We start from the raw sequence: 70,040 nt of genomic DNA on the forward strand, positions 1-70,040 counted from the left end.
GCTGCACAATGTTTGCAGGGCCATTAGTGGGACCTGCTGTGCAGTGGTTGCAGGGCCATTAGTGGGACCTGCTGTGCAGTGGTTGCAGGGCTGCTGGTGGGACCTGCTGTGCAGTGGTTACAGGCCTGCTGGTTGGAGCTGTTCTGCAGTATTGCAGGGCCATCAGCAGGACCTGCTCTGCAGTGGTTACAGGGCTGCTGGTGGGAGCTGCTGTGCAGCGTTTGCAGTGCCATTAGTGGGACCTGCTGTGCAGTAGTTGCAGAGCCGCTGGTGGGACCTGCTGTGCAGTGGTTGCAGGGCTGCTGGTGGGACCTGCTGTGCAGTGGTTGCAGGGCCATTAGTGGGACCTGCTGTGCAGTGGTTGCAGGGCTGCTGGTGGGACCTGCTGTGCAGTGGTTGCAGGGCCATTAGTGGGTCCTGCTGTGCAGTGGTTGCAGGGCTGCTGGTGGGAGCTGCTGTGCAGTGTTTGCAGGGCCATAAATGGGACCTACTGTGCAGAGGTTCCATGGCTGCTGGTGGGAGCTGCTGCACTGCATTTGCAGGGCCATTAGTGGGACCTGTTGTGCAGTGGTTACAGGGCTGCTGGTGGGAGCTGCTGAGCAGCATTTGCAGGGCCATTAGTGGGACCTGCTGTGCAGTAGTTGCAGGGCCGCTGGTGGGACCTGCTGTGCAGTGGTTGCAGGGCCATTAGTGGGACCTGCTGTGCAGTGGTTGCAGGGCTGCTGGTGGGAGCTGCTGCACAATGTTTGCAGGGCCATTAGTGGGACCTGCTGTGCAGTGGTTGCAGGGCCATTAGTGGGACCTGCTGTGCAGTGGTTGCAGGGCTGCTGGTGGGAGCTGCTGCACAATGTTTGCAGGGCTATTAGTGGGACCTGCTGTGCAGTGGTTGCAGGGCCATTAGTGGGACCTGCTGTGCAGTGGTTGCAGGGCTGCTGGTGGGACCTGCTGTGCAGTGGTTGCAGGGCAGCTGGTGGGACTAGCTGTGCAGTGGTTGCAGGGCCATTAGTGGGACCCACTGTGCAGTGGTTGCAGGGCTGCTGGTGGGAGCTGCTGCACAATGTTTGCAGGGCCATTAGTGGGACCTGCTGTGCAGTGGTTGCAGGGCCATTAGTGGGACCTGCTGTGCAGTGGTTGCAGGGCTGCTGGTGGGAGCTGCTGCACAATGTTTGCAGGGCCATTAGTGGGACCTGCTCTGCAGTAGTTGCAGGGCTATTAGTGGGACTTGCTGTGCAGTGGTTGCAGGGCTGCTGGTGGGAGCTGCTGCACAATGTTTGCAGGGCCATTAGTGGGACCTGCTGTGCAGTAGTTGCAGGGCCGCTGGTGGGACCTGCTGTGCAGTGGTTGCAGGGCTGCTGGTGGGACTAGCTGGGCAGTGGTTGCAGGGCAGTTAGTGGAACCTGCTGTGCAGTGGTTGCAAGGTTGTGCAGTGGGACATGCTGTGCAGTGGTTGCAGGGCCATTAGTGGGACCTGCTGTGCAGTGTTTGCAGGGCCATTAGTGGGACCTGCTGTGCAGTGATTGCAGGGCTGCTGGTGGGAGCTGCTGTGCAGTGGTTGCAGGGCTGATGGTGGGACCTTCTGTGCAGTGGTTGCAGGGCCATTAGTGGGACGTGCTGTGCAGTGTTTGCAGGGCCATTAGTGGGGCCTGCTGTGCAGTGGCTGCAGGGCTGCTGGTGGGAGCTGCTGCACAGTGTTTGCAGGGCCATTAGTGGGACCTGCTGTGCAGTGCTTGCAGGGCTGCTGGTGGGACCTGCTGTGCAGTGGTTGCAGGGCCATTAGCGGGACCAGTTGTGCAGTAGTTGCAGGGCTGCTGGTGGGAGCTGTTGCACAGTGTTTGCAGGGCCATTAGTGGGACCTGCTGTGCAGTGCTTGCAGGGCTGCTGGTGGGACCTGCTGTGCAGTGGTTGCAGGGCCATTAGCGGGACCAGTTGTGCAGTAGTTGCAGGGCTGCTGGTGGGAGCTGCTGCACGGTGTTTGCAGGGCCATTAGCGGGTCATGCTGTGCAGTGGTTGCAGGGCTGCTGGTGGGAGCTGTTGCACAGTGTTTGCAGGGCCATTAGTGGGACCTGCTCTGCAGTGGTTACAGGGCTGCTGGTGGGAGCTGCTGTACAGCATTTGCAGGGCCATTAGTGGGGCCTGCTGTGCAGTGGTTACAGGGCTGCTGGTGGGAGCTGCTGCACCGCGTTTTCAAGGCCGTTAGTTGGACCTGCTGTGCAGTGTTTACAGGGCTGCTCGTGGGAGCTGCTGCGCAGCGTTTGAAGGGCCATTAGTGGGACCTGCTGGGCAGTAGTTGCAGGGCCGCTGGTGGGATCTGTTGTGCAGTGGTTGCAGGGCCATTAGTGGGACCTGCTGTGCTGTGGTTGCAGGGCTGCTGGTGGGAGCTGCTGCACAGTGTTTGCAGGGCCATTAGTGGGACCTGCTGTGCCGTAGTTGCAGGGCCGATGGTGGGACCTGCTGTGCAGTGGTTGCAGGGCTGCTGGTGGGACCTGCTGTGCAGTGGTTACAGGGCTGCTGGTGGGAGCTGCTGTGCAGCGTTTGCAGGGCCATTAGTGGGAGCTGCTGTGCAGTAGTTGCAGGGCCGCTGGTGGGACCTGCTGTGCAGTGGTTGCATGGCTGCTGGTGGGAGCTGCTGCACTGCGTTTGCAGGGCCATTAGTGGGACCTGCTGTGCAGTGGTTACAGGGCTGCTGGTGGGAGCTGCTGAGGAGAGTTTGCAGGGCCATTAGTGGGACCTGCTGTGCAGTAGTTGCAGGGCCGCTGGTGGGACCTGCTGTGCAGTGGTTGCAGGGCCATTAGTGGGACCTGCTGTGCTGTGGTTGCAGGGCTACTGGTGGGAGCTGCTGCACAATGTTTGCAGGGCCATTAGTGGGACCTGCTGTGCAGTGGTTGCAGGGCCATTAGTGGGACCTGCTGTGCAGTGGTTGCAGGGCCGCTGGTGGGACCTGCTGTGCAGTGGTTGCAGGGCTGCTTGTGGGACTAGCTGTGCAGTGGTTGCAGGGCCATTAGTGGGACCTGCTGTGCAGTGGTTGCAGGGCTGCTGGTGGGACCTGCTGTGCAGTGGTTACAGGGCTGCTGGTGGGAGCTGCTGTGCAGCATTTGCAGGGCCATTAGTGGGACCTGCTGTGCAGTAGTTGCAGGGCCGCTGGTGGGACCTGCTGTGCAGTGGTTGCATGGCTGCTGGTGGGAGCTGCTGCACTGCGTTTGCAGGGCCATTAGTGGGACCTGCTGTGCAGTGGTTACAGGGCTGCTGGTGGGAGCTGCTGAGGAGCGTTTGCAGGGCCATTAGTGGGACCTGCTGTGCAGTAGTTGCAGGGCCGCTGGTGGGACCTGCTGTGCAGTGGTTGCAGGGCCATTAGTGGGACCTGCTGTGCTGTGGTTGCAGGGCTACTGGTGGGAGCTGCTGCACAATGTTTGCAGGGCCATTAGTGGGACCTGCTGTGCAGTGGTTGCAGGGCCATTAGTGGGACCTGCTGTGCAGTGGTTGCAGGGCCGCTGGTGGGACCTGCTGTGCAGTGGTTGCAGGGCTGCTTGTGGGACTAGCTGTGCAGTGGTTGCAGGGCCATTAGTGGGACCTGATGTGCAGTGGTTGCAGGGCTGCTGGTGGGAGCTGCAGCACAATGTTTGCAGGGCCATTAGTGGGAGCTGCTGCACAGCATTTGCAGGGCCATTAGTGGGATCTGCTGTGCAGTATTTGCAGGGCCGCTGGTGGGACCTGCTGTGCAGTGGTTGCAGGGCTGCTGGTGGGACCTGCTGTGCAGTGGTTGCAGAGCCATTAGTGGGACCTGCTATGCAGTGGTTGCAGGGCTGCTGGTGGGACCTGCTGTGCAGTGGTTGCAGGGCCATTAGTAGGACCTGTTGTGCAGTGGTTGCAGGGTTGCTGGTGGGAGCTGCTGCACAGTGTTTGCAGGGCCATTAGTGGGACCTGCAGTGCAGTGGTTACAGGCCTGCTGGTTGGAGCTGTTCTGCAGTGTTTGCAGGGCCATCAGCAGGACCTGCTGTGCAGTAGTTGCAGGGCCGCTGGTGGGAGCTGCTGCACAGTGTTTGCAGGGCCATTAGTGGGACCTGCAGTGCAGTGGTTACAGGCCTGCTGGTTGGAGCTGCTGTGCAGCGTTTGCAGTGCCATTAGTGGGACCTGCTGTGCAGTAGTTGCAGGGCCGCTGGTGGGACCTGCTGTGCAGTGGTTGCAGGGCTGCTGGTGGGACCTGCTGTGCAGTGGTTGCAGGGCCATTAGTGGGACCTGCTGTGCAGTGGTTGCAGGGCTGCTGGTGGGACCTGCTGTGCAGTGGTTGCAGGGCCATTAGTGGGTCCTGCTGTGCAGTGGTTGCAGGGCTGCTGGTGGGAGCTGCTGTGCAGTGTTTGCAGGGCCATAAATGGGACCTACTGTGCAGAGGTTCCATGGCTGCTGGTGGGAGCTGCTGCACTGCATTTGCAGGGCCATTAGTGGGACCTGTTGTGCAGTGGTTACAGGGCTGCTGGTGGGAGCTGCTGAGCAGCATTTGCAGGGCCATTAGTGGGACCTGCTGTGCAGTAGTTGCAGGGCCGCTGGTGGGACCTGCTGTGCAGTGGTTGCAGGGCCATTAGTGGGACCTGCTGTGCAGTGGTTGCAGGGCTGCTGGTGGGAGCTGCTGCACAATGTTTTCAGGGCCATTAGTGGGACCTGCTGTGCAGTGGTTGCAGGGCCATTAGTGGGACCTGCTGTGCAGTGGTTGCAGGGCTGCTGGTGGGACCTGCTGTGCAGTGGTTGCAGGGCAGCTGGTGGGACTAGCTGTGCAGTGGTTGCAGGGCCATTAGTGGGACCTACTGTGCAGTGGTTGCAGGGCTGCTGGTGGGAGCTGCTGCACAATGTTTGCAGGGCCATTAGTGGGACCCGCTGTGCAGTGGTTGCAGGGCCATTAGTGGGACCTGCTGTGCAGTGGTTGCAGGGCTGCTGGTGGGAGCTGCTGCACAATGTTTGCAGGGCCATTAGTGGGACCTGCTCTGCAGTAGTTGCAGGGCTATTAGTGGGACTTGCTGTGCAGTGGTTGCAGGGCTGCTGGTGGGAGCTGCTGCACAATGTTTGCAGGGCCATTAGTGGGACCTGCTGTGCAGTAGTTGCAGGGCCGCTGGTGGGACCTGCTGTGCAGTGGTTGCAGGGCTGCTGGTGGGACTAGCTGGGCAGTGGTTGCAGGGCCATTAGTGGAACCTGCTGTGCAGTGGTTGCAAGGTTGTGCAGTCGGACATGCTGTGCAGTGGTTGCAGGGCCATTAGTGGGACCTGCTGTGCAGTGTTTGCAGGGCCATTAGTGGGACCTGCTGTGCAGTGATTGCAGGGCTGCTGGTGGGAGCTGCTGTGCAGTGGTTGCAGGGCTGATGGTGGGACCTTCTGTGCAGTGGTTGCAGGGCCATTAGTGGGACGTGCTGTGCAGTGTTTGCAGGGCCATTAGTGGGGCCTGCTGTGCAGTGGCTGCAGGGCTGCTGGTGGGAGCTGCTGCACAGTGTTTGCAGGGCCATTAGTGGGACCTGCTGTGCAGTGCTTGCAGAGCTGCTGGTGGGACCTGCTGTGCAGTGGTTGCAGGGCCATTAGCGGGACCAGTTGTGCAGTAGTTGCAGGGCTGCTGGTGGGAGCTGCTGCACGGTGTTTGCAGGGCCATTAGCGGGTCCTGCTGTGCAGTGGTTGCAGGGCTGCTGGTGGGAGCTGTTGCACAGTGTTTGCAGGGCCATTAGTGGGACCTGCTCTGCAGTGGTTACAGGGCTGCTGGTGGGAGCTGCTGTACAGCATTTGCAGGGCCATTAGTGGGGCCTGCTGTGCAGTGGTTACAGGGCTGCTGGTGGGAGCTGCTGCACCGCGTTTGCAAGGCCGTTAGTTGGACCTGCTGTGCAGTGTTTACAGGGCTGCTTGTGGGAGCTGCTGCGCAGCGTTTGAAGGGCCATTAGTGGGACCTGCTGGGCAGTAGTTGCAGGGCCGCTGGTGGGATCTGTTGTGCAGTGGTTGCAGGGCCATTAGTGGGACCTGCTGTGCTGTGGTTGCAGGGCTGCTGGTGGGAGCTGCTGCACAGTGTTTGCAGGGCCATTAGTGGGACCTGCTGTGCAGTGGTTGCAGGGCCATTAGTGGGGCCTGCTGTGCAGTAGCTGCAGGGCTGCTGGTGGGAGCTGCTGCACAGTGTTTGCAGGGCCATTTGTGGGACCTGCTGTGCAGTGGTTGCAGGGCTGCTGGTGGGACCTGCTGTGCAGTGGTTGCAGGGCCATTAGTGGGACCAGTTGTGCAGTAGTTGCAGGGCTGCTGGTGGGAGCTGCTGCACGGTGTTTGCAGGGCCATTAGCGGGACCTGCTGTGCAGTGGTTGCAGGGCTGCTGGTGGGAGCTGTTGCACAGTGTTTGCAGGGCCATTAGTGGGACCTGCTCTGCAGTGGTTACAGGGCTGCTGGTGGGAGCTGCTGTACAGCATTTGCAGGGCCATTAGTGGGGCCTGCTGTGCAGTGGTTAAAGGGCTGCTGGTGGGAGCTGCTGCACCGCGTTTGCAAGGCCGTTAGTTGGACCTGCTGTGCAGTGTTTACAGGGCTGCTGGTGGGAGCTGCTGTGCAGCGTTTGAAGGGCCATTAGTGGGACCTGCTGGGCAGTAGTTGCAGGGCCGCTGCTGGGATCTGTTGTGCAGTGGTTGCAGGGCAATTAGTGGGACCTGCTGTGCTGTGGTTGCAGGGCTGCTGGTGGGAGCTGCTGCACAGTGTTTGCAGGGCCATTAGTGGGACCTGCTGTGCAGTGGTTGCAGGGCCATTAGTGGGACCTGCTGTGCAGTGGTTGCAGGGCTGCTGGTGGGAGCTGCTGCACAATGTTTGAAGGGCCATTAGTGGGACCTGCTGTGCAGTAGTTGCAGGGCCGCTGGTGGGACCTGCTGTGCAGTGGTTGCAGGGCTGCTGGTGGGACTAGCTGTGCAGTGGTTGCAGGGCCATTAGTGGGACCTACTGTGCAGTGGTTGCAGGGCTGCTGGTGGGAGCTGCTGCACAATGTTTGCAGGGCCATTAGTGGGACCTGCTGTGCAGTGGTTGCAGGGCCATTAGTGGGACCTGCTGTGCAGTGGTTGCAGGGCTGCTGGTGGGAGCTGCTGCACAATGTTTGCAGGGCCATTAGTGGGACCTGCTGTGCAGTAGTTGCAGGGCCATTAGTGGGACTTGCTGTGCAGTGGTTGCAGGGCTGCTGGTGGGAGCTGCTGCACAATGTTTGCAGGGCCATTAGTGGGACCTGCTGTGCAGTAGTTGCAGGGCCGCTGGTGGGACCTGCTGTGCAGTGGTTGCAGGGCTGCTGGTGGGACTAGCTGGGCAGTGGTTGCAGGGCCATTAGTGGAACCTGCTGTGCAGTGGTTGCAAGGTTGTGCAGTGGGACATGCTGTGCAGTGGTTGCAGGGCCATTAGTTGGACCTGCTGTGCAGTGTTTGCAGGGCCATTAGTGGGACCTGCTGTGCAGTGATTGCAGGGCTGCTGGCGGGAGCTGCTGTGCAGTGGTTGCAGGGCTGATGGTGGGACCTTCTGTGCAGTGTTTGCAGGGCCATTAGTGGGGCCTGCTGTGCAGTGGTTACAGGGCTGCTGGTTGGAGCTGCTGCACCACGTTTGCAGGGCCGTTAGTTGGACCTGCTGTGCAGTGGATACAGGGCTGCTGGTGGGAGCTGCTGCGCAGCGTTTGAAGGGCCATTAGTGGGACCTGCTGTGCAGTAGTTGCAGGGCCGCTGGTGGGATCTGTTGTGCAGTGGTTGCAGGGCCATTAGTGGGACCTGCTGTGCTGTGGTTGCAGGGCTGCTGGTGGGAGCTGCTGCACAGTGTTTGCAGGGCCATTAGTGGGACCTGCTGTGCAGTGGTTGCAGGGCTGCTGGTGGGAGCTGCTGCGCAGCATTTGCAGGGCCATTAGTGGAAGCTGTTGCGCAGTGTTTGCAGGGACATTAGTGGGCCCTGCTCTGCAGTGGTTACAGGGCTGCTGGTGGGAGCTGCTGCGCAGCGTTTGCAGGGCCATTAGTGGGACCTGCAGTGCAGTGGTTACAGGGCTGCTGGTGGGAGCTGTTGTGCAGCGTTTGCAGGGCCATTAGTGGGACCTGCTGTGCAGTGGTTACAGGGCTATTGGTGGGAGCTGCTGCACCACGTTTGCATGGCCATTAGTGGGACCTGCTGTGCAGTGGTTACAGGGCGGCTGCTGGGAGCTGCTGTGCAGTGGTTGCAGGGCCATTAGTGGGACCTGCTGTGCAGTAGTTGAAGGGCCGCTGGTGGGAGCTGATGTGCAGTGGTTGCAGGCCATTAGTGGGACCTGCTTTGCAGTGGTTGCAGGGCTGTTGGTGGGAGCTGCTGCACAGTGTTTGCAGGGCCATTAGTGGGACCTGCTGTGCAGTGATTGCAGGGCTGCTGGTGGGAGCTGCTGTGCAGTGGTTGCAGGGCTGATGGTGGGACCTTCTGTGCAGTGGTTGCAGGGCCATTAGTGGGACGTGCTGTGCAGTGTTTGCAGGGCCATTAGTGGGGCCTGCTGTGCAGTGGCTGCAGGGCTGCTGGTGGGAGCTGCTGCACAGTGTTTGCAGGGCCATTAGTGGGACCTGCTGTGCAGTGCTTGCAGGGCTGCTGGTGGGACCTGCTGTGCAGTGGTTGCAGGGCCATTAGCGGGACCAGTTGTGCAGTAGTTGCAGGGCTGCTGGTGGGAGCTGCTGCACGGTGTTTGCAGGGCCATTAGCGGGTCCTGCTGTGCAGTGGTTGCAGGGCTGCTGGTGGGAGCTGTTGCACAGTGTTTGCAGGGCCATTAGTGGGACCTGCTCTGCAGTGGTTACAGGGCTGCTGGTGGGAGCTGCTGTACAGCATTTGCAGGGCCATTAGTGGGGCCTGCTGTGCAGTGGTTACAGGGCTGCTGGTGGGAGCTGCTGCACCGTGTTTTCAAGGCCGTTAGTTGGACCTGCTGTGCAGTGTTTACAGGGCTGCTCGTGGGAGCTGCTGCGCAGCGTTTGAAGGGCCATTAGTGGGACCTGCTGGGCAGTAGTTGCAGGGCCGCTGGTGGGATCTGTTGTGCAGCGGTTGCAGGGCCATTAGTGGGACCTGCTGTGCTGTGGTTGCAGGGCTGCTGGTGGGAGCTGCTGCACAGTGTTTGCAGGGCCATTAGTGGGACCTGCTGTGCCGTAGTTGCAGGGCCGCTGGTGGGACCTGCTGTGCAGTGGTTGCAAGGCTGCTGGTGGGACCTGCTGTGCAGTGGTTACAGGGCTGCTGGTGGGAGCTGCTGTGCAGCGTTTGCAGGGCCATTAGTGGGAGCTGCTGTGCAGTAGTTGCAGGGCCGCTGGTGGGACCTGCTGTGCAGTGGTTGCATGGCTGCTGGTGGGAGCTGCTGCACTGCGTTTGCAGGGCCATTAGTGGGACCTGCTGTGCAGTGGTTACAGGGCTGCTGGTGGGAGCTGCTGAGGAGCGTTTGCAGGGCCATTAGTGGGACCTGCTGTGCAGTAGTTGCAGGGCCGCTGGTGGGACCTGCTGTGCAGTGGTTGCAGGGCCATTAGTGGGACCTGCTGTGCTGTGGTTGCAGGGCTACTGGTGGGAGCTGCTGCACAATGTTTGCAGGGCCATTAGTGGGACCTGCTGTGCAGTGGTTGCAGGGCCATTAGTGGGACCTGCTGTGCAGTGGTTGCAGGGCCGCTGGTGGGACCTGCTGTGCAGTGGTTGCAGGGCTGCTTGTGGGACTAGCTGTGCAGTGGTTGCAGGGCCATTAGTGGGACCTGCTGTGCAGTGGTTGCAGGGCTGCTGGTGGGACCTGCTGTGCAGTGGTTACAGGGCTGCTGGTGGGAGCTGCTGTGCAGCATTTGCAGGGCCATTAGTGGGACCTGCTGTGCAGTAGTTGCAGGGCCGCTGGTGGGACCTGCTGTGCAGTGGTTGCATGGCTGCTGGTGGGAGCTGCTGCACTGCGTTTGCAGGGCCATTAGTGGGACCTGCTGTGCAGTGGTTACAGGGCTGCTGGTGGGAGCTGCTGAGGAGCGTTTGCAGGGCCATTAGTGGGACCTGCTGTGCAGTAGTTGCAGGGCCGCTGGTGGGACCTGCTGTGCAGTGGTTGCAGGGCCATTAGTGGGACCTGCTGTGCTGTGGTTGCAGGGCTACTGGTGGGAGCTGCTGCACAATGTTTGCAGGGCCATTAGTGGGACCTGCTGTGCAGTGGTTGCAGGGCCATTAGTGGGACCTGCTGTGCAGTGGTTGCAGGGCCGCTGGTGGGACCTGCTGTGCAGTGGTTGCAGGGCTGCTTGTGGGACTAGCTGTGCAGTGGTTGCAGGGCCATTAGTGGGACCTGATGTGCAGTGGTTGCAGGGCTGCTGGTGGGAGCTGCAGCACAATGTTTGCAGGGCCATTAGTGGGAGCTGCTGCACAGCATTTGCAGGGCCATTAGTGGGATCTGCTGTGCAGTATTTGCAGGGCCGCTGGTGGGACCTGCTGTGCAGTGGTTGCAGGGCTGCTGGTGGGTACTGCTGTGCAGTGGTTGCAGGGCCATTAGTGGGACCTGCTATGCAGTGGTTGCAGGGCTGCTGGTGGGACCTGCTGTGCAGTGGTTGCAGGGCCATTAGTAGGACCTGTTGTGCAGTGGTTGCAGGGTTGCTGGTGGGAGCTGCTGCACAGTGTTTGCAGGGCCATTAGTGGGACCTGCAGTGCAGTGGTTACAGGCCTGCTGGTTGGAGCTGTTCTGCAGTGTTTGCAGGGCCATCAGCAGGACCTGCTCTGCAGTGGTTACAGGGCTGCTGGTCGGAGCTGCTGTGCAGCGTTTGCAGTGCCATTAGTGGGACCTGCTGTGCAGTAGTTGCAGGGCCGCTGGTGGGACCTGCTGTGCAGTGGTTGCAGGGCTGCTGGTGGGACCTGCTGTGCAGTGGTTGCAGGGCCATTAGTGGGACCTGCTGTGCAGTGGTTGCAGGGCTGCTGGTGGGACCTGCTGTGCAGTGGTTGCAGGGCCATTAGTGGGTCCTGCTGTGCAGTGGTTGCAGGGCTGCTGGTGGGAGCTGCTGTGCAGTGTTTGCAGGGCCATAAATGGGACCTACTGTGCAGAGGTTCCATGGCTGCTGGTGGGAGCTGCTGCACTGCATTTGCAGGGCCATTAGTGGGACCTGTTGTGCAGTGGTTACAGGGCTGCTGGTGGGAGCTGCTGAGCAGCATTTGCAGGGCCATTAGTGGGACCTGCTGTGCAGTAGTTGCAGGGCCGCTGGTGGGAACTGCTGTGCAGTGGTTGCAGGGCCATTAGTGGGACCTGCTGTGCAGTGGTTGCAGGGCTGCTGGTGGGAGCTGCTGCACAATGTTTGCAGGGCCATTAGTGGGACCTGCTGTGCAGTGGTTGCAGGGCCATTAGTGGGACCTGCTGTGCAGTGGTTGCAGGGCTGCTGGTGGGACCTGCTGTGCAGTGGTTGCAGGGCAGCTGGTGGGACTAGCTGTGCAGTGGTTGCAGGGCCATTAGTGGGACCTACTGTGCAGTGGTTGCAGGGCTGCTGGTGGGAGCTGCTGCACAATGTTTGCAGGGCCATTAGTGGGACCTGCTGTGCAGTGGTTGCAGGGCCATTAGTGGGACCTGCTGTGCAGTGGTTGCAGGGCTGCTGGTGGGAGCTGCTGCACAATGTTTGCAGGGCCATTAGTGGGACCTGCTCTGCAGTAGTTGCAGGGCTATTAGTGGGACTTGCTGTACAGTGGTTGCAGGGCTGCTGGTGGGAGCTGCTGCACAATGTTTGCAGGGCCATTAGTGGGACCTGCTGTGCAGTAGTTGCAGGGCCGCTGGTGGGACCTGCTGTGCAGTGGTTGCAGGGCTGCTGGTGGGACTAGCTGGGCAGTGGTTGCAGGGCCATTAGTGGAACCTGCTGTGCAGTGGTTGCAAGGTTGTGCAGTCGGACATGCTGTGCAGTGGTTGCAGGGCCATTAGTGGGACCTGCTGTGCAGTGTTTGCAGGGCCATTAGTGGGACCTGCTGTGCAGTGATTGCAGGGCTGCTGGTGGGAGCTGCTGTGCAGTGGTTGCAGGGCTGATGGTGGGACCTTCTGTGCAGTGGTTGCAGGGCCATTAGTGGGACGTGCTGTGCAGTGTTTGCAGGGCCATTAGTGGGGCCTGCTGTGCAGTGGCTGCAGGGCTGCTGGTGGGAGCTGCTGCACAGTGTTTGCAGGGCCATTAGTGGGACCTGCTGTGCAGTGCTTGCAGAGCTGCTGGTGGGACCTGCTGTGCAGTGGTTGCAGGGCCATTAGCGGGACCAGTTGTGCAGTAGTTGCAGGGCTGCTGGTGGGAGCTGCTGCACGGTGTTTGCAGGGCCATTAGCGGGTCCTGCTGTGCAGTGGTTGCAGGGCTGCTGGTGGGAGCTGTTGCACAGTGTTTGCAGGGCCATTAGTGGGACCTGCTCTGCAGTGGTTACAGGGCTGCTGGTGGGAGCTGCTGTACAGCATTTGCAGGGCCATTAGTGGGGCCTGCTGTGCAGTGGTTACAGGGCTGCTGGTGGGAGCTGCTGCACCGCGTTTGCAAGGCCGTTAGTTGGACCTGCTGTGCAGTGTTTACAGGGCTGCTCGTGGGAGCTGCTGCGCAGCGTTTGAAGGGCCATTAGTGGGACCTGCTGGGCAGTAGTTGCAGGGCCGCTGGTGGGATCTGTTGTGCAGTGGTTGCAGGGCCATTAGTGGGACCTGCTGTGCTGTGGTTGCAGGGCTGCTGGTGGGAGCTGCTGCACAGTGTTTGCAGGGCCATTAGTGGGACCTGCTGTGCAGTGGTTGCAGGGCCATTAGTGGGACCTGCTGTGCAGTGGTTGCAGGGCTGCTGGTGGGAGCTGCTGCACAATGTTTGAAGGGCCATTAGTGGGACCTGCTGTGCAGTAGTTGCAGGGCCGCTGGTGGGACCTGCTGTGCAGTGGTTGCAGGGCTGCTGGTGGGACTAGCTGTGCAGTGGTTGCAGGGCCATTAGTGGGACCTACTGTGCAGTGGTTGCAGGGCTGCTGGTGGGAGCTGCTGCACAATGTTTGCAGGGCCATTAGTGGGACCTGCTCTGCAGTGGTTACAGGGCTGCTGGTGGGAGCTGCTGTACAGCATTTGCAGGGCCATTAGTGGGGCCTGCTGTGCAGTGGTTAAAGGGCTGCTGGTGGGAGCTGCTGCACCGCGTTTGCAAGGCCGTTAGTTGGACCTGCTGTGCAGTGTTTACAGGGCTGCTGGTGGGAGCTGCTGTGCAGCGTTTGAAGGGCCATTAGTGGGACCTGCTGGGCAGTAGTTGCAGGGCCGCTGCTGGGATCTGTTGTGCAGTGGTTGCAGGGCAATTAGTGGGACCTGCTGTGCTGTGGTTGCAGGGCTGCTGGTGGGAGCTGCTGCACAGTGTTTGCAGGGCCATTAGTGGGACCTGCTGTGCAGTGGTTGCAGGGCCATTAGTGGGACCTGCTGTGCAGTGGTTGCAGGGCTGCTGGTGGGAGCTGCTGCACAATGTTTGAAGGGCCATTAGTGGGACCTGCTGTGCAGTAGTTGCAGGGCCGCTGGTGGGACCTGCTGTGCAGTGGTTGCAGGGCTGCTGGTGGGACTAGCTGTGAAGTGGTTGCAGGGCCATTAGTGGGACCTACTGTGCAGTGGTTGCAGGGCTGCTGGTGGGAGCTGCTGCACAATGTTTGCAGGGCCATTAGTGGGACCTGCTGTGCAGTGGTTGCAGGGCCATTAGTGGGACCTGCTGTGCAGTGGTTGCAGGGCTGCTGGTGGGAGCTGCTGCACAATGTTTGCAGGGCCATTAGTGGGACCTGCTGTGCAGTAGTTGCAGGGCCATTAGTGGGACTTGCTGTGCAGTGGTTGCAGGGCTGCTGGTGGGAGCTGCTGCACAATGTTTGCAGGGCCATTAGTGGGACCTGCTGTGCAGTAGTTGCAGGGCCGCTGGTGGGACCTGCTGTGCAGTGGTTGCAGGGCTGCTGGTGGGACTAGCTGGGCAGTGGTTGCAGGGCCATTAGTGGAACCTGCTGTGCAGTGGTTGCAAGGTTGTGCAGTGGGACATGCTGTGCAGTGGTTGCAGGGCCATTAGTTGGACCTGCTGTGCAGTGTTTGCAGGGCCATTAGTGGGACCTGCTGTGCAGTGATTGCAGGGCTGCTGGCGGGAGCTGCTGTGCAGTGGTTGCAGGGCTGATGGTGGGACCTTCTGTGCAGTGTTTGCAGGGTCATTAGTGGGGCCTGCTGTGCAGTGGTTACAGGGCTGCTGGTTGGAGCTGCTGCACCACGTTTGCAGGGCCGTTAGTTGGACCTGCTGTGCAGTGGATACAGGGCTGCTGGTGGGAGCTGCTGCGCAGCGTTTGAAGGGCCATTAGTGGGACCTGCTGTGCAGTAGTTGCAGGGCCGCTGGTGGGATCTGTTGTGCAGTGGTTGCAGGGCCATTAGTGGGACCTGCTGTGCTGTGTTTGCAGGGCCATTAGTGGGACCTGCTGTGCAGTGGTTGCAGGGCTGCTGGTGGGAGCTGCTGCGCAGCATTTGCAGGGCCATTAGTGGAAGCTGTTGCGCAGTGTTTGCAGGGACATTAGTGGGCCCTGCTCTGCAGTGGTTACAGGGCTGCTGGTGGGAGCTGCTGCGCAGCGTTTGCAGGGCCATTAGTGGGACCTGCAGTGCAGTGGTTACAGGGCTGCTGGTGGGAGCTGTTGTGCAGCGTTTGCAGGGCCATTAGTGGGACCTGCTGTGCAGTGGTTACAGGGCTATTGGTGGGAGCTGCTGCACCACGTTTGCATGGCCATTAGTGGGACCTGCTGTGCAGTGGTTACAGGGCGGCTGCTGGGAGCTGCTGTGCAGTGGTTGCAGGGCCATTAGTGGGACCTGCTGTGCAGTAGTTGAAGGGCCACTGGTGGGAGCTGCTGTGCAGTGGTTGCAGGCCATTAGTGGGACCTGCTTTGCAGTGGTTGCAGGGCTGCTGGTGGGAGCTGCTGTGCAGTGGTTGCAGGGCCATTAGTGGGACCTGCTGTGCAGTAGTTGAAGGGCCACTGGTGGGACCTGCTGTACAGTGGTTGCAGGGCCATTAGTGGGACCTGCTGGGCAGTGGCTGCAGGGCTGCTGGTGGGAGCTGCTGCACAGTGTTTGCAGGGCCATTAGTGGGACCTGCTGTGCAGTGGTTGCAGGGCTGCTGGTGGGAGCTCCTGTGCAGTGGTTGCAGGGCCATTAGTGGGACCTGCTGTGCAGTAGTTGAAGGGCCACTGGTGGGACCTGTTGTGCAGTGGTTGCAGGGCCATTAGTGGGACCTGCTGTGCAGTGGCTGCAGGGCTGCTGGTGGGAGCTGCTGCACAGTGTTTGCAGGGCCATTAGTGGGACCTGCTGTGCAGTGGTTGCAGGGCTGCTGGTGGGAGCTGCTGCACAGTGTTTGCAGGGCCATTAGTGGGACCTGCTGTGCAGTGATTGTAGGGCTGCTAGGTGGACCTGCTGTGCAGTAGTTGAAGGGCCGCTGGTGGGACCTGCTGTGCAGTGATTGCGTGGCCATTAGTGGGACCTGCTGTGCAGTGGTTGCAGGGCTGCTGGTGGGAGCTGCTGCACAGTGTTTGCAGGGCCATTAGTGGGACCTGCTGTGCAGTGGTTACAGGGCTGCTGGTGGGAGCTGCTGTGCAGTGTTTGCAGGGCCATTAATGGGACCTGCTGTGAAGTAGTTGCAGACCTGCTGGTGGGACCTGCTGTGCAGTGGCTGCACGGCCATTAGTGGGACCTGCTGTGCAGTGGTTGCATGGCTGTTGGTGGGAGCTGCTGCACAGTGTTTGCAGGGCCATTAGTGGGACCTGCTGTGCAGTGGTTGCAGGGCTGCTGGTGGGAGTTGCTGCTCAGTGTTTTCAGGGCCATTAGTGGGACCTGCTGTGCAGTGGTTACAGGGCTGCTGGTGGGAGCTGTTGCACAGCGTTTGCAGGGCCATTAGTGGGACCTGCTGTGCAGTGGTTACAGGGCTGCTGGTGGGAGCTGCTGCACCGCGTTTGCAAGGCCATTAGTGGGACCTGCTGTGCAGTGGTTACAGGGCTGCTGGTGGGAGCTGCTGTGCAGCGTTTGCAGGGCCATTAGTGGGACCTGCTGTGCAGTAGTTGCAGGGCCGCTGGTGGGACCTGCTGTGCAGTGGTTGCAGGGCCATTAGTGGGACCTGCTGTGCAGTGGTTGCAGGGCTGCTGGTGGGAGCTGCTGCACAGTGTTTGCAGGGCCATTAGTGGGACCTGCTGTGCAGTGGTTACAGGGCTGCTGGTGGGACCTGCTGTGCAGTGGTTACAGGGCTGCTGGTGGGACCTTCTGTGCAGTGGTTGCAGGGCCATTAGTGGGCCCTGCTGTGCAGTGGTTGCAGGGCCATTGGTGGGACCTGCTGTGCTGTGGTTGCAGGGCTGCTGGTGGGAGCTGATGCACAGTGTTTGCAGGGCCATTAGTGGGACCTGCTGTGCAGTGGTTGCAGGGCTGCTGGTGGGACCTGCTGTGCAGTGGTTGCAGGGCCATTAGTGGGACCTGTTGTGCAGTGGTTGCAGGGCTGCTGGTGGGAGCTGCTGCACAGTGTTTGCAGGGCCATTAGTGGGACCTGCTGTGCAGTGGTCGCAGGGCTGCTGGTGGGAGCTGCTGCGCAGTGTTTGCAAGGCCATTGGTGGGACCTGGTCTGCAGTGGTTACAGGGCTGCTGGTGGGAGCTGCTGCACAGCGTTTGCAGGGCCATTAGTGGGACCTGCTGTGCAGTGGTTACAGGGGTGCTGGTGCGAGCTGCTGCACCGTGTTTGCAGGGCCATTAGTTGGACCTGCTGTGCAGTGGTTACAGGGCTTCTGGTGGGAGCTGCTGCGCAGTGTTTGCAGGGCCATTAGTGGGACCTGCTGTGCAGTGGTTGCAGGTTGCTGGGTGGACCTGCTGTGCAGTGGTTGTATGGCTGCTGGTGGGACCAGCTGTGCAGTGGTTGCAGGGCTGCTGGTGGGAGCTGCCGCACAGTGTTTGCAGGGCCATTAGTGGGACTTGCTGTGCAATGGTTGCAGGGCTGCTGGTGGGAGCTGCTGCACAGTGTTTGCAGGGCCATTAGTGAAACCTGCTGTGCAGTGGTTGCAGGGCTACTGGTGCGAGCTGCTGCACAGTGTTTGCAGGGCCATTAGTGGGACCTGCTGTGCAGTGGTTACAGGGCTGCTGGTGGGAGCTGTTGCGCAGTGCTTGGAGGGCCACTGTTGGGACCTCTCTGTGCAGTGCTTGGTAGCACTGGTGGGACCTCTCTGGGCAGTGTTTGCGGGGCCGCTAGTGGGACCTGATGTGCAGTGTTTGCGGGGCTGCTGGTGGACCCTTTCTGCGCAGTGTTTGTGGAGCCACTGGTGGGACCTCTTTGCGCAGTGTTTGTCGGGCTACTGCTGGGACCTGCTGCACAGTATTTGAGGGGCAGCTGGTGGGACCTCTCTGCGCAGTGTTTGTCGGGTTGCTGCGCAGTGATTGCAGGGTCGCTGGTGAGACCTGCTGCGCAGTGTTTGCGGGGTCGCTGGTGAGACCTGCTGCGCAGTGTTTGCGGGCCGCTGGTAGGTCCTGTTGTGCAGTGTTTGCAGGTTTGCTGGTGAGACCTGCTGTGCAGTGTTTTCGGGGCCACTGGTGGGACCTGCAGCACAGTGTTAGCGTGGCCCCCGGTGGGTCCTGCAACGCAGTGTTTGCAGGGTCGCTGGTGAGACCTGCTGCACAGTGTTTGCGGGCCGCTGGTGGGTCCTGTTGTGCAGTGTTTGCAGGTTCGCTGGTGAGACCTGCTGTGCAGTGTTTGCGGGGCCACTGGTGGGTCCTGCTGAGCAGTGTTTGCAGGGCCACTGCTGGGACCTGCTGCACACTGTTTGCGGTGCCACTGGTGCGACCTGCTGTGCAGTGTTTGCGGTGCCGCTGGTGCGACCTGCTGTGCAGTGTTTGCGGGGCCACTGGTGGGTCCTGCTGAGCAGTGTTTGCAGGTTCGGTTTGTTGGTGAGACCTGCTGTGCAGTGTTTGCATGGCCGCTGGTGTGACCTGCTGTGCAGTGTTTGCGGGGCCACTGGTGGGTCCTGCTGAGCAGTGTTTGCAGGGCCACTGCTGGGACCTGCTGCACACTGTTTGCGGTGCCACTGGTGCGACCTGCTGTGCAGTCTTTGTGGGGCCGCTGGTGGGTGCTGCTGAGCAGTGTTTGCGGGGCCGCTAGTGGGTGCTGCTGAGCAGGGTTTGCAGGTTCGCTGGTGAGACCTGCTGTGCAGTGTTTGCGGGCCATTGGTGGGACCTGCTGTGCAGTGTTTGTGGGCCGCTGGTGAGAACTTCTGCACAGTGTTTGCGGGCCACTGGTGGGACCTGCTGTGCAGTGCTTGTGGGCAGCTGGTGGGACCTGCTGTGCAGTGTTTGCAGGGTCGCTGGTGAGACCGGCTGTGCAGTGTTTGCGGGCCATTGGTGGGACCTGCAGCGCAGTGTTAGCGGGGCCCCTGGTGGGTCCTGCTGTGCAGTGTTTTCATGGACACTGCTTGGACCTGCTGTGCAGTGTTTGCGGGCCGCTGGTGGGTCCTGCTTTGCAGTGTTTGCAGGTTCGCTGGTGAGACCTGCTGTGCAGTGTTTGCGGGGCTGCTGGTGGGTCCTGCTGAGCAGTGTTTGCAGGGCCGCTGGTGGGACCTGCTGCACAGTGTTTGTGGGTCCACTGGTGCGACCTGCTGTGCAGTGTTTGTGGGGCCACTGGTGAGTGCTGCTGCGCAGTGTTAGCATGGTCGCCGGTGAGACCTGCTGCGCAGTGTTTGCGGGGCTGCTGGTGGGTGCTGCTCCGCAGTGTTTTCAGGTTCGCTGGTGGGTCCTGCTGCACAGTGTTTGTGGGGCCACTGGTGGGCCCCACTGCGCAGTGTTTGCAGGTTTGATTTGCTGGTGAGACCCGCTGCGCAGTGTTTGCAGGCCGCTGGTGAGACCTGCTGCGCAGTGTTTGCGGTCCGCTGGTGAGACCTGCTGCGCAGTGTTTGCGTGGCCTCAGGTGGGACCTGCTGCGCAGTGTTTGCGGGCCTCTGGTGGGACCTGCTGCGCAGTGTTTGCAGGCAGCTAGTGGGACCTGCTGCGCAGTGCTTGCAGGCTCGCAGATGAGACCTGCTCCGCAGTGTTTGCGGGGCCGCTGGTGGGTCCTGCTGCACAGTGTTTGCAGGGTTGCTGGTGGGACCCGCTGTGCAGTGTTTTCGGGGCACCTGGTTGGACCCGCTGTGCAGTGTTTGCAGTTTCGCTGTTGGGACCTGCTGTGCAGTGTTTGCTGGCCGCTGGTGAGACCTGCTGCGCAGTGTTTGCGTGGCCTCAGGTGGGACCTGCTGCGCAGTGTTTGCGGGCCGCTGGTGGGACCTGCTGCGCAGTGTTTGCAGGCAGCTAGTGGGACCTGCTGCGCAGTGCTTGCAGGCTCGCAGGTGAGACCTGCTCCGCAGTGTTTGCGGGGCGCTGGTGGGTCCTGCTGCACAGCGTTTGTGGGGCCACTGGTGGGCCCCGCTGCGCAGTGTTTGCAGGTTCGGTTTGTTGGTGAGACCTGCTGTGCAGTGTTTGCATGGCCGCTGGTGTGACCTGGTAAGCAGTGTTTGCAGGCCGCTGGTGAGACCTGCTGCGCAGTGTTTGCAGGCCGCTGGTGAGACCGTCTGCACAGTGTTTGCGGGGCCGCTGGTGGGTACTGCTGCGCAGTGTTTGCAGGGTTGCTGGTGGGACCCGCTGTGCAGTGTTTTCGGGGCAGCTGGTGGGACCCGCTGTGCAGTGTTTGCAGGTTCGCTGTTGGGACCTGCTGCGCAGTGTTTGCTGGCCGCTGGTGAGACCTGCTGCGCAGTGTTTGCGGGGCCTCTGGTGGGACCTGCTGCGCAGTGTTTGCGGGCCGTTGGTGAGACCTGCTGCGCAGTGTTTGCAGGCAGCTAGTGGGACCTGCTGTGCAGCGCTTGCAGGCTCGCAGGTGAGACCTGCTGCACAGTGTTTGCGGGGCCGCTGGTGGGTGCTGCTGCGCAGTGTTTGCGGGCAGCTGGTGAGCCCTGCCGTGCAGTGTTTGTGGGGCCGCTGGTGGGACCTGCAGCACAGTGTTAGTGTGGCCCCTGGTGGGTCCTGCAACGCAGTGTTTGCAGGTTCGCCGGTGAGACCTGCTGTGCAGTGTTTGCGGGGCCGCTGGTGGTTCCTGCTGAGCAGTGTTTGCAGGGCCACTGCTGGGAACTGCTGCACACTGTTTGCGGGGCCACTGGTGCGACCTGCTGTGCAGTGTTTGTGGGGCCGCTGGTGGGTGCTGCTGCCCAGTGTTTGCGGGGCCGCTAGTGGGTGCTGCTGAGCAGGGTTTTTGAATATTCGCTGCTGGGTCCTGATGCGCAGTGTTAGCGGGGCCCCTGATGGGTCCTGCTGCACAATGTTTGCAGGTTCGCTGGTGAGACCTGCTGTGCAATGTTTGTGGGCCGCTGGTGAGAACTTCTGCGCAGTGTTTGCGGGCCACTGATGGGTCCTGCTGTGCAGTGTTTGCGGGCCGCTGGTGGGTCCTGCTGTGCAGTGTTTGCAGGTTCGCTGGTGAGACCTGCTGTGCAGTGTTTGCGGGGCTGCTGGTGGGTCCTGCTGAGCAGTGTTTGCAGGGCCGCTGGTGGGACCTGCTGCACAGTGTTTGTGGGGCCACTGTGTTTGTGGGGCCACTGGTGGGTGCTGCTGTGCAGTGTTTGCAGTGCCGCTAGTGGGTGCTGCTGCGCAGTGTTAGCTGGGTCGCCGGTGAGACTTGCTGCGCAGTGTTTTCAGGTTCGCTGGTGGGTCCTGCTGCACAGTGTTTGTGGGGCCACTGGTGGGCGCTGCTGCGCAGTGTTTGCAGGTTCGGTTTGCTGGTGAGACCTGCTGCGCAGTGTTTGCATGGCCGCTGGTGCGACCTGCTACGCAGTGTTTGCGGGCCGCTGGTGAGACCTGCTGCGCAGTGTTTGCAGGCAGCTAGTGGGACCTGCTGCGCAGTGCTTGCAGGCTCGCAGGTGAGACCTGCTGTGCAGTGTTTTCGGGGCCGCTGGTGGGTGCTGCTGCGCAGTGTTTGCGGGGTCGCTGGTGGGTCCTAATGTGCAGTGTTTGTGGGACCACTGGTGGGACCTGATGTGCAGTGTTTGCAGGGCCGCTGGTGGGTCCTGATGCGCAGTGTTTGCGGGGCGCTGTTGAGAGCTGCTGGGCAGTGTTTGCGGGGCCGCTCGTGGGACCCGCTGTGCAGTGCTTGTGGACCGGTGGTGGGTGCTGCTGTGCGGTGTTTGCAGGTTCGCTGGTGGGTCCTGCTGTGCAGTGTTTGCAGGGCCACAGGTGGGTCCTGCTGTGCAGTGTTTGCAGGTTCACTGGTGGAACCTGCTGTGCAGTGTTTGTGGGCCGTTGGTGAGACCTGCTGCGCAGTGTTTGCGGGCTGCTGGTGGGACCTGCTGCACAGTGCTTGCAGGGTCGCTGGTGGGACCCGCAATGCAGTTTTTGCGGGGCAGCTGGTGGGACCCGCTGTGCAGTGTTTGCAGGTTTGCTGCTGGGATCTGCTGCGCAGTGTTTGTGGGCCGCTGGTGAGACCTGCTGCGCAGTGTTTGGGGCCCGCTGGTGGGACCTGCTGCGCAGTGCTTGCGGGCAGCTGGTGGGACCCGCTGTGCAGTGTTTGCGGGCCGCTGTGGACGTGGCATGGAGGGGGTGCCTGCAGGCTTGGATGGGAAAGGCAGGAAACAAGACCTTTATGCCTGGAATCAGCACAGCTCATCTACAATGCACTCTGTACTTCTTGTGTGCAAGTGGCAGCTTGGGCAAGCAGACCCCATAAGTGTGGGGCCCTGGGCGATGGCACAGAAGGCCCATGCCCAGGGCCAACCCTGACCAGCAGAGCTTTCTCTGGCTGTTAGTACTAGAATAACAGAGGCTGCCACAGGCAGGGGTGTGGCTTAGTCAGTGATATTTAGGGGTTTGGGATGGTTCTGAGATTTTGCCAACAAACTATACAGTGTGCCCAACTGAAAATGGGGCCCTACGACTATGAGCCACTACTTTCTACTTGGCAATGGCTCTATTTTGCTAGGACAGCTGCACCCCCAGTCCTATAGATGAGGGGTGTATCAGACACTCTTACTCCCTAAAAATAGGCAAATACTCACAAAAAATAGGGAATACAAATACCCCCCAACAAAAAACAGGAAACTGACACATAAAAGTGAGTGTTCGCCTGCTTTCACTCACACAGCTGCACAGATGTGTTCAGATCAGTGGTGCACGTCGAGCCACGGGAAGACACTGCTATTTCTGCGGCCTGATCTTAAGAGAGAGGTACACACATCTTCTAATATGCATTAATAACAGTAATAGCCTACTTGGTCGAAAAACATTTGACCGTTTACTTGTGACTGCATTTGTTTAATCGTTTTTTGGTAAGAGGGAAACACACTGCATCGCAATGGGTTTCCTTGTTGCCCTATGTGTAATGTATGCTATGCTATGCTATGTTACGTTGTATGCTATGCTATGCTATGCTATGTTACGTTGTATGCTATGCTATGCTATGCTATGTTACGTTGTATGCTATGCTATGCTATGTTACGTTGTATGCTATGCTATGCTATGTTACGTTGTATGCTATGCTATGTTACGTTGTATGCTATGCTATGCTATGCTATGTTACGTTGTATGCTATGCTATGCTATGTTACGTTGTATGCTATGCTATGCTATGTTACGTTGTATGCTATGCTATGTTACGTTGTATGCTATGCTATGCTATGTTACGTTGCTTCATTCCATGCACCACTGCCATTTCCACTGTCTAGAGCTGCCCTCGTGGCTCTGTGAGGTGAAGTGGGGTGGGATGGGTTGGTTAGGATGGAAGCAAGGGATAGTAGCAGGCGCTTTGCTCAGCTGTTGATGTGTGTAGAACCGGGAGAACCAGGCTTCTGTTTGTGTGTGTGTGTGTGCGTTCTGGGTGTGCTTTGTTGTGTACACTGGGTGCTTATTGTTTGGGGATGGGCGGCGTCCAGTGTTTCTGTTGCAGTCTGTTGGGGTTTGCGACTTGGTTTGAGAGTGACGTGAGGTTTGGGGGGTTTAGTGGAGGAGTCTGCTAGACATCCGGGTGTGTGTGCATGGTGAATGGGTGGTGAGTGAGGGTGGTTTTAGAAAAAGAAGTGGTTAGTGTGTTTTGGGTAGTCTCTGGATGGTATTGTGTTGGAAGCCGTAAGGTGTCGCTGGGGTGGGCATTATCTAGGCACGCGGGGTATGAGACAGGGGTTATTGAGTTACCTGCGTCTTCTACATCCATGCAACTTGTGTGCACATTTTTGAGGGTCGGTGTGTGAGGTGAGGAGCGTTCCATTATCAGGGTCCTTCTGATGCTTGCACTCTGCCTCTCTGATTTGGGCACATTATGGGGCCGAAGCGGGGTCTCCATAAGGACAATCATTGTTGAAGTGTTTTTATCCCGGCGAGTTGAATAACCATGCTTGTAGCCATTTCCGGAAGATGGGCTGGTCTTCCGTCGCCCTGATTTCCTTCAGGATCGAGTCCATAGTTTGCTATGAGAATGAAGATGGCCGTTTCTCAGAGTTTCGTTTTCTCGTAGTGTCGTGTTTCTATTGGGAGGTGGGTGCAGGGTCTTAAGGTTGTTCTGCGTTGGTATTGGATGATTTTTGCTTGGAGGCGTTTGGGTCCGTGCCTATGTAGTGATTTGTGGGCAATGCAGAGGACTTTGCAGTTAACTTGTTTCTTGACCGTTAAGCAATGCAGTCTTCTCAGAGCTGGGGTGATGTGGTCTCAGACCTGGGGTCATGTGGTCTCACAGCTGGGGTCGTGTGGTCTCAGAGCCGGGGTGATGTGGTCTCAGCTGGAGTGATGTGGTCTCACAGCTGGGGGGATGTGGTCTCAGTGCTGGGGTGATGGGGTCTCCGTGCTAGGGTGATCTGGTCTCAGTGCTGGGGTGATCTGGTCTCAGAGCTGAGGTGATGAGGTCTCAGAGCTGGGGTGATCTGGTCTCAGTGTTCGGGGGTCTCAGAGCTGGGGTGATGTGGTCTCAGAGCTGGGGGGATGTGGTCTCAGTGCTGGGGTGATGTGGTCTAAGTGCTGGGGTGATGTGGTCTCAGCTGGAGTGATGTGGTCTCACAGCTGGGGGGATGTGGTCTCAGTGCTGGGGTGATGGGGTCTCCGTGCTAGGGTGATCTGGTCTCAGTGCTGGGGTGATCTGGTCTCAGAGCTGAGGTGATGAGGTCTCAGAGCTGGGGTGATCTGGTCTCAGTGCTGGGGGGTCTCAGAGCTGGGGTGATGTGGTCTCAGAGCTGGGGGGATGTGGTCTCAGTGCTGGGGTGATGTGGTCTAAGTTCTGGGGTGATGTGGTCTCAGAGCTTGGGTGATGTGGTCTTAGAGCTGGGGTGATCTGGTCTCAGAGCTTGGGTGATGTGGTCTCAGAGCTGGGGTGATGTGGTCTCAGAGCTGGGGTGATCTGGTCTCAGAGCTTGGGTGATGTGGTCTCAGAGCTTGGGTGATGTGGTCTCAGAGCTGGGGTGATCTGGTCTCAGAGCTGGGGTGATGTGGTCTCAGAGCTGGGGTGATGTGGTCTCAGAGCTTGGGTGATCTGGTCTCAGAGCTGGGGTGATCTGGTCTCAGAGCTGGGGTGATGTGGTCTCAGAGCTTGGGTGATGTGGTCTCAGAGCTGGGGTGATCTGGTCTCAGAGCTTGGGTGATGTGGTCTCAGAGCTGGGGTGATGTGGTCTCAGAGCTGGGGTGATCTAGTCTCAGAGCTTGGGTGATGTGGTCTCAGAGCTGGGGTGATGTGGTCTCAGAGCTGGGGTGATCTGGTCTCAGTGCTGGGGTGATGTGGTCTCAGTGCTGGGGTGATGTGGTCTAAGTGCTGGGGTGATGTGGTCTCAGAGCTTGGATGATGTGGTCTCAGAGTTTGGGTGATCTGGTCTCAGAGCTTGGGTGATGTGGTCTTAGAGCTGGGGTGATCTGGTCTCAGAGCTTGGGTGATGTGGTCTCAGAGCTGGGTTGATGTGGTCTCAGAGCTTGGGTGATGTGGTCTCAGAGCTGGGGTGATGTGGTCTCAGAGCTTGGGTTATCTGGTCTCAGAGCTGGGGTGATGTGGTCTCAGAGCTTGGGTGATCTGGTCTCAGAGCTTGGGTGATCTGGTCTCAGAGCTGGGGTGATCTGGTCTCAGAGCTTGGGTGATGTGGTCTCAGAGCTGGGGTGATCTGGTCTCAGAGCTTGGGTGATGTGGTCTCAGAGCTGGGGTGATGTGGTCTCAGAGCTGGGGTGATCTAGTCTCAGAGCTTGGGTGATGTGGTCTCAGAGCTGGGGTGATGTGGTCTCAGAGCTGGGGTGATCTGGTCTCAGTGCTGGGGTGATGTGGTCTCAGTGCTGGGGTGATGTGGTCTAAGTGCTGGGGTGATGTGGTCTCAGAGCTTGGATGATGTGGTCTCAGAGCTTGGGTGATCTGGTCTCAGAGCTTGGGTGATCTGGTCTTAGAGCTGGGGTGATCTGGTCTCAGAGCTTGGGTGATGTGGTCTCAGAGCTGGGTTGATGTGGTCTCAGAGCTTGGGTGATGTGGTCTCAGAGCTGGGGTGATGTGGTCTCAGAGCTTGGGTTATCTGGTCTCAGTGCTGGGGTGATCTGGTCTCAGAGCTGAGGTGATGAGGTCTCAGAGCTGGGGTGATCTGGTCTCAGTGCTGGGGGGTCTCAGAGCTGGGGTGATGTGGTCTCAGAGCTGGGGGGATGTGGTCTCAGTGCTGGGGTGATGTGGTCTAAGTTCTGGGGTGATGTGGTCTCAGAGCTTGGGTGATGTGGTCTTAGAGCTGGGGTGATCTGGTCTCAGAGCTTGGGTGATGTGGTCTCAGAGCTGGGGTGATGTGGTCTCAGAGCTGGGGTGATCTGGTCTCAGAGCTTGGGTGATGTGGTCTCAGAGCTTGGGTGATGTGGTCTCAGAGCTTGGGTGATCTGGTCTCAGAGCTTGGGTGATGTGGTCTCAGAGCTGGGGTGATCTGGTCTCAGAGCTGGGTTGATGTGGTCTCAGAGCTGGGGTGATGTGGTCTCAGAGCTGGGGTGATGTGGTCTCAGAGCTTGGGTTATCTGGTCTCAGAGCTGGGGTGATGTGGTCTCAGAGCTTGGGTGATCTGGTCTCAGAGCTTGGGTGATCTGGTCTCAGAGCTGGGGTGATCTGGTCTCAGAGCTTGGGTGATGTGGTCTCAGAGCTGGGGTGATCTGGTCTCAGAGCTTGGGTGATGTGGTCTCAGAGCTGGGGTGATGTGGTCTCAGAGCTGGGGTGATCTAGTCTCAGAGCTTGGGTGATGTGGTCTCAGAGCTGGGGTGATGTGGTCTCAGAGCTGGGGTGATCTGGTCTCAGTGCTGGGGTGATGTGGTCTCAGTGCTGGGGTGATGTGGTCTAAGTGCTGGGGTGATGTGGTCTCAGAGCTTGGATGATGTGGTCTCAGAGCTTGGGTGATCTGGTCTCAGAGCTTGGGTGATGTGGTCTTAGAGCTGGGGTGATCTGGTCTCAGAGCTTGGGTGATGTGGTCTCAGAGCTGGGTTGATGTGGTCTCAGAGCTTGGGTGATGTGGTCTCAGAGCTGGGGTGATGTGGTCTCAGAGCTTGGGTTATCTGGTCTCAGTGTTGGGTTGATGTGGTCTCAGAGCTTGGGTGATGTGGTCTCAGAGCTGGGGTGATGTGGGTGATGTGGTCTCAGAGCTTGGGTGATGTCTCAGAGCTGGGGTGATGTGGGTGATGTGGTCTCAGAGCTTGGGTGATGTGGTCTCAGTGTTGGGGTGATGTGGTCTCAGTGCTGGGGTGATGTGGTCTCAGAGCTGGGGGGATGTGGTCGCTACTATCGTGTCTCAGGAGAAGTGTTGCTGCGGTGGTATGGTGCGTTGTAGTTGCGTAGTCTACTCCTGATAATACCAAGGGCCATTAGCGGGTCCTGCTGTGCAGTGGTTGCAGGGCTGCTGGTGGGAGCTGTTGCACAGTGTTTGCAGGGCCATTAGTGGGACCTGCTCTGCAGTGGTTACAGGGCTGCTGGTGGGAGCTGCTGTACAGCATTTGCAGGGCCATTAGTGGGGCCTGCTGTGCAGTGGTTACAGGGCTGCTGGTGGGAGCTGCTGCACCGTGTTTTCAAGGCCGTTAGTTGGACCTGCTGTGCAGTGTTTACAGGGCTGCTCGTGGGAGCTGCTGCGCAGCGTTTGAAGGGCCATTAGTGGGACCTGCTGGGCAGTAGTTGCAGGGCCGCTGGTGGGATCTGTTGTGCAGCGGTTGCAGGGCCATTAGTGGGACCTGCTGTGCTGTGGTTGCAGGGCTGCTGGTGGGAGCTGCTGCACAGTGTTTGCAGGGCCATTAGTGGGACCTGCTGTGCCGTAGTTGCAGGGCCGCTGGTGGGACCTGCTGTGCAGTGGTTGCAAGGCTGCTGGTGGGACCTGCTGTGCAGTGGTTACAGGGCTGCTGGTGGGAGCTGCTGTGCAGCGTTTGCAGGGCCATTAGTGGGAGCTGCTGTGCAGTAGTTGCAGGGCCGCTGGTGGGACCTGCTGTGCAGTGGTTGCATGGCTGCTGGTGGGAGCTGCTGCACTGCGTTTGCAGGGCCATTAGTGGGACCTGCTGTGCAGTGGTTACAGGGCTGCTGGTGGGAGCTGCTGAGGAGCGTTTGCAGGGCCATTAGTGGGACCTGCTGTGCAGTAGTTGCAGGGCCGCTGGTGGGACCTGCTGTGCAGTGGTTGCAGGGCCATTAGTGGGACCTGCTGTGCTGTGGTTGCAGGGCTACTGGTGGGAGCTGCTGCACAATGTTTGCAGGGCCATTAGTGGGACCTGCTGTGCAGTGGTTGCAGGGCCATTAGTGGGACCTGCTGTGCAGTGGTTGCAGGGCCGCTGGTGGGACCTGCTGTGCAGTGGTTGCAGGGCTGCTTGTGGGACTAGCTGTGCAGTGGTTGCAGGGCCATTAGTGGGACCTGCTGTGCAGTGGTTGCAGGGCTGCTGGTGGGACCTGCTGTGCAGTGGTTACAGGGCTGCTGGTGGGAGCTGCTGTGCAGCATTTGCAGGGCCATTAGTGGGACCTGCTGTGCAGTAGTTGCAGGGCCGCTGGTGGGACCTGCTGTGCAGTGGTTGCATGGCTGCTGGTGGGAGCTGCTGCACTGCGTTTGCAGGGCCATTAGTGGGACCTGCTGTGCAGTGGTTACAGGGCTGCTGGTGGGAGCTGCTGAGGAGCGTTTGCAGGGCCATTAGTGGGACCTGCTGTGCAGTAGTTGCAGGGCCGCTGGTGGGACCTGCTGTGCAGTGGTTGCAGGGCCATTAGTGGGACCTGCTGTGCTGTGGTTGCAGGGCTACTGGTGGGAGCTGCTGCACAATGTTTGCAGGGCCATTAGTGGGACCTGCTGTGCAGTGGTTGCAGGGCCATTAGTGGGACCTGCTGTGCAGTGGTTGCAGGGCCGCTGGTGGGACCTGCTGTGCAGTGGTTGCAGGGCTGCTTGTGGGACTAGCTGTGCAGTGGTTGCAGGGCCATTAGTGGGACCTGATGTGCAGTGGTTGCAGGGCTGCTGGTGGGAGCTGCAGCACAATGTTTGCAGGGCCATTAGTGGGAGCTGCTGCACAGCATTTGCAGGGCCATTAGTGGGATCTGCTGTGCAGTATTTGCAGGGCCGCTGGTGGGACCTGCTGTGCAGTGGTTGCAGGGCTGCTGGTGGGTACTGCTGTGCAGTGGTTGCAGGGCCATTAGTGGGACCTGCTATGCAGTGGTTGCAGGGCTGCTGGTGGGACCTGCTGTGCAGTGGTTGCAGGGCCATTAGTAGGACCTGTTGTGCAGTGGTTGCAGGGTTGCTGGTGGGAGCTGCTGCACAGTGTTTGCAGGGCCATTAGTGGGACCTGCAGTGCAGTGGTTACAGGCCTGCTGGTTGGAGCTGTTCTGCAGTGTTTGCAGGGCCATCAGCAGGACCTGCTCTGCAGTGGTTACAGGGCTGCTGGTCGGAGCTGCTGTGCAGCGTTTGCAGTGCCATTAGTGGGACCTGCTGTGCAGTAGTTGCAGGGCCGCTGGTGGGACCTGCTGTGCAGTGGTTGCAGGGCTGCTGGTGGGACCTGCTGTGCAGTGGTTGCAGGGCCATTAGTGGGACCTGCTGTGCAGTGGTTGCAGGGCTGCTGGTGGGACCTGCTGTGCAGTGGTTGCAGGGCCATTAGTGGGTCCTGCTGTGCAGTGGTTGCAGGGCTGCTGGTGGGAGCTGCTGTGCAGTGTTTGCAGGGCCATAAATGGGACCTACTGTGCAGAGGTTCCATGGCTGCTGGTGGGAGCTGCTGCACTGCATTTGCAGGGCCATTAGTGGGACCTGTTGTGCAGTGGTTACAGGGCTGCTGGTGGGAGCTGCTGAGCAGCATTTGCAGGGCCATTAGTGGGACCTGCTGTGCAGTAGTTGCAGGGCCGCTGGTGGGAACTGCTGTGCAGTGGTTGCAGGGCCATTAGTGGGACCTGCTGTGCAGTGGTTGCAGGGCTGCTGGTGGGAGCTGCTGCACAATGTTTGCAGGGCCATTAGTGGGACCTGCTGTGCAGTGGTTGCAGGGCCATTAGTGGGACCTGCTGTGCAGTGGTTGCAGGGCTGCTGGTGGGACCTGCTGTGCAGTGGTTGCAGGGCAGCTGGTGGGACTAGCTGTGCAGTGGTTGCAGGGCCATTAGTGGGACCTACTGTGCAGTGGTTGCAGGGCTGCTGGTGGGAGCTGCTGCACAATGTTTGCAGGGCCATTAGTGGGACCTGCTGTGCAGTGGTTGCAGGGCCATTAGTGGGACCTGCTGTGCAGTGGTTGCAGGGCTGCTGGTGGGAGCTGCTGCACAATGTTTGCAGGGCCATTAGTGGGACCTGCTCTGCAGTAGTTGCAGGGCTATTAGTGGGACTTGCTGTACAGTGGTTGCAGGGCTGCTGGTGGGAGCTGCTGCACAATGTTTGCAGGGCCATTAGTGGGACCTGCTGTGCAGTAGTTGCAGGGCCGCTGGTGGGACCTGCTGTGCAGTGGTTGCAGGGCTGCTGGTGGGACTAGCTGGGCAGTGGTTGCAGGGCCATTAGTGGAACCTGCTGTGCAGTGGTTGCAAGGTTGTGCAGTCGGACATGCTGTGCAGTGGTTGCAGGGCCATTAGTGGGACCTGCTGTGCAGTGTTTGCAGGGCCATTAGTGGGACCTGCTGTGCAGTGATTGCAGGGCTGCTGGTGGGAGCTGCTGTGCAGTGGTTGCAGGGCTGATGGTGGGACCTTCTGTGCAGTGGTTGCAGGGCCATTAGTGGGACGTGCTGTGCAGTGTTTGCAGGGCCATTAGTGGGGCCTGCTGTGCAGTGGCTGCAGGGCTGCTGGTGGGAGCTGCTGCACAGTGTTTGCAGGGCCATTAGTGGGACCTGCTGTGCAGTGCTTGCAGAGCTGCTGGTGGGACCTGCTGTGCAGTGGTTGCAGGGCCATTAGCGGGACCAGTTGTGCAGTAGTTGCAGGGCTGCTGGTGGGAGCTGCTGCACGGTGTTTGCAGGGCCATTAGCGGGTCCTGCTGTGCAGTGGTTGCAGGGCTGCTGGTGGGAGCTGTTGCACAGTGTTTGCAGGGCCATTAGTGGGACCTGCTCTGCAGTGGTTACAGGGCTGCTGGTGGGAGCTGCTGTACAGCATTTGCAGGGCCATTAGTGGGGCCTGCTGTGCAGTGGTTACAGGGCTGCTGGTGGGAGCTGCTGCACCGCGTTTGCAAGGCCGTTAGTTGGACCTGCTGTGCAGTGTTTACAGGGCTGCTCGTGGGAGCTGCTGCGCAGCGTTTGAAGGGCCATTAGTGGGACCTGCTGGGCAGTAGTTGCAGGGCCGCTGGTGGGATCTGTTGTGCAGTGGTTGCAGGGCCATTAGTGGGACCTGCTGTGCTGTGGTTGCAGGGCTGCTGGTGGGAGCTGCTGCACAGTGTTTGCAGGGCCATTAGTGGGACCTGCTGTGCAGTGGTTGCAGGGCCATTAGTGGGACCTGCTGTGCAGTGGTTGCAGGGCTGCTGGTGGGAGCTGCTGCACAATGTTTGAAGGGCCATTAGTGGGACCTGCTGTGCAGTAGTTGCAGGGCCGCTGGTGGGACCTGCTGTGCAGTGGTTGCAGGGCTGCTGGTGGGACTAGCTGTGCAGTGGTTGCAGGGCCATTAGTGGGACCTACTGTGCAGTGGTTGCAGGGCTGCTGGTGGGAGCTGCTGCACAATGTTTGCAGGGCCATTAGTGGGACCTGCTCTGCAGTGGTTACAGGGCTGCTGGTGGGAGCTGCTGTACAGCATTTGCAGGGCCATTAGTGGGGCCTGCTGTGCAGTGGTTAAAGGGCTGCTGGTGGGAGCTGCTGCACCGCGTTTGCAAGGCCGTTAGTTGGACCTGCTGTGCAGTGTTTACAGGGCTGCTGGTGGGAGCTGCTGTGCAGCGTTTGAAGGGCCATTAGTGGGACCTGCTGGGCAGTAGTTGCAGGGCCGCTGCTGGGATCTGTTGTGCAGTGGTTGCAGGGCAATTAGTGGGACCTGCTGTGCTGTGGTTGCAGGGCTGCTGGTGGGAGCTGCTGCACAGTGTTTGCAGGGCCATTAGTGGGACCTGCTGTGCAGTGGTTGCAGGGCCATTAGTGGGACCTGCTGTGCAGTGGTTGCAGGGCTGCTGGTGGGAGCTGCTGCACAATGTTTGAAGGGCCATTAGTGGGACCTGCTGTGCAGTAGTTGCAGGGCCGCTGGTGGGACCTGCTGTGCAGTGGTTGCAGGGCTGCTGGTGGGACTAGCTGTGAAGTGGTTGCAGGGCCATTAGTGGGACCTACTGTGCAGTGGTTGCAGGGCTGCTGGTGGGAGCTGCTGCACAATGTTTGCAGGGCCATTAGTGGGACCTGCTGTGCAGTGGTTGCAGGGCCATTAGTGGGACCTGCTGTGCAGTGGTTGCAGGGCTGCTGGTGGGAGCTGCTGCACAATGTTTGCAGGGCCATTAGTGGGACCTGCTGTGCAGTAGTTGCAGGGCCATTAGTGGGACTTGCTGTGCAGTGGTTGCAGGGCTGCTGGTGGGAGCTGCTGCACAATGTTTGCAGGGCCATTAGTGGGACCTGCTGTGCAGTAGTTGCAGGGCCGCTGGTGGGACCTGCTGTGCAGTGGTTGCAGGGCTGCTGGTGGGACTAGCTGGGCAGTGGTTGCAGGGCCATTAGTGGAACCTGCTGTGCAGTGGTTGCAAGGTTGTGCAGTGGGACATGCTGTGCAGTGGTTGCAGGGCCATTAGTTGGACCTGCTGTGCAGTGTTTGCAGGGCCATTAGTGGGACCTGCTGTGCAGTGATTGCAGGGCTGCTGGCGGGAGCTGCTGTGCAACCTGCAGTGTTTTCGGGGCACCTGGTTGGACCCGCTGTGCAGTGTTTGCAGTTTCGCTGTTGGGACCTGCTGTGCAGTGTTTGCTGGCCGCTGGTGAGACCTGCTGCGCAGTGTTTGCGTGGCCTCAGGTGGGACCTGCTGCGCAGTGTTTGCGGGCCGCTGGTGGGACCTGCTGCGCAGTGTTTGCAGGCAGCTAGTGGGACCTGCTGCGCAGTGCTTGCAGGCTCGCAGGTGAGACCTGCTCCGCAGTGTTTGCGGGGCGCTGGTGGGTCCTGCTGCACAGCGTTTGTGGGGCCACTGGTGGGCCCCGCTGCGCAGTGTTTGCAGGTTCGGTTTGTTGGTGAGACCTGCTGTGCAGTGTTTGCATGGCCGCTGGTGTGACCTGGTAAGCAGTGTTTGCAGGCCGCTGGTGAGACCTGCTGCGCAGTGTTTGCAGGCCGCTGGTGAGACCGTCTGCACAGTGTTTGCGGGGCCGCTGGTGGGTACTGCTGCGCAGTGTTTGCAGGGTTGCTGGTGGGACCCGCTGTGCAGTGTTTTCGGGGCAGCTGGTGGGACCCGCTGTGCAGTGTTTGCAGGTTCGCTGTTGGGACCTGCTGCGCAGTGTTTGCTGGCCGCTGGTGAGACCTGCTGCGCAGTGTTTGCGGGGCCTCTGGTGGGACCTGCTGCGCAGTGTTTGCGGGCCGTTGGTGAGACCTGCTGCGCAGTGTTTGCAGGCAGCTAGTGGGACCTGCTGTGCAGCGCTTGCAGGCTCGCAGGTGAGACCTGCTGCACAGTGTTTGCGGGGCCGCTGGTGGGTGCTGCTGCGCAGTGTTTGCGGGCAGCTGGTGAGCCCTGCCGTGCAGTGTTTGTGGGGCCGCTGGTGGGACCTGCAGCACAGTGTTAGTGTGGCCCCTGGTGGGTCCTGCAACGCAGTGTTTGCAGGTTCGCCGGTGAGACCTGCTGTGCAGTGTTTGCGGGGCCGCTGGTGGTTCCTGCTGAGCAGTGTTTGCAGGGCCACTGCTGGGAACTGCTGCACACTGTTTGCGGGGCCACTGGTGCGACCTGCTGTGCAGTGTTTGTGGGGCCGCTGGTGGGTGCTGCTGCCCAGTGTTTGCGGGGCCGCTAGTGGGTGCTGCTGAGCAGGGTTTTTGAATATTCGCTGCTGGGTCCTGATGCGCAGTGTTAGCGGGGCCCCTGATGGGTCCTGCTGCACAATGTTTGCAGGTTCGCTGGTGAGACCTGCTGTGCAATGTTTGTGGGCCGCTGGTGAGAACTTCTGCGCAGTGTTTGCGGGCCACTGATGGGTCCTGCTGTGCAGTGTTTGCGGGCCGCTGGTGGGTCCTGCTGTGCAGTGTTTGCAGGTTCGCTGGTGAGACCTGCTGTGCAGTGTTTGCGGGGCTGCTGGTGGGTCCTGCTGAGCAGTGTTTGCAGGGCCGCTGGTGGGACCTGCTGCACAGTGTTTGTGGGGCCACTGTGTTTGTGGGGCCACTGGTGGGTGCTGCTGTGCAGTGTTTGCAGTGCCGCTAGTGGGTGCTGCTGCGCAGTGTTAGCTGGGTCGCCGGTGAGACTTGCTGCGCAGTGTTTTCAGGTTCGCTGGTGGGTCCTGCTGCACAGTGTTTGTGGGGCCACTGGTGGGCGCTGCTGCGCAGTGTTTGCAGGTTCGGTTTGCTGGTGAGACCTGCTGCGCAGTGTTTGCATGGCCGCTGGTGCGACCTGCTACGCAGTGTTTGCGGGCCGCTGGTGAGACCTGCTGCGCAGTGTTTGCAGGCAGCTAGTGGGACCTGCTGCGCAGTGCTTGCAGGCTCGCAGGTGAGACCTGCTGTGCAGTGTTTTCGGGGCCGCTGGTGGGTGCTGCTGCGCAGTGTTTGCGGGGTCGCTGGTGGGTCCTAATGTGCAGTGTTTGTGGGACCACTGGTGGGACCTGATGTGCAGTGTTTGCAGGGCCGCTGGTGGGTCCTGATGCGCAGTGTTTGCGGGGCGCTGTTGAGAGCTGCTGGGCAGTGTTTGCGGGGCCGCTCGTGGGACCCGCTGTGCAGTGCTTGTGGACCGGTGGTGGGTGCTGCTGTGCGGTGTTTGCAGGTTCGCTGGTGGGTCCTGCTGTGCAGTGTTTGCAGGGCCACAGGTGGGTCCTGCTGTGCAGTGTTTGCAGGTTCACTGGTGGAACCTGCTGTGCAGTGTTTGTGGGCCGTTGGTGAGACCTGCTGCGCAGTGTTTGCGGGCTGCTGGTGGGACCTGCTGCACAGTGCTTGCAGGGTCGCTGGTGGGACCCGCAATGCAGTTTTTGCGGGGCAGCTGGTGGGACCCGCTGTGCAGTGTTTGCAGGTTTGCTGCTGGGATCTGCTGCGCAGTGTTTGTGGGCCGCTGGTGAGACCTGCTGCGCAGTGTTTGGGGCCCGCTGGTGGGACCTGCTGCGCAGTGCTTGCGGGCAGCTGGTGGGACCCGCTGTGCAGTGTTTGCGGGCCGCTGTGGACGTGGCATGGAGGGGGTGCCTGCAGGCTTGGATGGGAAAGGCAGGAAACAAGACCTTTATGCCTGGAATCAGCACAGCTCATCTACAATGCACTCTGTACTTCTTGTGTGCAAGTGGCAGCTTGGGCAAGCAGACCCCATAAGTGTGGGGCCCTGGGCGATGGCACAGAAGGCCCATGCCCAGGGCCAACCCTGACCAGCAGAGCTTTCTCTGGCTGTTAGTACTAGAATAACAGAGGCTGCCACAGGCAGGGGTGTGGCTTAGTCAGTGATATTTAGGGGTTTGGGATGGTTCTGAGATTTTGCCAACAAACTATACAGTGTGCCCAACTGAAAATGGGGCCCTACGACTATGAGCCACTACTTTCTACTTGGCAATGGCTCTATTTTGCTAGGACAGCTGCACCCCCAGTCCTATAGATGAGGGGTGTATCAGACACTCTTACTCCCTAAAAATAGGCAAATACTCACAAAAAATAGGGAATACAAATACCCCCCAACAAAAAACAGGAAACTGACACATAAAAGTGAGTGTTCGCCTGCTTTCACTCACACAGCTGCACAGATGTGTTCAGATCAGTGGTGCACGTCGAGCCACGGGAAGACACTGCTATTTCTGCGGCCTGATCTTAAGAGAGAGGTACACACATCTTCTAATATGCATTAATAACAGTAATAGCCTACTTGGTCGAAAAACATTTGACCGTTTACTTGTGACTGCATTTGTTTAATCGTTTTTTGGTAAGAGGGAAACACACTGCATCGCAATGGGTTTCCTTGTTGCCCTATGTGTAATGTATGCTATGCTATGCTATGTTACGTTGTATGCTATGCTATGCTATGCTATGTTACGTTGTATGCTATGCTATGCTATGCTATGTTACGTTGTATGCTATGCTATGCTATGTTACGTTGTATGCTATGCTATGCTATGTTACGTTGTATGCTATGCTATGTTACGTTGTATGCTATGCTATGCTATGCTATGTTACGTTGTATGCTATGCTATGCTATGTTACGTTGTATGCTATGCTATGCTATGTTACGTTGTATGCTATGCTATGTTACGTTGTATGCTATGCTATGCTATGTTACGTTGCTTCATTCCATGCACCACTGCCATTTCCACTGTCTAGAGCTGCCCTCGTGGCTCTGTGAGGTGAAGTGGGGTGGGATGGGTTGGTTAGGATGGAAGCAAGGGATAGTAGCAGGCGCTTTGCTCAGCTGTTGATGTGTGTAGAACCGGGAGAACCAGGCTTCTGTTTGTGTGTGTGTGTGTGCGTTCTGGGTGTGCTTTGTTGTGTACACTGGGTGCTTATTGTTTGGGGATGGGCGGCGTCCAGTGTTTCTGTTGCAGTCTGTTGGGGTTTGCGACTTGGTTTGAGAGTGACGTGAGGTTTGGGGGGTTTAGTGGAGGAGTCTGCTAGACATCCGGGTGTGTGTGCATGGTGAATGGGTGGTGAGTGAGGGTGGTTTTAGAAAAAGAAGTGGTTAGTGTGTTTTGGGTAGTCTCTGGATGGTATTGTGTTGGAAGCCGTAAGGTGTCGCTGGGGTGGGCATTATCTAGGCACGCGGGGTATGAGACAGGGGTTATTGAGTTACCTGCGTCTTCTACATCCATGCAACTTGTGTGCACATTTTTGAGGGTCGGTGTGTGAGGTGAGGAGCGTTCCATTATCAGGGTCCTTCTGATGCTTGCACTCTGCCTCTCTGATTTGGGCACATTATGGGGCCGAAGCGGGGTCTCCATAAGGACAATCATTGTTGAAGTGTTTTTATCCCGGCGAGTTGAATAACCATGCTTGTAGCCATTTCCGGAAGATGGGCTGGTCTTCCGTCGCCCTGATTTCCTTCAGGATCGAGTCCATAGTTTGCTATGAGAATGAAGATGGCCGTTTCTCAGAGTTTCGTTTTCTCGTAGTGTCGTGTTTCTATTGGGAGGTGGGTGCAGGGTCTTAAGGTTGTTCTGCGTTGGTATTGGATGATTTTTGCTTGGAGGCGTTTGGGTCCGTGCCTATGTAGTGATTTGTGGGCAATGCAGAGGACTTTGCAGTTAACTTGTTTCTTGACCGTTAAGCAATGCAGTCTTCTCAGAGCTGGGGTGATGTGGTCTCAGACCTGGGGTCATGTGGTCTCACAGCTGGGGTCGTGTGGTCTCAGAGCCGGGGTGATGTGGTCTCAGCTGGAGTGATGTGGTCTCACAGCTGGGGGGATGTGGTCTCAGTGCTGGGGTGATGGGGTCTCCGTGCTAGGGTGATCTGGTCTCAGTGCTGGGGTGATCTGGTCTCAGAGCTGAGGTGATGAGGTCTCAGAGCTGGGGTGATCTGGTCTCAGTGTTCGGGGGTCTCAGAGCTGGGGTGATGTGGTCTCAGAGCTGGGGGGATGTGGTCTCAGTGCTGGGGTGATGTGGTCTAAGTGCTGGGGTGATGTGGTCTCAGCTGGAGTGATGTGGTCTCACAGCTGGGGGGATGTGGTCTCAGTGCTGGGGTGATGGGGTCTCCGTGCTAGGGTGATCTGGTCTCAGTGCTGGGGTGATCTGGTCTCAGAGCTGAGGTGATGAGGTCTCAGAGCTGGGGTGATCTGGTCTCAGTGCTGGGGGGTCTCAGAGCTGGGGTGATGTGGTCTCAGAGCTGGGGGGATGTGGTCTCAGTGCTGGGGTGATGTGGTCTAAGTTCTGGGGTGATGTGGTCTCAGAGCTTGGGTGATGTGGTCTTAGAGCTGGGGTGATCTGGTCTCAGAGCTTGGGTGATGTGGTCTCAGAGCTGGGGTGATGTGGTCTCAGAGCTGGGGTGATCTGGTCTCAGAGCTTGGGTGATGTGGTCTCAGAGCTTGGGTGATGTGGTCTCAGAGCTGGGGTGATCTGGTCTCAGAGCTGGGGTGATGTGGTCTCAGAGCTGGGGTGATGTGGTCTCAGAGCTTGGGTGATCTGGTCTCAGAGCTGGGGTGATCTGGTCTCAGAGCTGGGGTGATGTGGTCTCAGAGCTTGGGTGATGTGGTCTCAGAGCTTGGGTGATGTGGTCTCAGAGCTGGGGTGATCTGGTCTCAGAGCTTGGGTGATGTGGTCTCAGAGCTGGGGTGATGTGGTCTCAGAGCTGGGGTGATCTAGTCTCAGAGCTTGGGTGATGTGGTCTCAGAGCTGGGGTGATGTGGTCTCAGAGCTGGGGTGATCTGGTCTCAGTGCTGGGGTGATGTGGTCTCAGTGCTGGGGTGATGTGGTCTAAGTGCTGGGGTGATGTGGTCTCAGAGCTTGGATGATGTGGTCTCAGAGTTTGGGTGATCTGGTCTCAGAGCTTGGGTGATGTGGTCTTAGAGCTGGGGTGATCTGGTCTCAGAGCTTGGGTGATGTGGTCTCAGAGCTGGGTTGATGTGGTCTCAGAGCTTGGGTGATGTGGTCTCAGAGCTGGGGTGATGTGGTCTCAGAGCTTGGGTTATCTGGTCTCAGAGCTGGGGTGATGTGGTCTCAGAGCTTGGGTGATCTGGTCTCAGAGCTTGGGTGATCTGGTCTCAGAGCTGGGGTGATCTGGTCTCAGAGCTTGGGTGATGTGGTCTCAGAGCTGGGGTGATCTGGTCTCAGAGCTTGGGTGATGTGGTCTCAGAGCTGGGGTGATGTGGTCTCAGAGCTGGGGTGATCTAGTCTCAGAGCTTGGGTGATGTGGTCTCAGAGCTGGGGTGATGTGGTCTCAGAGCTGGGGTGATCTGGTCTCAGTGCTGGGGTGATGTGGTCTCAGTGCTGGGGTGATGTGGTCTAAGTGCTGGGGTGATGTGGTCTCAGAGCTTGGATGATGTGGTCTCAGAGCTTGGGTGATCTGGTCTCAGAGCTTGGGTGATCTGGTCTTAGAGCTGGGGTGATCTGGTCTCAGAGCTTGGGTGATGTGGTCTCAGAGCTGGGTTGATGTGGTCTCAGAGCTTGGGTGATGTGGTCTCAGAGCTGGGGTGATGTGGTCTCAGAGCTTGGGTTATCTGGTCTCAGTGCTGGGGTGATCTGGTCTCAGAGCTGAGGTGATGAGGTCTCAGAGCTGGGGTGATCTGGTCTCAGTGCTGGGGGGTCTCAGAGCTGGGGTGATGTGGTCTCAGAGCTGGGGGGATGTGGTCTCAGTGCTGGGGTGATGTGGTCTAAGTTCTGGGGTGATGTGGTCTCAGAGCTTGGGTGATGTGGTCTTAGAGCTGGGGTGATCTGGTCTCAGAGCTTGGGTGATGTGGTCTCAGAGCTGGGGTGATGTGGTCTCAGAGCTGGGGTGATCTGGTCTCAGAGCTTGGGTGATGTGGTCTCAGAGCTTGGGTGATGTGGTCTCAGAGCTTGGGTGATCTGGTCTCAGAGCTTGGGTGATGTGGTCTCAGAGCTGGGGTGATCTGGTCTCAGAGCTGGGTTGATGTGGTCTCAGAGCTGGGGTGATGTGGTCTCAGAGCTGGGGTGATGTGGTCTCAGAGCTTGGGTTATCTGGTCTCAGAGCTGGGGTGATGTGGTCTCAGAGCTTGGGTGATCTGGTCTCAGAGCTTGGGTGATCTGGTCTCAGAGCTGGGGTGATCTGGTCTCAGAGCTTGGGTGATGTGGTCTCAGAGCTGGGGTGATCTGGTCTCAGAGCTTGGGTGATGTGGTCTCAGAGCTGGGGTGATGTGGTCTCAGAGCTGGGGTGATCTAGTCTCAGAGCTTGGGTGATGTGGTCTCAGAGCTGGGGTGATGTGGTCTCAGAGCTGGGGTGATCTGGTCTCAGTGCTGGGGTGATGTGGTCTCAGTGCTGGGGTGATGTGGTCTAAGTGCTGGGGTGATGTGGTCTCAGAGCTTGGATGATGTGGTCTCAGAGCTTGGGTGATCTGGTCTCAGAGCTTGGGTGATGTGGTCTTAGAGCTGGGGTGATCTGGTCTCAGAGCTTGGGTGATGTGGTCTCAGAGCTGGGTTGATGTGGTCTCAGAGCTTGGGTGATGTGGTCTCAGAGCTGGGGTGATGTGGTCTCAGAGCTTGGGTTATCTGGTCTCAGTGTTGGGGTGATGTGGTCTCAGTGCTGGGGTGATGTGGTCTCAGAGCTGGGGGGATGTGGTCGCTACTATCGTGTCTCAGGAGAAGTGTTGCTGCGGTGGTATGGTGCGTTGTAGTTGCGTAGTCTACTCCTGATAATACCAAGGGAATGATGAGAAGGTTCGGTCTGGGAAGCTCCCTGCCCCCAATCCATACGCCCTCCGTGAGCCGTAGATTGCACGCCCTCGCGTGCCCCCTTCAGCTTACACCAGGGTATGAGTTCAATGAAGCTGAAGCCACCTGACGCCCTGTAAGAAACCTCTTCTAACACTACGGCAGCCACAATATGTACTATTCACTCAGAACAGAGACTGCGCATCGGCAAAGTAAACACACGGCATTCCAGGGAAGTCTGCGCCCATTCCCAGCGCTGCGATGCGTGAGGCGAGGAACGTGCATTCTGTGCAGTCAGTGAGCAGCGAAGACCCATGAGCGAGCATTGCACGCATACACTCACTGAGACACGTCTGTGCGTTGGCTCAGTCTCCTGAGTCCAGGACATAGTCCTTGAGACGAACAGGCAGTTTGCGGCCATGTCGCATGGGTTATCGGCTGCTACTCCGTGGGGTCGGCAGCGGGGTATCCGTCCGTGGCGGCATGTCCGTTGGCGTGTCCACTGCCGGGTTCTCAGCCGTTAGTTCTGGCGGGGGAACCTCTTCCGGCTCTTCCTCCTGATGTTGGACATCTACCTTCTTGAAGAAGGACCTGTTGCGTGTGACGGTCCCTCTCTCGCTGGCCACGGTTACCATGGTCCCCTTGACATGTGTAACGGTCCACGGTTGGGGCTCATACGGGAGCGACAGTTTTCCTTCGGGTCGACAGTTCCGCACGAGCACTGAGTCTCCTGTGGCGACCTCCTTTTCTTGCAAGCCTCTCCTCACACTCTTTCTCGTTGCGTGCGGCTCTCTCCTCTCGGACCTTGTCGTTGTCGAATAACCCCGGGCTCACGGCCCTCGACTTCCGGGATTAGGCCTCTCGGACAGCATCCAAACAACGCTTCGCCCGGGGCCACTCCGGTCGACTGGTGAGGTGTGGTTCGGTACTCCTGAAGAAACTCAACCAGTTTCTTCTTCAGTTCACCCCCTCCATTGGCCGATATTCTGAACACCTTGTTAAGTGTCCTCATGAGTCTTTCGGCTTCTCCATTTGCACGAGGCCAGAGTGGTGATACCTTCCGGTACTGGATCCCTTTCTCTTTCATGTACTGCGCAAACTGGTTCCCTGTGAACGGTGGTCCATTGTCCGAGCACAGGATCTCTGGGAAGCCATGAGTCGCAAACATCTTGTCTAGGGCCATGATGGTGTGGTCGCTGGCTGTTGACTCCACTAACTCCACTTCTGGATATCTCGACCACTGGTCGAATATGGCCAAAAAGTACATGCCCCTCCCGGTAGACCCAAAGTCAGCATGGACTGTGCCCCACAGGCTCTCACTTCTTTCCATGGAGCTGATAGGTGGAGCTCTCTCTAGGGGACTCGCCGCTTGGCATGACAGGCACCTCCTCACGTGCATCTCCACTAGGCTTTCTAGATCCGGGAACCACACTTTACGTCTCAGCCGTGCCTTTGTCTTCATGACCCCTTGTTGACCTGTGTGAGCCAGCTCCAGGACGCGAGCCCTCAATGTCTGTGGGATGACAATCTGTCACCTGCACAGCAGCAACCCATCATCCGAGTTCGAGAGTTCATCCCTTACCCTCCAGAGGGCTGGGAGTTCTCTGGGTCCTTACGCCTCGCCTGGAGTTGTTCTGGAGCACCTCTCTCCAATCCCCACTCCTAATCGCGGTCTGTATGATCTTAAACTCTTCGTCCGTTGATGATTCTTCAGCCACTGCTTCCCTCGACAGTGCCACCGGCATCGCGCTCTCCACAATGTTGTGAACAAACTCCTGGCATTCCACCCGCTCACTGGGCCCCTGCCCTCTCTCATAGTTCAGGTGGCGGGACAGGTAATCCGCCGGATTGTTTGTTCCGGGCCTGTACACTAGCTTGACCCCATACTCTATGAGAGCAAGCATCCAGCGCTCGATCCGTGGTGGAGGCTTTGAAGACATACCCGCTAGGATAGGCAGAAGCGGCTTGTGGTCAATCACAACCATTACAGGTTTTCCAAGGATGTACAGGGGAAAGTGCCGGCAGCCCCACAGGATCGCCAACGCCTCCCTTTCAATCTGCGAGTAGCGTCTTTCGGTGTCCGTGAGGGCCTTGTTCGCATAGGCAATGGGGCGCATGTCACCTCTCGCGTCAGATTGCATGAGAACAGCACCCAGTCCCACCGGGCTGGCATCTACAACAATCTCCGACTCGGCAGTGGGGTAAAAATACGCCATCGTGTCTCGATCTGAGAGAGCCCTCTTGTCCCACACCCATGTGGCGTCGTTTTTTGTCAAAGCTCGAGAGGTTCGGACAGGGACGCCAGACCTTTGATGAACCGTCCACAGTAAATGACCATCCCCAAAAAACTGTGCACCTCCGTGGGGGATTGGGGCGCCGCGGCCTCCCAGATGTCCTTGATTTTCTCGGGGTCTGGCGATACGCCGTTGGCATGGAAGATGAACCCAAAGAACCCAATGCAATCCTTGAAGAATTCACACTTTCCCCGATGTAGGGTAAGGCCCAGCTCTCTCAGCCTTTGCAAAGTGGACTCCAACCTCTTCATATGCTCGGCCTGGGACTCAGCAAAAACCAGAATGTCATCACTCATATTGAGCACCCCTTTGAGACCAGCTAGCGCTCCCCTGATGGCATTTTGGAAAACTTCTGCCGCGGAAGATATGCCAAAACTGAGGCGTTTAAACTGATAGAGGCCCTCGTGAGTAGTAAAAGTCGTAATATACCTCGAGTCTGGGTGGAGCTCTAGCTGGTGATACCCCGACCTCAGATCCAGCTTGGAGAACACCTTGGCCCCCTGCAGTTCTCCTACGATGTCATCCAGCATGGGTGTTATGTGCCTTTCCCGTTTGATGGCAGCGTTCGGGAGACGCATGTCCACGTAGATGCAGAAGGCCCCTGGCTGTTTAGGTTTAGGGGCCACTACAATGGGTGAGACCCAGGGCGTCGGCCCATCAACTCTTTTAATGATGTCCATCTCGACGAGTAGTTTCAGTTCCTTTTCCACCTGCTCCCGGAGGTGGAAGGGAATTTGTCGATGTTTTAGGGCCGTGGGCTGAATGGTGTTGTCAATGTGTAAACGCACTGGGGAGCCTTCAGTTTGCCCACTCCCTGAAAAATGCTGGAGAACTTGTCTAGGAGTTGATCCATGTCCACCTGGTACACCTCGAGGGCAAAATGCACAATGTCTAGCGCCTCTGACGCAGCACAGTTTAGCAGTGAGTGCGGGCTGACGTCGGTGACAAAGAATCTTGCTTTGATAGTTTTAGCCACCCGAGTTACGGGCGCCACGAACACCCCTTGAATGGGTAGCGATGTGACACCCCCAAAAGTGAATATCTTGGCCTTCGATAAGTCTAGCGGGGACGGGCCCGGGATGGCCTTATAGTGTTCGGTGGCAAGCACACATACAGAGGCCCCTGTGTCAATCAGTACCTGGGTGGGGGCACCTTGAATGTCCACGACGCACGTAGGTTGTCGCCTTTTCTTTACTCCTGTCTTGAGATTTGAAATAAAGAAGATTTCCTCCTCCTCTTCCTCTTCCTCCGCGATGTTGAGCCTTTGAGTGTCCTGCTCCAGCGTGGCGATGTTCCGTTGTCTCCTGAAGCCACTACCGCTCGCCCTCGCCGGCCCTTGGTGCGTGGTTACCGGAGCAGCTGCGCGACACTTCCTGGCATAGTGACCGGGAGTGTTGCACCTTCCGCAGACTCTAGTCTTGGCCGGACAGTCCTCAGAGTGGGGCAGATCATGCCCAAAGTATTGGCATATAGCCGAGGTCCCATGTACACGTGCCGCCTCCTGGCATTTCTGGATCCAGTGTGATTTTGACGGACCCTGCCTCCCCACCGCAAACGCTTCTTCATATTTGCCCGGGCACACTGCGGCATCCATCTTCACACCTCTCGTCTCGGCAAGCTCATACACCCTGCCGCTGTCTAATATCTGTGTTACGGTCATACCTGGCTCCCGCAGAATCTGTCTGCGTAGCTTGCCGGAGCTGCAACCTTGGATCACTTGATTGCGAATCATGTCCTCTGTATTGTCCCACCTTCAGGTGCTTGCCATCTGCCGCAGACGTGCGCAAAATTGGTCGAGAGATTCATCCTTGTGCTGCTTCTCCCCGCGCATGAGAAATATATCGAAGTCAACGTTGGATAACGGAATAAAATGATTTTGGAGTGCCGTTTTGACAGCTGCATACGTCGCTGTCCGGTCATTTGGTCGACAGAAAATTGGTCGACAGACAAAGGGTCGACGCAATTTGGTCGAAAGACAAATGGTCGAATTTTTTTTTTATTTTTATATATATTTTTCAGTTTTTCGTTTAGGAAAAAAATGTTTTTTAAGCAAAAAAAGGGGGTTGGGGGGGAACCCACCCAAAAAAAAAAAAAAAAAGTGAAAATACAAAAAAAAATTAATTCGACCATTTGTCTTTCGACCAAATTGTGTCAACCATTTGTCCTGTCGACCTTTTTTTTCGACCAAATGACCAGTAACCGCATCCGTCACTACCTGCAGGTTTAGGGATTCATATATACGAAGAACGTCCGTGTCGGCTGAATAGAGCAGTGTGGCCCTTTTCGCATCATTGTCTGTCTCTCCGGTTGCTGTGAAAAACATGTCCAATTTCTTGAGCCATTTGGGGCCCAATTTTGAAGGTAGGCCAGAGGTGTCAAATTCCTGCATTGGCTGTAGCGAGCCATGTTGCCGACGTGGCACTCTTGCCGGCGCGGTTGCTTCTCTGTCACTGTCTGTCATTTTCACAGGCCGCACAGGCACCTCCCTCTATCCTGGAGGCCGCAAACCTGGCTTCACACGGAAACGCACGTACCTTGTTGTGTATGGCAATGGATTATGGAGCAAAGGGCCTTTCCAGCGCTCCGCCGTGGAAAATCCCTCCTGACCAGTCGTGTCTGCAGTCCTCCGGGTTCACACTCAGCATGCACGAGGGAGGAGGATGGCCGTGCAGCTCAGTGAGTTGAGGGCCAGCTGCCAAAATGGGTGTGATCTAATCATCACCGTCTTGACTCTTGGTAGAGCCAACGTGTGTCTCATCCTTGTGAGGTGAATATAGTCATTATCATTGTGTCAAAGGTCATAACTCATGATAGTGAAAGGAAGAGGTGGTACATTTTTAGTGGATCTTTATAATTGAAACCCATTCTGCGCCTCTCAGACTTGAGCCGGACCTCCTCAGATTCTGGAAGCTTCGCAAGACCTTGCCCTTCTCCTCTTCTTCCTCTCTCCCTCTCCCCTGCTAATTTACCCTCCTGCTCTTACGGCCAGGTGCCTCACCTGTCACCAGTGGCCCTCCTCCCTCAGTCCTCCTGCACTGCCACCCGGCCTACCTCGCACTGCTGGGCTGGGACTGCACCTGTGTTGCCCTCGCCTTCCTTGCACTTAACTCAGCCTCGCTACCCTGATTGCACTTTCCCGTGCACTTTCCCCCGCAACCCCCTCCTTGCACTTCTCGTTAATGCAGTTGCATGATATGAATGTCACAAGGCCTAATAGGATCGCTGTCTTTGTCTGTCCTCAAACGTGTGTACTGTATCGGCATTATAAACAGCAAATCAATACACCTGCATAAGGCATATTGTCCACAAGCTGCCCGCCGTGCATCCACTCTCCAGTGCTCAGGGGGAGGCTCACTCTCCACAAGCTGCCCGCCGTGCATCCACTCTCCAGTGCTCAGGGGGAGGCTCACTCTCCACACGCTGCCCGCCGTGCATCCACTCTCCAGTGCTCAGGGGGAGGCTCACTCTCCACAAGCTGCCCGCCGTGCATCCACTCCGCAGTGCTCAGGGGGAGGCTCACTCTCCACAAGCTGCCCACCGTGCATCCACTCTCCAGTGCTCAGGGGCGGGGGGGCTCACTCTCCACAAGCTGCCCACCGTGCATCCACTCTCCAGTGCTCAGGGGGAGGCTCACTCTCCACACGCTGCCCGCCGTGCATCCACTCTCCAGTGCTCAGGGGGAGGCTCACTCTCCACACGCTGCCCGCCGTGCATCCACTCTCCAGTGCTCAGGGGGAGGCTCACTCTCCACACGCTGCCCGCCGTGCATCCACTCTCCAGTGCTCAGGGGGAGGCTCACTCTCCACAAGCTGCCCGCCGTGCATCCACTCCGCAGTGCTCAGGGGGAGGCTCACTCTCCACAAGCTGCCCACCGTGCATCCACTCTCCAGTGCTCAGGGGGAGGCTCACTCTCCACAAGCTGTCACCGTGCATCCACTCTCCAGTGCTCAGGGGGAGGCTCACTCTCCACACGCTGCCCGACGTGCATCCACTCCCCAGGGCTCAGGAGGAGGCTCACTCTCCACAAGCTGCCCGCCGTGCATCCACTCTCCAGTGCTCAGGGGGAGGCTCACTCTCCACACGCTGCCCGCCGTGCATCCACTCTCCAGTGCTCAGGGGGAGGCTCACTCTCCACAAGCTGCCCACCGTGCATCCACTCTCCAGTGCTCAGGGGCGGGGGGGCTCACTCTCCACAAGCTGCCCGCCGTGCATCCACTCTCCAGTGCTCAGGGGGAGGCTCACTCTCCACACGCTGCCCGCCGTGCATCCACTCTCCAGTGCTCAGGGGGAGGCTCACTCTCCACACGCTGCCCGCCGTGCATCCACTCTCCAGTGCTCAGGGGGAGGCTCACTCTCCACACGCTGCCCGCCGTGCATCCACTCTCCAGTGCTCAGGGGGAGGCTCACTCTCCACAAGCTGCCCGCCGTGCATCCACTCCGCAGTGCTCAGGGGGAGGCTCACTCTCCACAAGCTGCCCACCGTGCATCCACTCTCCAGTGCTCAGGGGGAGGCTCACTCTCCACAAGCTGTCACCGTGCATCCACTCTCCAGTGCTCAGGGGGAGGCTCACTCTCCACACGCTGCCCGACGTGCATCCACTCCCCAGGGCTCAGGAGGAGGCTCACTCTCCACAAGCTGCCCGCCGTGCATCCACTCTCCAGTGCTCAGGGGGAGGCTCACTCTCCACACGCTGCCCGCCGTGCATCCACTCTCCAGTGCTCAGGGGGAGGCTCACTCTCCACAAGCTGCCCGCCGTGCATCCACTCTCCAGTGCTCAGGGGGAGGCTCACTCTCCACACGCTGCCCGCCGTGCATCCACTCTCCAGTGCTCAGGGGGAGGCTCACTCTCCACAAGCTGCCCGCCGTGCATCCACTCTCCAGTGCTCAGGGGGAGGCTCACTCTCCACAAGCTGCCCACCCTGCATCCACTCTCCAGTGCTCAGGGGAGGCTCACTCTCCACACGCTGCCACCGTGCACCCACTCTCCAGTCCTCAGGGGGAGGCTCACTCTCCACAAGCTGTCACCGTGCATCCACTCTCCAGTGCTCAGGGGGAGGCTCACTCTCCACAAGCTGCCCACCGTGCATCCACTCTCCAGTTGTGTTGCTCCTAACATTTTATTTTAAAAAGAAACCGTTCAGGCATGATTTCGTTTTAAAATAAAAAGCGTAGCAAGAAGTTGAAACTTGCACTTCAGTGCACTGCAAAGAGCAGGTGTTTTAGTTTGGGGGTTTGGATTTCACGTGGGAGGGGGCGAGACGATGGGGGCAGGCTAGCAGGGAACATAGTTCCACTACTCCTTTGCGCACACTTCGACCACTGCTTGAAAGACTGCGCCACGGGAGATGCCAAGGTAGGTCTTAAAGTACTGCACGGAGAGCAGGCCTGGACGGGCCTTGCCCATCTCTTCGGGAAGTAGGAGACTTCTGGTGGTCAGGGTCGGACTGGTGCTATCGGTTGTTCGGCCGCTGGCCTAACAACCTTGAGGACCTAGGGTGCCAGTTTCAAGCCACCCTGGGCCGTTATTTTGCAGGTGTTTCCGTGCACTGGCCCTGGGCACTGTATTCATCAAAGCAAGGTAACAACGTGCGTGTGTGTTTACATCTTGCTACCTTGCTTTGATGATTTGCATGCGAATGATGCGATGCGCATCATGGGGCCCGTGCGGTGCTCGCGGCGGGGCTGGCCTGGGGGCAATTGCCAGGCATCCGGGGCCCGGGCCGGTGTCATCCAGCCGTGCGAGCACCGAGCAGAGAGATTTGGTAGCACACTTTTGTCAATTGTCTCGAGTGCTACCTTCCTTAGCTATATCTCAGATCCATCTGACTAATTGTTGTAAACAGAGGGCCTGGGGTGGGGTGGCGGGGGCGGGGCAGGCTGACTGCTGGGCTGGGCTGAGGCCATAAAGTACTTCTCCATTAAGTTGCTTTCAACTTGGCAGGAAGTAACAACACATTTGTTGCACTTGAAATGCAATGTTGAAAGCAACTTGTGCCTGGGCCGGGCCCTGGGGCCACCAGGGAAGGGAAAGAAGAACCAATGAAAATTAGGAGCAGCGCCCACACACATAGACTCTGCAGCATCAGGAGTGGTCATTCAATTCCGTGACATGTGAGTGCACTGCATCACGTGGGATATCTGGTCCTTCTGCTGCCACCTGCGCATGATTCTGCACCAGAGTCTCACTCAGAGACAGACAAACGCGCTCACACTGAGAGCAGCAGCCAGTGTGACTACTGGCAGGCAGTCTAGTGCACGGAGCGTAGGTGCAGGCAGCCCAGGGATCTGATTCCATTTCTGGACCAGGGTCCAGGTAGGAACACCACCCCACCACCAACCACAAGTAAATTTAGTTGCACCAGTTGCAAGAACCATAATGAGCTCAAAAGACGTGCTAACTCATTCTGGTGCATGAGATTAGGGCTTGCGCACCATAAAACTACAGCATTAGAAACATGGAAGGCGCATTGGAGCTCCTCCGCCAGACCAACCTCTGCCAGACACGCAGGCGATCTGGACCTGTCTCTGGGTGCAGCAGCCCATGACTTCCAGCATTGCCTCTCGACTATTGACCCACAACGCTGTCATCTTCTGTGTCTGGCGGGAGTGTAAAACTCATGTCTTCCCTTCCCAAAACACACTTGACACCCATTATGTATGGAATCCGGTAATCTCCCCCTCCCACTGGGCATATCACATATCACCACCCCGATTTTTATTTTATTTTATATTTTACCTTTGAATAGCGCACAAACAGCCCTTGGGCATCGTGGCGCTGTTACTTGAGGGGAACTTAGTTACAGGGAAGGTACAAGTGGGTTATGCATTTACATGTTGTACATTTATACATATTTGAGCATAGGTTTTAAATACACTTGTCAGGTTAACAGGAGTCAGGAACACAAGCCTGTAGGCCTCTAACACACCGCCACAGCCCACCCGCCACCTCCAGGCACCAACTTCCAGAAGCCACAGCGAAATACAAACCCACAATTGGCTCCTGCACTAGATACATTATTGTGGTGTGGTCTCTTTCAGGCACCTAGTTAATAAATAGGGTCACACAAGACACGCAAAGGGTTGCACGAGCGGAGACCAGTGATGCAACAGCATTGTGTTGCGTTTGGTCATCTGGGGGTGTCAGAGCCGTGTGTCTAAGGCACCCATGGGAGCACAACAATGGTGACAGGAGGTCTGGCTGCCCATGCGAAAGCGCATGCTGGGGCAGGAGCCGCTTTGCTTGTCAGGTGACTTTTTTACTGGTGTTGTAGAGAGGAAGCGATATTGAGGCTCTGCCGGGTTCTATTTATAAGTGCACGCTTTGTTTGGCAACAGCACTGGATTGGCCTTGGCAGATCCTAGGCCGCCTTGTTCCCTTGCTAGCTGCAGTGCAGAGTCTCGTTCCTGTAGTTTTTACAGGTTTCTTGAAGAGCAGAGCACCTTCTGTATTTCACTGGTGTAAGGAAGTCTGGTCCTTCTGGGTTTGCATGGACATGTCTACTCCACACCTGCATCCTGCCACCCTGGTGCCAATTCTCCTCTTTTCTTACTCAGTCGGTCTGTACTTATCTGGGGGATGCCACTCTCCTTGCTCCAACCATCTCTCCACCCACTTTCATTTTCTCATCTCATTTCCATCACCACTCCACACCTGCATCCTGCCCCCCCCCTGCCAATCCTACTCTCTTGCACGCTACTTGCCTGGGGGATGCCACTCTCCTTTGCTTATCCTTCTCTGTGCCCTATTTCCTTTTTGGATTACCTCTCTTTTATATCAGGCCTCCTCGCCGTCTGCATTTCCCTTCCCCATGCCAATCCTTCGCCCTGTCTAGTCTTGTACACAAATTGCAATGTTAGGTGTAGGCCTTTTCTCCCATTTTGCAGGACTCTCAAATCTGGCTGTGGAAAACCAAACTGGGATAATATTGTCACCACTGGCCCGCTCCACATTGTGATATCTTTGACTACTAGACTAGCACCCCATCGATACCCACCCTACTGAATCCTATACCACCAGACAACCATACCCCCCCCCCGGACAGTGCGCAAGTTAGGGAAACCTGATATCTTTGACTACTAGACTAGCACCCCATCGATACCCACCCACTGAATCCTATACCACCAGACAACCATACCCCCCCCGGACAGTGTGCAGGTTAGGGAAACACCTATCTCACTGACAAAAGGACAAACGGCACCTATAACACCCTTATATAATCATTAGAGGAAACACCCATACTCCACTAGCACAAGACGCTGCTGACGACCACCAGCCCTGTTAATTCTACATTGAGAACCAAAATGCCACGACACAGAAATGGACGCTGACAAAGAGAGCCGGATCATGCAACAATAAACACGGATGAACAAACCCAACTGTCCACAGTAGAAGCGACATCGAATACAGGAAACGCCCCACCAACCAGCGCTACCAACTGAACAACGCTACCATCAGATCAAACACCGTAAGAGAAAAATCGTTATATCTTACACCTTATCTCGCGACAACCACAGAATCCCGATACATCACCGACACTGATACCTCAAGACAAATAACGAATCACTCCAAACAACCGGAAAAAAGACGGGAGTACCCTGGAAGAGAGCTGGAAAACTCTAACCGCCTCACTCCATTGATTACTAGAACAGAAGAGCACTATCGATATCCACAACAGACCACACAATACCACGAAGCTCTAGTAAACAACATTCCAACCACTAACCTAATGGACCGATTCAATGATGAAGAAGCTTTCGCTGATCTTCAACCAATCGGAACTACGGGAGAAGCACTGCAACAGAACAGCCAAACTACCAATCTAGCAGACCGCTTTAATGAAGAAGCAGCCTTCGCTGATCTTCATCTTCATCCAATCAACGTCAATACAGTAACACCTCGACTGAATAATTACACACCAAAACAATGTACAACTAATAAACAAAACCACATCCAAAAGATCCACTGCAATTTAATCAACGCGAGGTCGATGTCCAAACATGCCACTGAAATCTACGACCTACTATGTGCCGGGGGAATCGACATCCTATTTATAACTGAAACATGGCTAGACAACAATTATAAGATCACCCTCAACAACTGCTTGCCTGATCACTTCAAATGTCTCCAAGCAAACAGAAAAACCAAAAGAGGGGGTGGGTGGGACGGGCAATCAACCACAAGGAACACCTGGCTATCAAAATGGAAGACCTGTTAAACATTGATAAATGCGAATCCCTAATTCAAACTCCTGTCAGTAAACCCCAAAACAAACCTGAAATTCATAATGATATACAGACCACCAACATACGATGCAACCTTCGTGTATGCCTTCACGGAACCAATCACAACTCTAGCCATCGAGCACAATCATCTGATCGTCCTTGGAGACTTCAATATCTGGTTCCATGATGAAACCACAACCACACAAAAATCGCTAACCAGTCAACTAGCAGCAATGAATCTACAACAACTAGTCAAAGGAGCAACCCACTCGGCTGGGCACACAATAGATGCAATTTTCTCCAATAAAAAACTGATCACCACAGCACCCCCAATTCAAATACTCTGGAGCGACCACCTCATTATTCCCTCCGTAACCTGAATTCGTAACACTGACCACCCCAACAAACAAACAACAATACAAACTATGGATCACCATAAGAAGGAATTGGCAAACCATAAAAAACTCCAACTTAACTGAACTTCTGGAACTCAGCAAACCACAAGCAACAATTATGGAAGAAGCCGACCTAGACAAAAAGTAGCTCTACTCCACAACTGGATCACATCAACGATCAACAAAATCACCAAAGAAAAACCTTCCACCCCTTCACGTAAAAGAGCAACAGCAAAATGGTTCACCCCACTACTGTGCACCATGAAAAAAAAGAACCGAAAACTAGAACTAGAATGGAGGACCACAAATGACACAGGAAATAAATTTAAATTTCACAACATATCAGCGCCTACAAAAAGGAAATACAAAAAGCCAAAAGGAAATATTACGAAAACCGAATCCTTACAGCACCAAACACCCAAAAATAACTCTTCAAAATCATAAATGAAATAAAAAATCCACCAGGCTGCAACAACACGCCAGTACCATTGATGAAATGGTGCAATGACCTAGCAGACCACTTCAAAAACAAAATGACCACCATCCAACAAGCCATACAAAACAGACCATGTGATCGGACTACGGATCCCGCCGACCCTTATGAGGAACGTCTGAACAAACTACGAAACTTACCAGAAATATCAGTGCAGACTTTCGTCAAACTAGTAAATCAAAGCAACAAAACAGACTCTCCGGAGGACCCCTGCTCACCGGACATATACAAATTACTCCTCACACAAGGAACACCCTGTCATGATGCCTACCCACGGGCATCCAGACCAAGTCCAGCAACCCCGGAAGCAGGCATCATGTTACCCAGAGAAAACCCAGCAACCCTTGTTAGGGGCTATATGGGTACAGGCCTGGCGTCAATGGTGCCAGGCTCATATGGGGGAACAGTCCTGGCACCATAGACGCCAGGCTCATATGTTAAAACTTACCTGATGCAGACCATGCTGCAAGAGATCCAAGCCCATGTGAGGCTTGGAAGGGACTACTTTACCTAGGGACTATTTTGTTACTCGGGTGTGGTTGTGGAGGAATACTTACCTGGGACTACTTTGGGGGCTAGTTAAACTACGCCCGAAGGGGAGCACACACTTCGCGTTATTCTGCATCCTGCAGCGTAACGCTCACCGTGCCTGCAGTCAGCATCCAGCCTCGTGCCACGCCCGCCTCAAGTCCAGAGCGCCTAGAAAGAAGGGGAAAGAAGAAGAAAGGTTAGAACAAGAACATTATTGGGTTTCTTACCTGATTCCGGATTCATCGCACCTTTGAATAAGAAAAAGACTTTATTTTCAAACACATCGCATCGCCAGCAGCAGCGCCGCGCCATACACACCGTTCCTCGCAGCATCTCTACGATCCGGCGCTGTCTCCATCATAATGTTGCCGCATTCCAGCACCTAAGGGGGACAAGAAAACAACAAGGTGAGCCGAGGGGAAACAAACAAGGCCAATCTCTTGCCACCATATACTTACCTGATTTTACCGCCGGAGGTATCATTCACCAGCACGCCAAATCTTCTTACGCCGCACCTGTCAGAAAAGAGAAATAAGTGAGTTAAACTTTGGCATCATTTAACGGACAGTGTGGGATAACACAGACTCTTACCTGAACATTTTCAGCTGCCACATAACTATCTTCTTTTGGGTCTAAGCTGCAAGATAAACAAAGGAATTGGACAAGAGTGATTATTCAGACATTTTTGAACTCTTAAGAACTATATGCTTACGGTCCTTCGCTAGGGGTTTTGGAGTCAAGATTTGTCTAGAACTCTTCCAATATCCTCAAGCCAGTGAAGTAACTGGCCATCAACGTGCCCCTGCGTTCCTCGCAGGATGGAGAGCTCATCATCCAAAACTATAAGGTGAGCTTTGTGAACGGGAAAATCAGAGGTGATAAATGGGGACGAAGTGAGGGGCTATTACTCAAATCCACGGGTGGCTAATTCCCTTTCTCTGTCTTTCGGAGACTACTTCTACGGGTCAAGCAGACAAAGCTGGGTGGGCCAGTCTAGTCAGCCATCTCTGCACTACGCATCACGTTGGTGGAGACCGTGGCTGTCCAGTTCCGCCCGACACCCCTGTGGGAACCAGGTGAGCGTAACACACCCTTGGAATACCACAGGAATGTCCTCAACCTTTCAATCTCAACAAGGAAAGTGCCAACATTGTTCCAATCAGCGTACATCAGACCGCTACTCAAAAACACAGCTGGAAATATAGAGGACCTGTCCAACTACATACCCAGCGCCAACATCCTGTATACAGCTAAATTGCTCGAAATATATATATACAAAACAACCCAAGAATTCATAGAAAAACACTGCCTACCAGACCAGGCACAAGTAGGTTTCAGACCACGAGAGGAACGGAATCAGCTCTCCTCTCAATATGGGATGACCTAAAAGCAAACGCAGACTCAGACAAAAGTATGGCCTTGATACTTCAAGACCTGTCGGCGGCATTCGATGCAGTTAATCAAGACATCCTCATCACGAGACTAAAAGGATTGGGAATAACAGACAACGCCCTACTGTGGATTGAATCCTTCTTAACGAACAGAAATGAAACAATATGGATGAAACCTTTCAAATCCAACACAAGAGAATCCACATGCGGCGTACCATAAGGATGACCCTTCTCTCCTATTATTCAACATCTACCTATCTCAACTAATCAAAATCATCAAAAGTCACGGCCTCACCTGCTACAACTACGCTGACGATACACAAATAGTATTCAAAATACAAGACTCTCAAGAAGAAAACACAACACATGAGAAATGGCTTTGCGATGTATTCAACTGAATGAACTCTAAATACCTCAAACTCAACCCAGGCAAAACAGAAATTATGATCATCACAAAAAACGGAGGAGACAACCACTACATCCCCTGGCCAAGGGAACTCGGTACAACCCCAGCCCCATTGTCGACTGTAAACAACCTGGGAGCCCTGCTGGACAACAAACTTACCCTAGAGCCACAAGTAAACGCTATACTCAAGAAATGCTTCTTTCTACTGCGAGTGGCAAAAAGGATCCCACCGTTCCTATCATTTGCCAACGAAACACCAACCATCATCGCTCTCGTAATGTCCAGAGTAGATCACGCCAGCAGCCTATATCTGGGCATGCCTGAACGACTTCTAAAAAACTACAATGCATACAAAATGCAGCAGCCAGAGTGGTCCTCAAAATACCCTGAAGAGAACACATCACTCCTGCGCTAAAAACTCTACATTGGCTACCAATAAAACAACTAATCAAATTAAAATCAATGTGCATCAGGCACAGAGCAATCCAGAATCAGGGCGCAGAATTCCTGAGAGACAAATTACACCCACATCACCCAACAAGAACGCTCAGATCAAGCAAAACCTTACAACAAGAGAAAACGCTGAGGATTCTCTTTCTCGCAACCCGCACCAAAAATTTAGAACGACTTACCGAAGAATATAGGCAACACAAGAAACCACCTACTATTCAGGAAACTGCTCAAATCGTGGCTCTTCACTGCATAACTAGAAGAACACATATCTGGTAACAATGATGAGTGAAGGCACTGGTGCCGGACCCCAACAATCTATCAACTAGAAACTAGGACGTATTAAACCACAAATTGAGAGTTAGTCACAACAGGACAACACTAATGACTGAATATAATGTTAGATCAAGACGAAAGATGAAAGACCATTCACTAATAGTACCCTGGCCCAAATTAGGCCCAAGCCAGCGGACCACATTCGTATAGACAGCGAGGGAATATAGGGGACGGCCAATCCCCATCACCAACACCATAAGGGGAAGACTAGACATAACCAGGCCCACCAACCTAAGATCCATACTACACAACCAGGAACGCACGGTGCCATCTAATCTAACGGCCAGATGACCAAGAACCCCAACCAGCTACTAAGCGTTCCCACAGGAATGCCACTTCAATATAACATGATTGGCTAGAACCAGGATATACAACCCACTAACCCAACTTCAAAACTCTGATTACCTAATTCACCCGAAAACCCACACAACCATCTCTCGCTCAGCAAACCGCACACACTTCACCACACCGCAACAACAAACAAAGAACACATCAACTGCATCAACAGCACACGAGGCCTCGCTCCGATTCGATACTTAGACCAAAGCTAAGGGCACAGTGAAAACCGAACTGAAGCCGCCAACAGCACACCACTCTTCTTACTCTCCCTCTCCACCCGATTAACCCCCCCCCACCCCCACACCACCTTCTTGTTTGCAGATTCGTCTGAGCACCTGGAGAGCAACTCTGTTGGTGACGTGGGCAGTACAAATACCTTTAACATGAACCTTCTCTCCTTGTCTGCCAGATCCCACCCTCTTCCATCCGTCTCTGTACCCCGAGTCTTTACCTTCAGTCTCTTGCATAAGGCATATGCCTCCTGTGCCACTTTTTTGAGGCGAGGTGTGGGCCACTTTTTTTGGGGGTGTCCGGGTCTATTTCTTTTAGGAGACTTCTCAGCCCAGCCTCTATCTTTCACTGAAGCCAAACCAGCCTGGACTCTGGGGCAGCCAGTCTCCTCCTGGCCAGGGGGCGCATGAGGGAGGGCACGAGATTCCCGAGCGACCCCCTCTGCTCAGGGGACTCTGGAGAGCGACCCCCTCTGCTCAGCCCTTGCCCATTCTCCGGGGGACTCTGGAGGGCGACCCCCTCTGCTCAGCCCTTCCCCATTCTCCGGGGGAGTCTGGAGAGAGACCCCCTCTGCTCAGCCCTTGCCCATTCTCCGGGGATCTCTGGAGAGCGACCCCCTCTGCTCAGCCCTTGCCCATTCTCCGGGGGACTCTGGAGAGCGACCCCCCTCTGCTCAGCCCATGCCCATTCTCCTGGGGTCTCTGGAGAGCGACCCCCTCTGCTCAGCCCTTGCCCATTCTCCGGGGGTCTCTGGAGAGCGACCCCCTCTGCTTAGGGGTCTCTGGAGAGCGACCCCCTCTGCTCAGCCCTTGCCCATTCTCAGGGTGACTCTGGAGAGCGACCCCCTCTGCTCAGCCCTTGCCCATTCTCCGAGGGTCTCTGGAGAGCGACCCCCTCTGCTCAGCCCTTGCCCATTCTCCGGGGGTCTCTGCAGAGCGACCCCCTCTGCTCAGCCCTTGCCCATTCTCTGGGGGTCTCTGGAGAGCGACCCCCTCTGCTCAGCCCTTGCCCATTCTCCGGGGGTCTCTGGAGAGTGACCCCCTCTGCTTAAGGGTTTCTGGAGAGCGACCACCTCTGCTCAGCCCTTGCCCATTCTCCGGGGGTCTCTGGAGAGCGACCCCCTCTGCTCAGCCCTTCCCCATTCTCCGGGGGACTCTGGAGAGCGACCCCCTCTGTTTAGGGGACTCTGGAGAGCGACCCCCTCTGCTCAGCTCTTGCCCATTCTCCGGGGGTCTCTGGAGAGCGACCCCCTCTGCTCAGCCCTTCCCCATTCTCCAGGGGACTCTGGAGAGCGATCCCCTCTGCTCAGCCCTTGCCCATTCTCCGGGGGACTCTGGAGAGCCACCCCCTCTGCTCAGCGCTTCCCCATTCTCGGGGGACTCTGGAGAGCGACCCCCTCTGCTCAGCCCTTGCCCATTCTCCGGGGATCTCTGGAGAGCGACCCCTTCTGCTCAGCCCTTGCCCATTCTCCGGGGATCTCTGGAGAGCGACCCCCTCTGCTCAGCCCTTGCACATTCTCCCGGGGTCTCTGGAGAGCGACCCCCTGAGTCTGTTGAGAAAGAAGACTTCTAAGTAGCCTGTAGCTTGGAAGGCTGTCCTAGCAAGGCTGGGGTGGGTGCTACTGCTGCCCTCGGGCGGGGCTAGTCTGATATGCACATGACTAGCCCCCCCCCCCACATGCCACTGTAGACCCCCACCAGGGGCCCTGGTGGATTATTCTCAGCAGAGGGGCCCTCACACTTTTGGTGTGAACCCTTTGTGCAGACACTTGATCCCTGGCTGGGGGCCATCACTCCCTCGGCAGCAGCAGCTTGCATTCTTCTCACGCTCCCCCCACCGCCCCCCCCCGCCCCCGCCTCACGAGCACGAGGTGAGTGCCCGGGGGTAACCCAGGGCGGCCTTCACCTGTGTGTAACAGGCAGGCTGTTCTGACGTCATCCCCTGCTCACCTTACCGGCCCTATCGATTATTCTCCCACTTTCCTGAGGGGGTGGGGAGGCCCAGGCGAGACTGGAGGCCGGGGGAGTGGGGGCGCTCATGTAGTCCTTGCATGCAGGAACACGAGCGGGCCACGCAGGTCTGATGCCCTGAATGGGGTGCCTGCATGGGCCTAGGTCCATGCATGCATGAACACGAGCTGTCCACACGGGTCTCATGCTCCTAAATGGGGCGCCTGCATGGGCTTGGGGTCCATGCATGCAGGAACGCGAGCGGCCCACACGGGTCCAATGTCCATGAATGGGGCGCTTGCATGGGCCTGGGGTCCATGCACGCAGGAATACGAACAGTCCACGCGGGTCTGATGCCCCTGAATGGGACGCGTGCATGGGCCTGGGGTCCATGCGCACAGGAACGCGAGTGGCCCACGTGGGTCTGATGCCCCTGAATGGGGCACCTGCATGGGCCTGGGGTCCATGCGTGCAGGAACGAGAGCGGGCCACGCGGGTCTGATGCCCTGAATGGGGCGCGTGCATGGGCCTGGGGTCCATGCGCGCAGGAACGCGAGTGGGCCACGCAGGTCTGATGCCCCTGAATGGGACGCGTGCATGGGCCTGGGGTCCAAGCATGCATGAACATGAGCTGTCCACACGGGTCTGATGCGCCTGAATGGGGCGCTCGCATGGGCTGTGGTCCATGCGTGCAGGAACACAAGCAGTCCACGCAGGTCTGATGCCCGGAATGGGGCGCTCGCATGGACCCGGGGTCCATGCGCGCAGGAACACGAACAGTCCACGCGGGTCTGATGCCCCTGAATGGGCCGCGTGCATCGGCATGGGGTCCATGCATGCATGAACACGAGCTGTCCACACGGGTCTGATGCGCCTGAATGGGGTGCCTGTATGGGCTGGGGTCCATGCACGCAGGAACGCGAGCGGCCCACGCGGGTCTGATGCCCTGAATCGGGCGCGTGCATGGGCCTGGGGTCCATGCGAGCAGGAACGCAAGCGGGCCACGCAGGTCTGATGCCCTGAATGGGGTGCGTGCATGGGCCTGGGGTCCATGCATGCATGAACACAAGCAGTCCACGCAGGTCTGATGCCCGGAATGGGGCGCTCGCATGGACCCGGGGTCCATGCGTGCAGGAACACGAACAGTCCACGCGGGTCTGATGCCCCTGAATGGGCCGCGTGCATCGGCATGGGGTCCATGCATGCATGAACACAGGCTGTCCACACGGGTCTGATGCGCCTGAATGGGGTGCCTGCATGGGCCTGGTGTCCATGCGTGCAGGAACGCGAGCGGGTCACGCGGGTCTGATGCCCTGAATGTGGCGCGTGCATGGGCCTGGGGTCCATGCGCGCAGGAACGCGAGCGGGCCATGCGGGTCTGATGCCCTGAATGGTGCGCGTGCATGGGCCTGGGGTCCATGCGCACAGGAACACGAGCGGCCCACGTGGGTCTGATGCCACTGAATGGGGTGCCTGCATGGGCCTGGGGTCCATGCGTGCAGGAACGCGAGGGGGCCACGTGGGTCTGATGCCCCTGAATGGGACGCGTGCATGGGCCTGGGGTCCATGCATTCATGAACACGAGCTGTCCACACGGGTCTGATGCGCCTGAATGGGGTGCCAGCATTGGCCTGGGGTCCAAGCATGCATGAACATGAGCTGTCCACACGGGTCTCATGCTCCTAAATGGGGCGCGTGCATGAGCCTGGGGTCCATGCATGCATGAACACGAGCTGTCCACACGGGTCTGATGCGCCTGAATGGGGCGCTCGCATGGGCCCGGGGTCCATGCGTGCAGGAACACAAGCAGTCCACGCAGGTCTGATGCCCGGAATGGGGCGCTCGCATGGACCCGGGGTCCATGCGTGCAGGAACACGAACAGTCCACGCGGGTCTGATGCCCCTGAATGGGCCGCGTGCATCGGCATGGGGTCCATGCATGCATGAACACGAGCTGTCCACACGGGTCTGATGCGCCTGAATGGGGTGCCTGCATGGGCTGGGGTCCATGCACGCAGGAATACGAACAGTCCACACGGGTCTGATGCCCCTGAATGGGGTGCCTGCATGGGCTGGGGTCCATTCGCGCAGGAACGCGAGCGGCACACGTGGGTCTGATGCCCCTGAATGGGGTGCCTGCATGGGCCTGGGGTCCATGCGCGCAGGAACGCAAGCGGGCCACGCAGGTCTGATGCCCTGAATGGGGCGTGCGCATGGGCCTGGGGTCCATGCGTGCAGCAATGCGAGCGGGCCACGCAGGTCTGATGCCCTGAACGGGGCGCGTGCATGGGCCTGGGGTCCATGCGCACAGGAACGTGAGCGGCCCACATGGGTCTGATGCCCCTGAATGGGGCGCGTGCATGGGCCTGGGGTCCATGCATGCATGAACACGAGCTATCCACACAAGTCTGATGTGCGTGAATGGGGTGCCTGCATGGGCCTGGGGTCCATGCATGCATGAACACGAGCTGTCCACACGGGTCTCATGCTCCTAAATGGGGCGCATGCACACGGTTCTGATGCGCCTGACTCAGGGGGTCGCTCTCCAGAGACCCCCGGAGATTGGGCAAGGGCTGAGCAGAGGGGGCCGCTCTCCAGAGACCCTCGGAGAATGGGCAAGGGCTGAGCAGAAGGGGTCGCTCTCCAGAGTCACCCGGAGAATGGGCAAGGGCTGAGCAGAGGGGGTCGCTCTCCAGAGACCCCTAAGCAGAGGGGGTCGCTCTCCAGAGACCCCCGGAGAATGGGCAAGAGCTGAGCAGAGGGGGTCGCAGATCCGCATTCTTTTTGTATTTCCCTTTCGCTTGTTGCAAATGTGCAGTTGCATCCTTGAAGGCTTGAGTTATCGTGGAATGCAAATGGTCCACTGCGGGCATTTCAAGGCTCAGAGGTGAGTCCAGGTCTGAAGTACGAGGGTGATGTCCATATAGGGTATAAAAGGGGCTTTGTCCAGTTCCAGAGTGTACCGAGTTATTGTATGCATATTCGGCCACCCATAAAATATCCTTCCAATTACCCTCCGATTGGTGCAACATACATCGTAGGTATTGTTCAAGGGTCTGGTTTGTTCTCTCCGTCTGACCATCGGTCTGTGGGTGGTGGCTGGTTGAGAGTCTTACGTCGATTTGTGCCAGTTGACAACACTTTCTCCAAAAAAGAGAAATAAACTGGCTTCCCCGGTCGGAGACTAGTATGGACGGGAATCCTTGCAAACGGATGATATTTTCGAGGAATTCCTTGGCTAGGATAGAAGCTGAAGGTAATCCTTTCAACAGAATAAAATGGGCCATCTTGGAAAATAAATCCACCACAACCAGAATAGTATTGTATCCATTACAAGGGGGCAGGTCCGTGATAAAATCTAGTCACAAGGTGTGCCAAGGTGCTGGTCGAATGTCTAAAGGCTGAAGAAGACCGGCGGGTTTTGTCTTTTGGCCTTTGTTTTGGGCGCAAACTCCACAGGACATCACGAAAGATTTAATATCCTTTCGCCAGGAAGGCCACCAGAATTGTCGTTTAATTTTTTCCTCAGTTTTGGCAATGCCAGGATGTCCTTCCATCAGGGTATCATGATGACGGGAAATAACCAGTTCTTATAATTCCTTTTCTGGCAGAAATAAGCGTCCTTGGAAGTAAGGTAGGCCATCGTTGACCGAAAAGTAAGACCCCCTTTGGATCCAATCCTGCAAGGCTGTAGAGTCCAGGAGTTGTTTTACCCGTGCTTGAATGTCTTCAAGGGTTTGTAAAGAGGTTATCCCCAACATTCTTTGTTCGGGAATTATCGGCACAGGTTCAGAGTTTGTGTCTATTTCTCCCATTCCAATTCGAGATAGCGCGTCCGCTTTGCCATTCTTACAGCCGGGGCGGTAAGTGATTACAAAATCGAACTCAGCAAAGAACAAAGCCCATCGGAGCTGATGTGACGATTGAGCCTTGTCAGTTTTTAAATATTGTAAGTTTCGGTGATCAGTGATCACGGTGATGGTATGCCTGGCGCCAAGAAGATAATGCCGCCAAGCCTTAAAGGCGGACTTAATGGCTATTAATTCCTTGTCGGTGATTGCATAATTTACCTCAGGCGGTGAGAACTTTCTGGACCAAAATGCTACGGGGTGCAGTTGGTTGGTTTCAGGGTCTCTCTGAGACAGGACAACTCCCATGGCTAAGCTGGACGCGTCGGTTTCGACTACATATGGGAGATCGGGACGCGGGTGCTTCAAAATAGGTGCGGACGCGAATTTAGCTTTCAATTCCTGAAAGGCCTGTTCGGCTTCCTCGGTCCATTCGAAGCGTTTATTTTTTTTGCAAGAGTGCAGTGATGGGTTGTACCACACGTGAAAATTCCGGGATAAATCTGCGATAAAAATTAGCAAAACCAAGCATGCTTTGGACACCTTTCACCGAACAAGGTGATGGCCATTTGAGGATGGCATCCACTTTTCGTGCGTCCTTTCGGACCCCTTTAGGTGTCAGGATGAATCCATGAAACTCAACCTCGGTGGTATGGAAAACGCACTTTTCCAGCTTTGCAAACAGTTTGTGCTGGCGCAATTTCTCAAGGACGGCCCTGACATGCTTTCTGTGATCAGATTCCGAAGAGGAGAACACAACAATGTCATCGATATATACGACAACACAAACATCGATGAGTTCCCGAAGGACATCGTTCATGAAGAATTGGAAGGCAGCAGGCGCGTTACACAACCCGAAAGGCATCACCTGGTATTCGAATAATCCATATTTTGTACGGAAGGCCGTTTTCCATTCGTGAGCTTCTTTTATTCGCACCAGATGATAAGCCCCCCGGAGATCTAACTTGGTGTATACGCAAGCGTCCTTCACCTGGTCAAGGAGTTCAGGGACCAGAGGCAGAGGGTAACGGTTTTTAACAGTTATCTGCTTCAATGCGCGGTAGTCAATACAAGTTCTAAGGTCGCCTTCTTTTTTGGGCACGAAGAACAAAGCCGAGGATGCCGGAGACTTTGACGGGCGAATGAAACCATTGGCTAGGTATTGATCTAAATATTGTCTCAAATGCAGATTCTCAGGTTCAGTAAGGGCATAAATCCTGCTACAAGGGGGTTGTGCACCGGGCACCAGGTCGATTTGGCAATCGTACGATCTGTGGGGAGGTAACGTGTTGGCCTGTTCCTTTTGGAAGACGTCCTGAAAGTCTTGGTATTCTGGAGGTAGTTGCATGGAGACAGAGGTTACAGACACTAGACTAATCTTCAGATTTTCTGGGTAGCAGGTTTGTGCACAATCTGGGAAGGTTATTCTCTTCGCTCGCCAATCAATTCGAGGATTATGTGTCTCTAACCAAGGGATTCCGAGAATAACCTGAAACTGTGGAGCCTTGATTACATCAAATACAACTGCCTCCCGATGGCCATCCGGACCTATAAATGTCACCTCAGCAGTGGAATGTGTTACCGGTCCAGAGGCAATTTCGGTTCCATCGACTGTGGTGATGACATCTTTGCTGGTTTTAGGACGCAGAGGGAGGTTAATCCTAGAGACCAATTCACGATCCACATAATTTCCTATAGCCCCACTATCGATGTATGTCTTTATTGCATGCAACCGCTTAGGCTGTTCCAGATCTACGAGGACCATTGGCACAATGAAATGCGAGGTCTGAGATTTAGTTTTCAAGCTCGGTAAGCGGACCCCTACGCTTGTCGGGCGTGGTCGTTTCCCGAAACAGAGTCTTCATGGTTTTTATCAGTGGCTCCTACCACCTTCTTGGGCGGTTTTGCCGGGCAATCTCGTAGAAAGTGTCCAGAGGCCCCACAATAAAGACATAATTGCATCTGCTGTCTTCTTTCATGTTCTTTTTGAGTTAAAGGTCCTTTAACCCCTCCGATTTGCATAGGCTCAGAGACATCAGCACCCTTGGGGTTAGCGTGGGTCTTGACCAACACCTGGGTCTCAAACTTGGACCGATCTGCTTTTCTGTTTTGAAGTCTGTGATCCAATTGGACCACTAAGTCTATATATTCTGGGCATTCTTGGGGCGGATTTACAACTTGGGCCAGGACATCTTTAAGTTCTCTGCGAAGACCTCGATAAAATAACGTGATTCTTTTATCCTCTGGCCACCCAGTTTCCACAATTAGTCTATTAAAGGTTGCAATGTAGGATAGGAGGTCCTGATTGCCCTGTCGCAGGGATAGGAGTTTGTCATCCAGAGCCTGCCCCTGAGAGTGTCGAGCAAATAACCTTTCCATGCTTGCTTGAAATCCTTGAAAATCACGGAGAATCGGGTCATCTTGAGTAACCAGTGGAACTGACCAATCGGCAGCACAGCCGCTGAGATATGACAATACAAAGGCTACCTTGGTCTGGTCATTAGTGAAGGCCCGAGGTCTTCATAGGAAGTGCAAACGACACTGATTCATGAATACGGCGAATTGTTTGGGGTCCCCAGCAAAGCGTTCGGTGGGGCCAGCGGCATGTTTCCAGGTAGATTAATCTGCACTGGATTACTGGGAACCACAGGAGAGGGGTTCCCCACGGAACCGGGTAGAGGAGTGTGTCCAGCTTGACCTTGCAAAAACTGTCTAGCCAGGTCATCAGTTCTTTCCTTTGATACAATCACTTCCCTCCTGAGAGCATTAGTCTCTTGACGAGCGGCGTGTACTTCGGCCCGTAATTCCCCCAGTAGTTGGGCCAACTGATCAGTCTCAGAAGTTTCCATAGCGCCTGGGTGGGAATTTGTAGGAAGGTTACGCGTTCTGTAACGCTCACCTGACTCCCACGGAGGCGCTGGTCTAGTCTGGGTTGCTGTGGCTTCTTCGAGCATGATGCGCAGAACTCGGAACACCGACTAAACAGGACCCTCAAATCTTGCTTGTCTGGCCCGTAGGAATATCCTTCTGCAGATGAGAAAGGGGATTAACAGTCTGCAGAATAGTGTGCTTGCTCCCCCCTTCCCCCTTCGTTCTTCTCTAACTTCCTCCGAAATCCCCGGTTGAAGCTCACCTTATGGTTTGAAAGGATGAACTCTCCATCCTGCTTCTGGTGCAGGGGCGCGTGTTTGTCCAGTTACTTCACTGGTTTTCAGAATGGCGCTGGCAAAATCCACTTGACCTTTCCGAGCAGAACGCCGTAAGTATGAAGATTACAAAAGTTCAAGTGTTGAGCCTCCTTTTCTGTTGCCTTCCTAACCTGTGATCTGTCCTTTATTTCAGGTGCAGAATGAAGGCGATGCGTTGAGGGATTGAATTGCCAATGGTAAACTCAGGTGAGTTAGCGATGGGGGCGATCCCTCTTAATGTCTTTATATTCCTCCAGTAATGTCTTTTGTCCTTTCCCCAAAGGGGCCGGGGTGCGGTACCTGCCAACGAAGCGCCGCCGACCCGAAATGAGGAATGGTCCACCAACAGAAGACCGGTAAGTGTTATGGCGGAAAATTAGGCTTTCCTCATATGTTCCTTCTGCTCACCTTTTGTCTCTTCTTCTCTCCTCTAGGCGCAGAGATGTGGCGACCGGTGCAGACAGTCGCGGTGGAGCCAGAAGAACTCCCGAGGACAGGTGAGTGAAGCGCGGCGCTGCAGCGAGCAATGCGGTGCTTTTAAATGAAAGTCTTTTCTCAGGAACGCTGGCGTGAAGGTTCCGGATGCAGGTAAGAAGTTTGATAAAATTCTTGGTTTTCACCTTTCTCTTCTCTTCTTTCCCTACAGGTGTTCTTGGATCGAGGCAGGCGTGGCTGGAGACCAGATGCAGGAGCAGACACGGTGAGCGTTCAGCTGCTTGGATGCAGAACAACGCGAAGCGTGAGCTACTGTCTGGGCGTGGCTTAAATATCCACCAAAGTAGTTCCAGGTAAGTATCCTTCCCTGGCCACGCCCGATTGGCAAAATAGTCCCAATGAAAAAAATAGTCCCTTTAAGGTCTGAGGGAGGCCTGAATCTTGCAGCATGGTCTGCATCAGGTAAGTGCACAAAACACCTTCCTTTATGAGCCTGGCGCCTACGGCGCCAGGACAGAGTCCAAAGAGCCCCTATAAGGGGCCGCTAGGCTTTTACCCAGGGGCATGATGCCTGCTCCCGGGGGTGCTGGGCCTGGCCTGGTGCTCTGGGGGTAGGCATCATGACAATGCGTGCAGGAACACGATCAGTCCACGCGGGTCTCTTGCCCCTGAATGGGACGCCTGCATGGGCCCGGGGTCCATGCGTGCAGGAACACGATCAGTCCACGCGGGTCTCTTGCCCCTGAATGGGACGCCTGCATGGGCCCGGGGTCCATGCGTGCAGGAACGCGAGCGGCCCACGTGGGTCTGATGCCCCTGAATGGGGCGTGTGCATCGGCCTGGGGTCCATGCATGCATAAACACGAGCTGTCCACACGGGTCTGATGCGCCTGAATGGGGTGCCTGCATGGGCTGTGGTCCATGCGTGCAGGAACGCGAGCGGCCCACGTGGGTCTGATGCCCCTGAATGGGGCGGCTGCATGGGCCTGGGGTCCATGCGCGCAGGAACGCGAGCGGGCCACGCAGGTCTGCTGCCCTGAATGGGGCGCGTGCATGGGCCTGGGGTCCATGCGTGCAGGAACGCGAGCGGGCCACGCAGGTCTGATGCCCTGAATGGGGCGCGTGCATCGGCCTGGGGTCCATGTATGCATGAACACGAGCTGTCCACACGGGTCTGATGCGCCTGAATGGGGTGCCTGCATGGGCTGTGGTCCATGCGCGCAGGAACGCGAGCGGCCCACGCGGGTCTGATGCCCCTGAATGGGGCACCTGCATGGGCCTGGGGTCCATGCGCGCAGGAACGCGAGCGGGCCACGCAGGTCTGATGCCCTGAATGGGGCACGTGCATGGGCCTGGGGTCCATGCGTGCAGGAACGCGAGCGGGCCACGCAGGTCTGATGCCCTGAATGGGGCACGTGCATGGGCCTGGGGTCCATGCACGCAGGAACGTGAGCGGCCCACGTGGGTCTGATGCCCCTGAATGCGGTGCCTGCATGGGCCTGGTGTCCATGCGTGCAGGAACGTGAGCAGCCCACGTGGGTCTGATGCCCCTGAATGGGGCGCGTGCATGGGCCTGGGGTCCATGCATGCATGAACACGAGCTGTCCACAAGGGTCTGATGCGCCTGAATGGGGTGCCTGCATGGGCCTGGGGTCCATGCATGCAGGAACGCGAGCGGCCCACACGGGTCCAATGTCCCTGAATGGGGCGCTTGCATGGGCCTGGGGTCCATGCATGCATGAACACGAGCTGTCCACACGGGTCTCATGCTTCTAAATGGGGCGCGTGCATGAGCCTGGGGTCCATGCATGCAGGAACGCGAGCGGCCCACACGGGTCCAATGTCCCTGAATGGGGTGCGTGCATGGGCCTGGGGTCCATGCATGCATGAACACGAGCTGTCCACACGGGTCTGATGCGCCTGAATGGGGTGCCTGCATGGGCCTGGGGTCCATGCATGCATGCACACGAGCTGTCCACACGGGTCTCATGCTCCTAAATGGGGCGCGTGCATGAGCCTGGGAGCCTTCCTCGCATGCAGGAACGCGAGCGGCCCACGCGGGTCTGATGCCCCTGAATGGGGCGCGTGCATGTGCCTGGGGTCCATTCGTGCAGGAACGCGAACACCCACGCGGGTCTGATACGCCTGAATGGGGCGCCTGCATGGGCCCGGGGCCCATGCGCACCGGAACGTGAGCTGTCCACGCGGGTCTGATGCCCCTGAATGTGGCGCCTGCATGGGCCTCGGGTCCATGCGCGCAGGAACGCGAGCGGGCCACGCAAGTCTGATGCCCTGAATGGGGCACGTGCATGGGCCTCGGGTCCATGCGCGCAGGAACGCGAGCGGCCCACGCGGGTCTGATGCCCTGAATGGGGCGCGTGCATCGGCCTGGGGTCCATGCGCGCAGGAACGCGAGCGGGCCACGCAGGTCTGATGCCCTGAATGGGGCACGTGCATGGGCCTGGGGTCCATGCGTGCAGGAACGCGAGCGGGCCACGCAGGTCTGATGCCCTGAATGGGGCACGTGCATGGGCCTGGGGTCCATGCGCGCAGGAACGTGAGCGGCCCACGTGCGTCTGATGCCCCTGAATGCGGTGCCTGCATGGGCCTGGTGTCCATGCGTGCAGGAACGCGAGCGGGCCACGCAGGTCTGATGCCCTGAATGGGGCACGTGCATGGGCCTGGGGTCCATGCGCGCAGGAACGTGAGCGGCCCACGTGGGTCTGATGCCCCTGAATAGGACGCGTGCATGGGCCCGGGTTCCATGCGTGCAGGAACACCAGCGGATCACACGGGTCTGATGCCCCTAAATGGGGCACGTGCATGAGCCTGGGGTCCATGTATGCAGGAACACGAGCAGTCCACGCGGGTCTGATGCCACTGAATGGGGTGCCTGCATGGGCCTGGGATCCATGTGCGCAGGAACGCGAGCGGCCCACGTGGGTCTGATGCCCCTGAATGGGGCGCGTGCATGGGCCTGGGGTCCATGCATGCATGAACACGAGCTGTCCACACGGGTCTGATGCGCCTGAATGGGGCTCCTGCATGGGCCTGGGGTCCATGCATGCATGAACACGAGCAGCCCACGCAGGTCTGATGCCCTGAATGGGACGCCTGCATGGGCCTGGGGTCCATGCATGCATGAACACGAGCTGTCCACACGGGTCTGATGCCCCTAAATGGGGCACGTGCATGAGCCTGGGGTCCATGTATGCAGGAACACGAGCAGTCCACGCGGGTCTGATGCCCCTGAATGGGACGCCTGCATGGGCCTGGGGTCCATGCATGCATGAACACGAGCTGTCCACACGGGTCTGATGCCCCTAAATGGGGCACGTGCATGAGCCTGGGGTCCATGTATGCAGGAACACGAGCAGTCCACGCGGGTCTGATGCCCCTGAATGGGGTGCGTGCATGGGCCTTGGGTCCATGCATGCAGGAACATGAGCGGCCCACACGGGTCGGACGGCCCTAAATGGGACGAGTGCATGGGCCATTCCAATAAAAGTGTCTGTGACCAAAGTGATACTTCTAGGGTTGCTGTTTTCCACCAATATTCGAATGGTGTCATGTTCTAGGTCAACTAGTGGTGCCCGATGTAAATACAAACCTTGCTGTTGGACGTGATAATTCAAATGTATACAAGCATCCTTATTTTTGAATTTCAACCGCATTCAGCAGCAATTGAGCTGACCAAAATGCTTTCTCAGTGTTGCCAAAGCCCATGGGGATGCCCCCCAGTCGGGACCAGGCTTTGTAATTAATTAGGTCCAAATGAATTGCGAATGGATTGAGAAATGTCACTGCCTAAGTCAAAGGTGAAGGGGATATCTCTCACAACCCAACAATTCTATGCTTTTGTCGCCAATGGACATTTCTAGCATGCACCTGCTAGGCAGGAGTTGTTTGGAAGTTGGGGTTTCCATTTCCCACCTATCAATCAACTTAAACGTGGGAATGGACTGATCTTTTGGGAGTTTCCTGAATAATGCTTCACTGATGAAGCTTCGTCTGTTATTCAGGCACACTCTGATGAGAACAAGCTCCCCGCCCCATTCACCTGAATGGGGAAAAACGCTGTTCACCCTTTATCTGGGTGTCGGTCAACCTTTGAGCTGGTTTTTCATCATCTTGTATCCTGGGATTTGGGTTTTCTTCTGATTGTAGATCGGTATACACATATTAGAGTATTTCCTTCCAGTGTGGAATGCCACTTAAACTGGGAGGGAGGTTCATTTTCAAAAATGGAGAAGTGTTCCCATCACCAATTTGTTCTCCAACAGAGATGACAGTGATGTCTGGAACTTGATTGTTCCTGAAGTGGACTATTTTGTCGGACCGTTGTTCAATCATGTGGCATGTGCCATTTAAACTCACATAATTAGTACTTTGTTTTAATTAGATTGGCGGGTTAGTCTGAGTTCAGAGGACTTTGTTCACGCAGTCAATCAGGGGTGATAACTTCCGGAGGAGGTCTTTCCCCAGGAGACAAGGTGTGCCCTCTGGAGTGGCGACTATCACCGGGTGTTTCACCCTATGTCGCCCAATTTTGATCTCCAGATCTGCAGTCCCTTCAATGGAAATATCATTCCCATCGAAGTTTTGGAGTTGTCGAGAAAGAGGTGTGAGGGGTATTTGGTGATTCTCCACCCTTCCTGAATTTAGTTGGTCAAAGGCCTTTTTGTATAGGAGAGTGGCTTGGGATCCAGCATCCACCAGCGCTGATAATGCCCATTGACCCTGTACCTTGACGGACGCATAAAATCTCCCTTCTCTCTCTTCAAGGGGACAAAGAAAATGTGCATTTTGTGCCAGCTTGGCAGTTAATTGTTTTATATTGAACTCCGA

The sequence above is a fragment of the Ambystoma mexicanum genome, chromosome 7p (genome assembly GCF_040938575.1).
Source record: "Ambystoma mexicanum isolate Mex_15411 chromosome 7p, UKY_AmexF1_1, whole genome shotgun sequence".
Classification (NCBI taxonomy): domain Eukaryota; kingdom Metazoa; phylum Chordata; class Amphibia; order Caudata; family Ambystomatidae; genus Ambystoma; species Ambystoma mexicanum.